General features: G+C 39.7%; 1 protein-coding gene and 1 pseudogene across 4 annotated transcripts; both read right to left on the reverse strand.

Annotated features, from left to right (window-relative positions):
* Positions 1–15,019: 15,019 nt before the first annotated feature.
* Positions 15,020–41,522, reverse strand: FAS (Fas cell surface death receptor). 4 transcript variants are annotated; one of them, XM_036924072.2, is made up of 9 exons: positions 41,181–41,522; positions 26,306–26,450; positions 22,114–22,251; positions 21,611–21,719; positions 19,860–19,909; positions 19,650–19,733; positions 18,394–18,455; positions 17,440–17,464; positions 15,020–16,683 (listed from the first exon to the last, which is right to left on the reverse strand). In XM_036924072.2, the coding sequence occupies exons 1-9, from the start codon at positions 41,208–41,210 to the stop codon at positions 16,346–16,348; spliced, it is 981 nt and encodes a 326-aa protein (XP_036779967.2). In that variant the 5' UTR covers positions 41,211–41,522; the 3' UTR covers positions 15,020–16,345. The 4 variants fall into 4 exon arrangements, with proteins under 4 accessions (XP_036779967.2, XP_036779965.2, XP_057361843.1 ...); XM_036924070.2 differs by having other exon boundaries at positions 19,851–19,909; XM_057505860.1 differs by lacking the exon at positions 21,611–21,719 and having other exon boundaries at positions 19,650–19,725.
* Positions 41,523–50,000: 8,478 nt separating this feature from the next.
* Positions 50,001–50,781, reverse strand: LOC118931515 (40S ribosomal protein S3a-like; annotated as a pseudogene).
* Between the last annotated feature and the right edge of the window lie 21,308 nt (positions 50,782–72,089).

Raw genomic sequence — 72,089 nt, forward strand, 5'->3', positions numbered from 1 at the left:
TAAAATTGTCCATCTCTTCTTTTTGAATAGACCAGTACCTGTGGTTATATATGAAGCTAAGCCATTGGTGATATGAAGGTACTTAACAGAATATCACTTGTAGGATTATTATAAGGCATACTCAAAACATGGTAAGGAATTCCAATCAATTAATGGAATGAAGAGTGTGGTACCAGAAACTCATTTTCATTACTGAGAATAAAGTAAAAATAGAGGAAAAACTTCTGAACATGGCTAGTCCTACATTTCAGCTATTTATCCAACTTGAGAAATTTTTATTCAGGCATGTGTGATGTTATGTGGATTCCAGTTGTAATAGTTATTGACTTAGGAATCCCCATACTTATTAAGTTGGACATTTAGTCTCTGACCTCCAGATTATCACTGTCCATTTTTGTCTATATGGGGGACCTTTCAAGTTTAAATGAACTACTTAGAGCTACTTAAAACTAAAGACCTTAAATATTAATATTCAATTTATTAAAATAAAAATTTAGAAACCTAGTTTAAGCCTTTACATCTTGTAAATTTCATAAATTTTGTCAATCTTGTAAATTTATCAATTGAGTGTATGTTATTCAAAGTAAGAAGTGTCACTTCTGGGAGCGGCTTTGATTAATGCTTGATAACCTCATTCAAACAAATTAAACTATTTGTCAACTTAGCAAATTAAATTCTTCAAATATTTAAATTCATTTGTAATGATTATGTTCAAGTTTCTTGTTAAATACTTCCAAATTTGCAAATAGATCAGAATCTCTGATTCTGCAAAAGCTTTAAATTCAAATACTTGGAGGTTAGTCCACTGATCACATAACATATTCTTAAACCTAACACATAAATGGCAATTTACATGTTCAATTTACATTTTAGTACTAATTTTCTAGGGATTAAAAGTATTTACATTAAGATAACCGGAGGCCCCAGGAAGGCCTGAAGAAGATGCAGGTGAACAATGCTAAGGACGTGACTTTATGTGCTGACGCTACCAGCTCTCATAAAGCCCAAGGAGGTCAAGGCTGCTGTCCAAAGGGTGGCAGCCACAAGCTCTATCAACTTGGCTACATCACCCAGCCCAGGACCATGTGTGTGGTCCTGCCCACATCACCAATGGTCTCAGGCTCTGTGGGTCAAAGGCCAAGGCCAAGGTTCAAATCAAGACACAGGCTGCAGCTATATGTAGGTCCAGCCCCAGTTCCAGCTGCCACTCAGGTTCCCAAAGGTGCCCAGAGCAGAGGCTTCTGTCTGCCATTGTGAGGTGGTGTGACCCCTAGGTTGCTGTCTCCATGGGGCTGATGTCCTCCTGTGCTATTTGTACAAATAAACCTGACACAGGATCTGTCAAAAGAGAGAGAGAGAGAGAGAGGAGAGAGAGAGAGAGAGAGAGAGAGAGAGAGAGAGAGAGAGAGAGAGAGAGAGACAAAGGAGGAGGGCAGAGCAACAGTTACCATGTTAAGATGAAATTACCTGATAGGATGAACTGAAGCTACTTTCAAGGTGAATTGAAGTGACCATCTCAACAGGTTGTGGTTTCTGGGTGGACAGATGATAACTTTAATGCAGGTTACTAAGCAGTCAAACATTTGGGACCAGCATGAAGAACTAGGGGCTGCATAATTCCAAGATAAGTCTTCTCAAACCACAGACAGAAACATTAATATCCCTACACACACACACACGCACTCATTCTTTTTGAATAATTATGAAGACAATGGGAGATTCCAAGTTCATATTTGTCATATGGGATTACAGTGGACCCTTGAACAATTCAGGGGGTTTGGGGCACCAACCCCAAGCAGTAAAAACTCCACTTAAAACTTATGATTTCCAAAAATGTAACCACCAATAGCCTACTCTTGACTGGAAGCCTTGCCAATAACATGAACAATTTACACATATTTTATATGTTTTATGTTTTATATGCTGAGTTATTACAAGAAGGTAAGCTAGAGAAAAGAAAATGTTTTTCAAATTGTCACATATCTCCAAAAAATTTTCCAATCTATTTATTGAAAAAAATCCAGTTTTTCTTTAGTAGGCATACTTCTCTCACCTACAAGAAATCATTTATGAAAAAGTGCTCACTGAGAGTGGACTGGAATACCCATCTCATCATTTATAAGCAAATAACTAGAATTTTACCAATAGCCTTGAAAACCCATAATAGTGCAAAAATTTTGGGCTTTCCATCTCTGACTGCTGTAGTTAGGTTTTTATTTGATGATAATATGGTGAAAATTGAATATAGAAACATTATTCAATAACACAGCATCTTGAATAAGACATATTTGCCACTGACAATGTATTCTGACACTGAATGTGTATTCTGAGTCTAATATCAAGAGAGAAGAGGAGGATAAAGTATAAAATGTGCTTTATAGTTACATACTTTTTTCCAGAAATTGGCAAGCTGGTAGTAAATTACACAGAAATAAAAAGAGTTCCCAAATAGCCAAAGCAATCTTGAAAAAGAAGAATAAATTTAGAGCACTCACATTTCCCAGTTTCAAATGTATTGTAATCAGGCCAGTGTGGAACTGGCATAAGGACAGATACATATATGTATGGAATAGAATTACAAGTTCATACATAAACCCTTACCTTTATCATCATTTGACAAGGGTGCCGAGGCAATTCAATGGGGAAAGAATAGTCTCCTCAGCTAATGGTGCTGGGACAGCTGAGTGCAAATAAATCAAGCTGGACTCCTATCTTACACCACATGGCAGAATTAACTCAAAATAGAACACAGACTTGAAGGCAAGATACAAAACTATAAAACTCTTAGAAGAAAACATAGAAATAAATCTATGTGGCCCTTAAACAATGGGTTCTTACATATAGTACAAAAGCACAGGTGACAAGACAAAATAATAAAGTGGACTACATTAAAATTTAAAACTTTGATATCATTAATAAGGTGAAAAGACAACTCACAGATTAGGAGAAATAGTGCAAATCATATACCTGTTAAGTGACTTGTATCAAGAATACGTAAAGAACTCTTACAATTCAATAATAAAAAGATAAACTAATTAAAAAAGGGTAATGGATGTGAACAGACATTTCTCCAAAGAAGTTGTAAAAATGCTCAATAAGCAATAAGCTCATAAAAACATTTTCAATATCATTAGTCATTAGGGAATTGCAAATCAAAACCACATTGAGATACCATGTCACATCCACTTAGGATGGCTGTAATAAAAAAAGACAGACAGTAACAAGTGTTCAGGAGAATGTGGAGAAATTGAAACCATCATTCTTTACTGCTGGGAATGTGAAGTGGTGCAGCCACTCTGCAGAATAGTGTGACAGTTCATCAAAATGTAAAACAGAGTTACCATGTGATCCAGTGATTCTACTTAGTTCTAGGTATATACACAAGAGAAATGAAAACTTATGTCCACACAAAAAATAGTACACAAATGTTCACAGCAGCATTATTCATAATAGCCCAGAAGTGTAAACAGTCCAAATGTTCATCAACTGATAAATAAAATATGATATAGCCACACAGGGGAATATTATTCACTCACAAAAAGGAATGAAGTACTGATACATAGTTCAACATGGATGAACCTTGAAAATACTATACTAAATGAAAAAAACCTAGTCAAAAAGGCAATATACTACATGGTTCCTTTGGGATGCAAGGTCCAGAATATAGAGACAGAAAGTAGATTAGTGGTTACCTAGGTTGGGAGTAGGGAAATGGGGTATCACTGCTAATAGGCATGGGATTTTTTGGGTGAGGTGATGAAAATGTTCTAAATTTAAATTATGGGAATGGCTGAACAATTCTATGAATATTCTATAAACCATTGAATTGTACACTTCATTTTTACCTTATTTGTGTTTTTTAAAATTTTTAATTGAAGTATAGCTGACATTTATTAATTTCAGGTTTATACCATAGTGATTTGACAAGTACATACATTGCAAAATGCTCACCACAATAAGCGTAGTTACCATCTGTCACCATACAAAGTTGTTACAACATTATTGACTATATTCCTTGTGCTGTGCTTTTCATCTCCATGCCTTATTTATTTTAACTGGAAGATTTTACCTCTTCATTCCCTTCACCTGTTTCACCATCCTTCCATGCCCCTCCCCTATGGAGACGAATGGTTTATTCTATGTATTTATGAATCTGTTTCTGGGTTTTTCAACTGTTTGTTTTGTAAAAACCTTTGCACTGTACACTTTAAATGGGTGAATTGTATGGAGGTGTGGAGGGGGAGGAGGGAATATTAAACTTCTCTGAGCCTCAGTTTCATCAATTGTAAAATACTTAGTTTATAGGTTTTTGTTGGAATGAAGTGATGTATGTGAAGTATCCAGAGGAGGACCTGGCACTTGGGAAGTGTACAGCAATATTTACTCCCTAAGCAGGTAATTTTTAACCCCTTTACAACATGGATTTTGGAGAAGCTGATGAACGGACTGGTCTGTTTCTTAGACAAATTTACACGCATGCTCAATTTAATATATAGTTTTAGAGGATTTAAGGCCACTTGGAGACCATTACATGTCCCTGAGGTCAGAATTTCTCAAAGGGTCATTGCTAGAATTCATTACTGCAGAATTTGCTAGGAAATCAAGTACTGCAGAGGTTAAATGACCATGTCATGCCCTGTCTAGCGATCAGGGTTATTCAGAGCACTAAAAGAATGCAGCCCATGTGCATTCAGAATGTGTTTGGCTTGTCTTTCCTACCAGACAGCAAGCTCTCAGGTAGTGGAAACCCAGCCCAACACCTTCCTCTACCCGCACAGCAAAGGGGCTCTGATATTAGTGGCTGCTTCATCAAGGGAGTTAACTGCCTGGTATTACAGGAAATTTAGCCTCATGTGATGGCTTCAATTACGGTCCAGCAGACACCGTCAGTATTTGGGTTTGTAGTGAATATTTTGCAATCTATTTCTCGGGAAAAATGAAACATCTGAGATTTCCTAAGTTCCTCTGTTGAATATCAAGTAGCTCCTTATTCAGTCAAAAGATATAGCATCAGCAGTTTAACTCAGCTATAGATTTGATTTGATTGCAATTAAATCTTTCAACAAAACTTTAAGTATCTTACCTGCATAGCAAATGCCTTTAGAAAATAACTTTTGTGGAAATATTTATATGGAAAAGAATAATCCCACATAATTCCAATGTCCACTGCCTGGAGATCATCTTTAGGATATCACGATATCTGTTCATATCTCTCTAGAGATACATTTAGATATGGAAGAACACACAGTTGGATGTCATTCCATCAAGACGCCCTTCCCTGATCTTCTACCCCGGTCTAGCCTGGACTTCCCTGACACATCAATTCGTAGCATCTGTACTTTTTTTTTCATATCTCTGTTAGAAAAGAAATTATTTAGTTAATTACTCTAGATGTTTTCTGCTATATATTTCCACCATGAAATAAATTCAGTAAGGTAAGAGCAGTGTCTACCTTATTCATTGCTGTATCTCTAACATTTCACTGAGTGCCAGGGATATAGTTGGATAAATATTCCATACATATTTCTTGAGTTAACAATCTGTAATATCAAGGGTCTGGGTGTGTACGAATGAGTGTGTGCCTCTAAAGCTGGTGAGCTACTACCTCAATCATTTTGTCAAGGGCAATCATGAAAGAACCACATGGAAACAAAGAATGACTATAGCTCTATTAAGAATCACTGCATTTTGTAAACTTGAAACAGAATAGAGAATAGAAACAGAATAGAGAATTCACATACACACACACACACACACACACACACACGCACACACATTAGTTTACAAAAAGCCCTATGAGGCATGGAAGACACCTGGTTGAATTGAGCCTGGGCTGGTCATCTTTATTAAGTGTCAACTGAGAACCTTCTCTAGGTAGGGGCAGGCACCCGTCATCTAACTCCAGACTGCATGCCAGACCCATGCCTTAGGAAATAGAAATCTGACAAGTATTACACATGTTTCATGCTTCTCATGTCACCTTCCAAAGCTGAAGAAATCAGAAAAGCCTTTGGTTGCTACTATCAGACAAAAACTAGCTGCCATTGCTTTTCCTTTTCTGACTGTGTAGGAATTAAAACCTGCAGCTTCAATTGAATATTTTTAGTGCTAAGAAGTACACTTTCACAAAAGAAGCCAGACACGTATAACCACTTAATGTATTTATATGAAAATATCCAGAGTAGTTAAGCCCTTAGAGACCGAAAGCAGAGTGGTGGTTTCCAGGAGCTGGCGGGAGGGAAGAGTGAGGAGTGACTGCTTAAAGCATTCATGGTTTTCTTTGGGAGGAATAAAAATATTTGGGAGCTAGATAGTGGTGATGGTTACACAACATTGTGAGCATATTAAATGCCTCTGAATAGTACACTTTAAAATGCGTAATTTTATGTTATGTGAATTTCATCTCAATTAAAAAACAGGGGTGAGGAGGTGGGGGTGAGGCAAGAAGGGACTTTCCAAATTCCAAGTTAAGAAAGTCTTCTCTCAGTGAAAGGGTGAGTAAGGTGTGATGCACACATCAATTGCTGGAAGAGTCCAGTGCTGGAGGAGTGGAGAAAATGCCCAAAGGCAGAATATGCTCTGCACAAGAAGGACTTGGCAGGAGGCCATGTAGAAAGTGCTGTACAGAGAACCCCTCACTTACTGATGCAGTTCTGTGAATTAAACAGTGGTCATTGCAGGCCCTCTGAAGTACATTCAAATCCATTTATTGTTTACTGTGTGTCCCCTGCTGATAGCATCTCAGATCCCCAAGGGCAGAGTCTTTGTATGTTTTATTAACACTGCAGTAAAAGTCCTAGAATGGTGTCTGGTTCAAAAATAGTAGTTGTTCAATAAATATTTGCTGAAAGATGAAAAACCTGTATTTCCCTGTAAGGACCCCCCACTTTTGTCTGTCAGTGTGAAGTCTGAACAATCCAAGCAAAGTGAATTTCTGCAGCTGCTTCTGATAATTTTGATAACAGCCCTGTCTGCTATTACCTAAGATGAGAATAGAAACACACATTCGGCTGCTGGGGTGATTGCATCCTTGCCATTCCACCTGGCCGTGGGCTCAAGGGGCCAGACTGCACCTCTCTCCTGCTACATTCATCCTTGGAATCAGACCTTCTCAGTGGGGGGGTACTCTCTGAGGAGAAGTGGGTGCTGAGCCTTTGCTTAGAAACTGTGGAAACCCTGCCAGTACTGGTCAAAAAGTCCTGGGAGTCTGAAATAGATGTAATGACAGAGAACTCCAGGAGGTCTGTGGAACTTCATTGCTAAACTCCCAGAACAATTGCTTGTTTCAGTAGGTGAAGCTCATGATTCATCCATTACCAGAAGGCACTAGATCACTGATTCAGAAGCAAAGATACACCCACAGGGGTCCAAAGGCAAAGCTCAAGACCATTCCACAGACTCTGCCTGTTACCCAAATACACCCATAAGTGGGATAAAACTTCTAAGAATGCTTTACAGACTGATTATTGCCCAAGAAATATTTCCAAGTACTTGCTATGATGGTAAGAGGATAAACAAAATACACATTTCAGCCCTCATTAGTAAATATATGAGTAGTGGAGATTTTGTAAAACTTTTATTCAGAATAGAAAATGATAAAATGCCATTATAAGAGAAGGTAAGAATAACTTCTGTGCCTTAACTTCTCTCCTTTCACTGGCATGTACTTGCATAATGCAGTTTCTTAAATTGTGGTCCACGGGCCTTCAGCATCATATTTATCAATATGCAGATTCCCATGCGCAGCGCTGAACTTACTGAACCATCTCTGGGAGCAGAACTTGGGAAGACTCATTTAAAAAATTTCCTCAGGTGATTGTTATGTGCATTAATGGTTAAGAACCAGTGTTATAGTACATTATAATTTATTATACTTGCACATGTATTTGCTACTTGTTCCTACAATTATAAGAAGGGCAGGCAAGATGTGTCTTCATTTTATAAATGAGGGACCAGAAACTCAAGAGATATTTAATCTGAGGTCATACAGTTCATTTGTGGCAGAGCTAAAAGTTGAACCTGGATTTGCCTAATTCCAGATTCACTCCTTGACCTGTCCCACAATGTGTTGCTCCTCTGCTGGATAAAAGAAAGGAATCAAAATATGGAATGACTGGGATATATTTCCATGAAGATATTAGTCTTTTATACAAACGTGGGCAAAGTGAAGACCAGAGAAACACTGCCACCTTGTGGTCCGGAAGGCAAAGAGCTCCACTCCATCCTGGGTGGCCGGGCTCTGCAGCCCCTCTTCTGTCAGTCTCGCCAGTTCCTTTCTTGGTCCTGCCTGGGGGAACTTTTGCACTTTTCCCTCCTTCAGATTTCAGATCATCAGTCATTTACATGACCTCACAAACTAGGCCAAATCTCCCTGTCATGCTGTCCCTCTACCACTTCTTCTAATGGTGTCTGTCAAAGTTCGGATTTAGCATTTGACTGTCTCATTATCCCATTAATGTCTGCCTCCAGCCAGGAGGCTCCAGGAGGTAACAATGTTTATAGGCCAGAGGTAGCACCGTGGCTGGCACAGAGTAGAAGTTCAATAAGCATTTATTGAATGAATGAATGACCACATAAATGAGGTTAATCTTGTTCTAACAAATTCATCCTTATTACCCTCAAATTGTATCTCCCAAACTGTATTTTTGTGAGATAGTTTGGTGCCAGATATTTCAAAGGTGCTCCTTAAACCTTATTTGCTAAGCTCAAACTTAAGGTATGGAGAGGTAAGACATAATTTAGAGTACTAGCAACACCTTGAAAGACTGCAATCTTGACTGACAACAGCCTGCTGATTCCTTAGAATACTCTGACTCTAAGTGGTTGTGTGATTTTGGGTGAGTTAATTGACCTTTGAAGCCCTCACTCCTTCATCTGTAAAGTGGGGATAACAGGACCCCTGGAAGGAGTAACCAGATAAGGTACATTTAATCCTCCCCCTTAGATATGATGGTAGTCATAGATTGTTCCTAGATGTCCCTCACCAGACTGAACAAGTTCCCTTCTACTCCTAATTTTGTGAAAATGTCATGGTGAATAGATGTTGAATTTTGTCAAATGCTTTTCAACATATAGCTTGGCACTTAGGAAGCACTCAGCCAAGTTAGTTTCTTCCCTCTTAAACTACTGTCTCTCATTTTTCTCCTCCTAATAACTTCCTTATTAGTTGGCTGGCCAGCATTGAGTAATATGTAAACCTCGTGCAGCCGTGGGCAGCTCCAGATCCTGCATTTTGAACTTGGCCAAGGCCCAAATCCCAAGCAGAGCTGATCCAAACATGTCTACTTAGAGAAGCCCATTCTCACACCAGCCTGTTCTCCATCTATCTTTGTCCAGGGCCTCCCCATCCTCAGCCACCTGCAGACACTATGTTGACCTTGGGCCTAGCAGTACCCAGGTTCTGGGGCACTGCCTCCTTGTACTTCCCCACCAAGTCTTTAGTTGAGGTTAAGTAAGTCAAGTTAAGAACTAATGGTTAAATGTCTTCACATTCCTATGTAACATTTATATTTTAGCAAAACATTACATTTTAATAAAGCATCATATCTTAAATAGTAGAATATTATACACCCTCAAAGCATATTATATTTTAAAGGAATATTAAAAAAGGCATTAGCCATAATTATTAATATGGAAAAGCACCCATGACCCATTGTTGAGTATGAAGCATATGTGGTATGTCTGCTTTTATTTAACTATGTATGCACACAGATATTTGGATATCCATGAGACTGGTGGCTTCTGATCAGTGAGATTAGGTTAAATTACACTATCTTCTTTAAACTGTTCTGTATTGCTTGAATTTTCTAAACAATTATGTATTGGATTCATTTTCAGGGGGAAAAACAATTAATGTATTTCCTGGGTTATGCTTCAGAATCATAATCACAAAAACCATAAAAAGTCATTTGCCCCTTATGTTATTTCAGGAATGAATTAGGATTTGACTGGCTAACTAATTTGTATGGTCATTTGTGCATCAAACTTTTCTTAAATGCTTACATGTGCAACATTACTCAGGCACAGCTACCTGCAAGAGAATGAAACTAGATTACTGTCTAACTCCAGATACAAAAGTAAACTCAAAATGGATTAAAGACCTGAATATAAAACATGAAACCATAAAACTCTTAGAAGAAAACATAGGTAAAAATCTCTTGAATGCAAGCATGAGATTTTTTTCTGGACACATCTCCTGAACAAGGGAAGCAAAGCAAAAATAAACAATGGGACTACATCAAACAAAAAACTTCTGTACAGCAAAGGACACCATCAGCAGAACAAAAAGGCAACCTACAGTGTGGGAGAATATATTCATAAATGATTCATCTGATAAGGGGTTAAGACCCAAAATATATACAGAACTCATATGTCTCAATGCCAAAAAAATCAAATAACACAATTAGAAAATGGGCAGAGGACCTAAATAGACATTTCTCAAAAAAAAAAATACAAATAGCCAACAGGCACAAGAAAATATGCTTCACATTGCTAATCATCAGGGAAATGTAAATCAGAATCACAATGTGATATCACCTCACACCAGTCAGAATGGCCACCATCCAAAAGACAATAAATAACAAATGTTGGCAAGGCTATGAAGAAATGGGAACCCTCCTACACTGTTGGTAGAAATGTAAATTGGTACAGCCACTGTGGAAAGCAATGGAGGTTCCTCAAAAAAAACTAAAAATAGAAATACCATATGACAAAGTAATTCCACTTCCTGGAATTTACCCCAAGAAAACAAAATCCCTGATTTGAATAGATATATGCATCCCTATGTTTACTGCTGCATTATTTGCAATAACCAAGATATGGAAGCAACCAAAGCATCCATCAACAGATGAATGGATAAAGAAGAAGTGGTACATACATACCATGGAATATTATTCAGCCATAAAAAAAGAAATCCTGCCATTTGCAACAACATGGATGGTCCCAGAGGGTATTACGCTAAGTGAAATAAGCCAGGTGGAGAAAGACAAACACCATATGATTTCACTTGTGGAATCTAAAAAAAAAAACAAAACAAAATAAAAAAAATAGCAGTAGATTTATAGACACTGAGAAGTGACTGGTGGTTACCAAGGGGATGGAATTGGGGTGGGTGGGTGGGGAGGGTGAGAGGGATAAAGGGGCACAAATATTCTCAATCAGAATATAAGTTGGTCACAGGGATGGTAGTACAGCATGGAGAATATAGCCAATGATTCTGAAACATCTCCCTAGGTTGACAGATAGTAAATGCACTAGTGGGAGTGAGGATTTAATAATCTGTGTAACTGAACCATTGTGTTATATATACTTGAAGCCAATATAAGATTGTATATCAACTATACTTTAAAAGAAAAAGATTAAAAAAAAGATCAGGCATAACCCCTACCTTCCCACTTTCAGGGTAATAAGATTTTTACATAATTAACTATAGGAGCAATAATTGTAACAGTAGGTTCCATGTTTGAGTGATCCAGGCACCATAACTGTGTCCTTTACACAATCATCTCTAAAATCTACTCTACAAAAAAATGAAGGAGGCATGTTAACCCTGATAAACAGATGGGGCCAAAGCTCCCAGAATGTTAGAGGAAAAAAAGGCATCTTTGGCCTGAGACACCAAGCAGGGCTTCATAAAAGACATGGTCTTAAGCAAAACATCAAAAAATGGGTGGCATTTGAACTCCATAGATGAAGAAAAGAGAATTCCCAAATTCAAGAACAGTCCAAGAAAAATTGCAGAGAAGCAATCATTAGCTTAGGTGGCTGGACTGTTGAGTTTGTTAGAATTGTTGGGGAGACTCTCAGATGAGATGAGCTTGGTTGGGAGCAGTCTGAGGCAGTGGGAGCCATGGGTGCCAGATTAAGGAGAAAGATCTAAAGTCCCTGCAGTACAGAATCTGAGCTGTTTTTTTCAGAAAGTGGAATTGAGGATGGGTGGCTGGAGGGTTCCACATGGGAAAAGCAATGCTTTCCTGCTACTCCAATTTGTGTCCTTTGCTTGGGTGGCTAGAGAGCATTTTTTGCATTGATGGCCCTTCATTCCCATCAGAAAGAAGGTGAAAGGAAAGCATGAATCAAAGAGGTCATCCCTTTACTTGTGACCATTTCATTTGTCATAATCTTTGACTGTCCCCAAGTGGACACTGCTCTGTTCTACTGCAGACATGTATTTTTATTTCTAAAGCAGGTGGCTAAAAAATCATATGGCTGGCAAAGTCAAGTTCAAGTCTTTGTGCAAAAGCCGATGTACAGTCCAACATCACTAGCTCTTTGTGTGGTCTTCTCAAGCATTCAACTTCATGAACCACAGGTCCGTTTCTCTCATGTACCAGTACTGTGCTGGGCCTGTAGAGCCCTGGAGCTTTGTAAACTTACAAGAGAGCTGTATTTAGCATGTATGATGTGCCAGACACCATTGCATGTAATCTAGGAGGAGCATCTCATTTAGTCTCAGAGCTGTGCTACACGGCAGATACTATTATTACCCATCTTCTAGAGATGAGGAAACTGAGAACAAGAGAGGTCGAGTGGATTTACCAAGTGACGAGGCCCCAATCTAGGAATGGCGGAGATCCAAATATGCTGCCTTTGGGGCCTGCCCTCCGAACCACTATCCTGCCTGAAGGAGATATATTTGTACACACACACACACACACACACACACACACACAGTACAGGACACCTGCTGAAATGCCGGGGGAGGTCCAGAAAGCAGTCATGAAGTCTTCAGAAGAGGCACAAGGCTTTCAGAGCTGGAGATGGCCTCGTGGGGAGGCTAGTGCTTTCCCTGGGCCTTGGAGGAGGGGCTAGATGTTTTTTTATTGGGAGAATACAGGGTGAAGAAGTCAAGGAAGATTTGGACAGAGAGTAATCGTGTGAGAAGCAAGTAGGTGTATGTGGGGCACTGGGGACACCGGTACTAAAGAAGAGAGAAGAGGAGAAAGTTGAGAAAATGAAGGAGCAGGAAGGAAAGGGTCTGACTACCTTCCTGGTTCAGCAGTGACCTGTGGCACCCAGCTTCCATGTTTCTGGGTTTGTGGCTCTTATAGGAGCTGATAGTTGATGACTGGAGGCATCTCCCAAGGGGCTAATGTTACCAGCTAGATTTGTCTTCTTGCATTAGAAAAAAGCAAAAACAGAAACAATGATCATGTTGATGCCAGGAAGTCAATCCCTCCCTTCAAGCCTTCTTATGGAAGGAAAGGAGCTAGAGATTAGCCTTAACTTTATTGGTGGTAAATGTCTTCAGACAGAAGCTGATCTGAGAGAAAACTGCAAGCACCCTGATATAAAATTCTACACCCAGAAAAATTACCATTCAGGAATAAGGATGGAAAAAGTTCTAAGTTGCACTGATTACATACCTTATCCAGACAATTGCAGAAACTTGATTCAATGGCTAAGAAATACCTGATCAAATCCGAGATGGGAGAACTCCGTGCGTGTGCCAGTAAGGAAGACCAGGATGACTGAGTAAGGAAGGCTCATCATACTATCTAGGACATCCTTACAAAAAGCCTTTTTTATAAAGCTCATGGTGGCCTCCAGTTGACACGCCTACCCAAGATGCCCATCACAAAGAGGACCTGACCAGCTTCACAGTAAGGGTGATTGTGAACCATGGTACCACCTCAAACTCAGGAACATGGCTGTGATTGCTGGCACGTGAGCAGCCACGCTCAGGTAGGATTGTGAGGGAGAGTCACAGCGCCAAGACCAAAGAAAGACCTTCTTGACGTCCCACCTTCTCCCAGAGGAACCCAAAATTCTTGGCTGGACCTCATCAGAGTGGGCACAGGATGTTTCCTAACCTGACTTCCCCTTGCAAAGTACGACTTCTGCTCCTGGTCATGAAGAATACCTGGTACCAGCTTGTCCTTCTGCTGTCTACAGCTAAGGAACTGGACATCAGATGGCACAGATAGTGATCCCTCAGAGTAGAGAAGTAATGGGTGGGCCCCATGGGCACTGGACTTTCTGCCGAGGCACCTCCAGCACAGGAGGACCCTAGGATAATGCAGTCATCTTGTTGAGCTGAGAAGCAGAGATTGGAGTTCAGTAGGCTGAGGTTGCCAGACTTGATAAGGAGTGCTAGAAAGTGCTAGAAACACCCAGAAAAGGAGCTCTAGAGATTTGTACTGAGGTTCCCTGGACTTCTTGCCCATGTCAGGTTTGCACATGCAGAGGTAAGGCTCCAAGAGCCAAGCAAGGAGCAACTGCTGGGCACTGAAAGCAGAGTAATTCCCAAAGCTGACGCAGAGGTGGGACATGTTCATATTACAGCCAGCCAGAGTGAGGAGACCTCATTGAACAGACCCCAGGAAATGCCAGCTAACCCAGCCATAGAGTTAGTGCTGCTAGACCTGCCCTAACAAAGGTGTAGATCTGAACTATCTAATACAATAGCCACTAGCCACGTGTGGCTTTTGAACTTTGAAATGTGGCCCGTCCAAACTGAGATGTGCTTGCAAGTATAAATAAAATTCAAACCACATTTTGAAGACTTCAGTATGAAGATAAGAGTATAAAGTATCCCATTAATAGTTTTTATATTGATTACATGTTGAAATGAGTATACTTTGGGAATAATGGGTTAAATAAAAGGTTATTAAAATCTTTAAAAAGAGAGATAGTTCAGAGGTCAACAAGTGGCCAGAATGGAGACTGTGCAGGAAAGAATATGTCAAAATCCCCATTTAGCTTTCTTTCCAATAAAACCTACCCTTTTAAATATTTACTTTTTTTACCCATATTCCAGTGCCTGACATATAATCCTGCCATAATAAATCCTCATATAATAAATAATCATGTGTTGTTTGGGAGGGGTATTCTTGGCAGTAACAGCCTTAAGGAGAAGAATTATTTAACTACTAAAAGGGCTTTGAAAAGGAAGTAACTTCCAAGACACCAATGACAGCATTAAAAACTCATGAACAGGTTCCATTTAGCAGCAAAGAAAAGGAAAACAAAAACAAAAAACAAGCCCCCACCAAAAAAGAGATAACCAGAAATACCAAACTGATTTTAACTAAATACTTTACAGATGTTTTATATTTCCAAACATAAGGGGGAATATCTTCCATCAATGGTAGTTCTTTAGGTGGTTCTAACTATCTGTTTCAGTTTATAACCTCTTCAGTTTACATCTATATAAATATAAATAGTATTTATTACAATTCACATTTGGTACGAACTTTCAGAAGTATGTAAACATAAAACTAAGAAAGTAGCAATGAGGAGAAGGGCTTGTTTGTTTAAGAAGCTGCAGGAAACGGCAACAGCAATTCCTAACACCTGAGTATGATTTCACCTTTGCTGCATATATCCTGCATTTGCATCAAGAGGGAACACATGGGGAGTTAGTGAACATTCTGGGTGGGGACAGGGCAAAATAAGAATCCATCTTATCAGCTGTGGTGGGAGAACAAGGGTTCCTAATACACTTCAAAGTGACCTTCTGTAAAAGTAGTTAGTCTCTCCAAAGTATTCTAGAAGTTTCTAAGGGCAGCTTGGCTTTTAGTGGTTCATAAAGTATCTCTAAGGCAGTACTTTCAGGTTTGGGGTTGTACAGGCTACCAAAATGCACATCAAGGAGAAAATGGAGTGAGGACAATACTTTCCTGATTAGAATGTTTTGATACCTATGAAATAGGAGGATTACTTTGCTCCAGTAAGATGGCATACAATGGAAAATATTCAAGCAGTGTAATTTAGTCTGCATTTTCCATGTGAATCCAAACTTGAAATATTTCACAATGAAATGCCAAGTCTGTGTAAAGGTCTTTGAGACAAAAACCTTATTAAATTATGCATTCAGATGTATATGCAAGTTTTACCAAAAAATGTTCCTCTCATAGTTGCAAACAAAGTTTACACATATGGTAAAAATCTTGGAATCTTCATGGAGAAGGGGAAGTAAGTTAGAGGCAAAGTAGCCTTTCCAGTGATCGTGGCTTTCCAACAGGTCACGGCTTCTATTGATTCAACCTGTGGGTAGACACTTGCATTCACAAACATGAATTACATTCATGCCCACAGAGTCATATGTCAGATACTACAGCATGTTCCCAAACTTTTCTCTTTTGCATACATTCATCCTTGTGTTTAAGCACGTGTGTCTTCCAAACAAGGTTTTAAATACCTAGGTAGGCAGAATCAGGAGATCCTCAAAACCTGTCAGGACATTTGCTCTACAGATTTGATAAATGAAAAAGGAAAACACACCCAGTAAAAAGGCGAGCAACATTTACAGCCAACAGCTATTAAAGACGTGTTAGTTCTCAAACACGAATTTGTCTTTCCATTGATTACTACGTACTCAGAACCGAGTTAGGTGTTTTTCACTTTAGGTCAAGCTTTGCCTCTCATTTTCACTTTTGAAGTTTGCATTTTCATGTTCACTAGCAATGTCCTTTTGAACCATATCTTCAATCTTCTCTGCAAGAGTGCAAAGATTGGCTTTTTTGAAACTTTTAATCAAAGTCCAATATGCATCTTTCTTCCCGTGAAGTTGATACCAGTTACGGAGCAACTGGATTTTCTGTTCAGCTGTGTCGTGAGGATAGTCATTCTTGATCTCATCTATTTTGGCTTCATTGACACCATTCTTCCTAACGAATTCTTTAACTTCAGTTATTTTCATGTGTTCAGCAATACTACTGATATACTTATTCAAGTCAATGTCTGAAAAGCAGAAAATTGTCTCTGAAAATTTGTTTCTCTAAACAAAATGCCTGTTACTGAAAATTAAGTTTATTTCTCTTCTTATAGTACTTAAGAATACAGGTCAGTTCTAGGGATCCACAGAGCTGATTGGGAGAAATCAAGGACAGAAACAACCTTGACTTCTAATCCCGACTCCTTTTGTGTCCCCAGTAATTTGCTAATGACCTGGGCAAGACACGTAACATCTCTGTGTCTCCTTTTCTCATCTATAACATAAGAGGGTTGGAAAAAACCACCTCTAACATCCCTTATAGATCCAATGATCAGTGACCACAGCCTAAAAGGCAGGCAAAAAGTTTATGATCACCTTACCTCTGAATTACAGGTGAAATAACAAAACTAAAAACAATCACAAATGCTGGTACAGAATTAGGACATACCAATAACAGAGTCTACAGTTCAGATTAGCCTTGGAGTCAATTTAGATAGGAGTTCTAGAATACATCTACCTGCTTATAAATGAAATTTTTCTTAAGCCTCAGAATATAGTGTCTTATTGCTACCTTGCATTATTGCTGTATTATTTATTTTTAACTAGTAACATTAGTTATAAAGTTGAACAAACTGCCTGATAAACCCTTGGAAGAACTGTAAACTCAAGGAATAGCAAGACCCCAAAATATGTCCCTGAAATTAGTAACATTATTTTACTTTAAAATTGTCCTGTTACTCCTAAGGAAGCCATCTCTATGAAATAAAATGATAAAACCTTACCTGTAAGATTCATTGACACCTTTTCCTGGGGAGAGAAAAGAAATTGAGGGAGGGAATGAGATAAATAAAAGTGTATTTAGAATATTCTAAATGTAATCTTGTAATTCTTCCTTAATACTAAGGGAAGTATGATCAGTTGCTCGAGGTATAACAGTGATTAATTAAGAAGGATTTTTTTCACCATTCAAATTTTTAGTCAGAGTTTCCCATTTTACCAGAAATAAAGATTGACTTTTTTTTTACACAGGCAAGGAGACTAAGGAATTCGAGGAACGTGCAGAGATTATTTTTCATGTAGGCTATGAAAATTAATGTAGTAAACATTTTAAATTCTAAAATCATTATAATTTTTTTATTGAACTATCCTTATTTTGACTCGAAAAGTGGTTTAGGTGAAATTAGTTTGTACCAAAATAATTAAAGAACGCTAGAGAACCCTAACTCCCACTGAGCTCTGGCCCCAAATGAGGAAATGATAATTCACTAAGTGAACTGGTTTTTCTCCCCACTGTATCTTTTGCTATTTGGAATGCTTTGAGCCCCTGTTGGGAAAAGATACATTGAGAGATAAGGTTACAAGTGGCTGGAGAGAGTTGAGCAGTGCCTTCATAATGGGCTCTAAGAGTTATTCTCCCTGTGCCTGGATTGGATACTGTGCTCTCTGCTGTTTCTCTGCAGGGATAACACCAACAGGGAACACGGAAGCTCGGCCACATCCTATTTTCAACTCACACTGAGCACACTCCTCCTTACACCCTTTGTTAATTCTTGTGTTATTTGTGTAAACGCTTTCATAAACTGGTCACTATATTTAACTGATTTTTTACACCTCTCTAACCTGCCCCCCCCCCCACGAACACAATAAATGTTGGTTTAAAAGAAGCAACAAATAAAAAGCTAAATGACTACTTTCTCTGTTTTTCAAAGAAAGCCGATGCATGTTTCAACACCTACAGTAATCAAGGTCCCGGATTCACAGCCACCATCCTGTTTATTCTTGTGACACCTTTTCTTCACTGAAAAATCAAAAAAATTTCTGTGAGCCAGGTCTCAGTCTTGTATGAAGCATGTGAGCACATACTCTCACACTAAGTGTGAGAAGGAAGGAGAAATGCATCGGAACTTAAAGTAACCAGCCACAAGAGTCAGCACTGTCCTGATTTTTGAAATCCCATCCCACAGGTCAAGCGCTCTGGAGAAATGCCACATCTCACTTCAGTCGTCCAATTTTCACACACTGGCTTAGCCTGGGGCTGGCTTTTCATTTCTTGTTCCTTGTCACCAGCTTGGAGTTAGGTGGTGTGGCCACAGCAGAGCACAGAAACCATGGGGTGTAGAAGGTCAACAACACCTTGCTGTGGAGTGGCACTTACTGCCCAGAAGGTTAAGTACACACACTCACACATCACTCAAGTACACATAGTCCGTAAGTGTATGCCTTGGCCTCACTAAGAGATGGAAAAAAGGAATCTCTAAGTCTCCAAGCACAATACAGTGTTTAAATACTGAAGGGGTACTTTTAGCTAAACGACTTCTCCAAGCAAGGCAACCTCTCTATCTTCACCTGAACTGGAGAAACAGGGACTTGTTCCAACAGAAAAGGGAAAATTGGATGCTTCAGGGTTATTAAAAGGTGGCACTACCCTGTGTTTTATGAATAATTGAAAGGGATTTTTCTGGAGTAATTACAATTATACCCAATGTTGACTTACCTGCTGACTTTACTGAACTAGCCCTTGCATAAAATGTATTGCCACAGTATTTTAAGTTAAGGTGGAGACATAATAAAAAACATGGAGCTTGAACAAGGGAGAGGAGGCAGAGAGGGACGAATTTATCAAGTGTCCCTGCAATGCCTCTGCCTTGGTGCAGTAAGCAGTGCAGGATGGCTTCTGTTCCTGGCCCACTGGCCGCTACCAGGATGAAAACAACCTTGCTCACAGGGAGGAGGAGGGCACCCCTCACAGTGCCCTAGAATAGTTATGCAAAGCCAGAAAGTGAGGGATCAAATCACCTGTTCTCATCACTCCTGGGGGAGCATTTCGTAGCTAGAAATTAACAATATACCAGAGCTATCTACCTGGTAGGAGCTCCCTTACAGGTTGGAGATGGGGGTGGGGGTGGGGGGGGTGGGGTGTGTGCAGAGATTCTTGTGACCAACTACTTTCCAAGTTACTTCAATCCACAGTATGGACAAAATAAGAGCTTACCCCCAAATATTATTATAGCTGTTGGAATCAGGATCAGGAGGAGCAACCACCACAGGTGAGATCTGGAGTCTGCAGACTGGAACACTGCACATTACATATGAAAATAAGCAATCTTTCAGGTTAAACAAAGGACTCCCAAAGATTCAAAAGGCAAAGGGGGATGGGAGAAAGGAGAATATAATCATCTAAAGAAATGATAACCTTCTTTACATCTGGTGTTGCTGGTTGGGGTGCAGTTCTCAATGACTTCATGTTCACACCTAGAAAAAAATACAGAGAAAATTCAGAAAGCCTGGTGGACTGATTCTTTGATCATTTTCAATGACACCCTATTTCTAGATTATATTAATCTAATCTAAACATTTCTGGATTAGATTAACCTAAGTATTTCTAGATTAGAAATATTTCTATAGCTGTTACAGATTCTTAACATAATTTGGATGTTTGGATGAAAAATACTCTAAAGAATGACTATGTTTTAAAATATCAAGAGTAAGAGGAATGTAATAAATACTGACATACAGGAACAAAGATGAAACAGACATAAAAATAAACAAAATTGGTGAAAAACTGACTCTTAAAATCAAAACAGCCCCATGGAATAACAAAGTGGGCAGACAGCAGCCACCGCCCTTGATGCTGCTCAGGGCTCCCCCCCAGCTGTCCCGTGGGGGCTTCCCCTCTGAGCTTCAGGTGGCAGTCAGGACACTCAGAAGCTCCTTTGGGATTTTCTCCAAGCAGCCAAACACCAACGGTCAGACTGTCTGAATGATAGCCTGGCTCTGCCCACTACCTCGCTAGGCGAGCTTGGGCAAGTCACTTAACCACTATGAACCTGTTTTCTCATCAATAACAAGGAGATAATATTACCTGCCTCAAAGGGTTACAGTGAAGAGAAAATTAAATCAAGATTAGGAACTATTTAGAATTGTTTTACTAAATTAGTTTCCTCCCCCCAATCCCTTCTTATCCAGTCATCATGAGGGCACTCTCAGACACTTTGGGCTAGAAGGGAGAGGATAGGTTAACTGCACATAACTTAAACTTAAATATTCTAGTAAATGAGAGACACAAGCCATCATGTCCCTCCTTTTCAAGTGTACTAAGTGAAATCCTAAAGTTTCCCAAGTGGAATTACAAATTTAAGGAGAGAGAGGCACATGAATATAATCCTAAACACTTATATTTATGCAAAATGATATCTTACCAAGCAAAAGCTATTTTTAAAGTACATATTATCTAATCTGATCTTCAGAGAAATGAGGCTGATAGGACAAGTGGATATTTGCATCCTATGAGTAAGGAAACTAATGTTCAAAGAGGTTAAGTGAACTGCTCAAAATCAACCAATTGATCAGAAGAACAGTGATAGGCACAATTAGGTTTTCTACCTGTGGGTCAAAACCACGCTCTTTAGCATTGGAAGACAGGCCCTTCAAGATCTGGCCCTGGCTCCTTCTCAGTCTTTCCTAAACCCCTGCCAGATACTCTGTTCTCCAGAGCTTCCTTTTGCTTCTTTGCAGTTGCTGTTCCCCTGCCTAGAACGTCCGTTCCACCTGTGTACCTTTGGTAATGCTCTTCCTTTCCCTCCTTTAAGACTTGAGCCTGCTGTCCTATCTTCAGCCTATGTGTCCAGGCAAAGTTGAAAGGTTCTCCCATGTACCTCAGGATGCCCTGAGCACTAGTCCCTTCTGATGTTTGGCATGTGGCATTGAATAACCCCTGAAATGACTCTCTCTGCCTTTAGTCTGAGACCTCTGGTGCCAGAAACGTGTCTTGCTCGTATTGTTAGCTTAAGCAGCCAGCCCCATATCCAGCATATGGGAGATGTTCCAGAAGTGTTTGGAAAGTGGATGTTTGAAGGTACAAATGGTTACCTAGTTGTTTAGAGGCAAAGCAAAACTAGAATCCAAATTTGTGACTCAGCCAAGTGTTTGAAGCAGAGAAAGACTAAAACTTACTTGATGCAAGGGTTACAGTGTTCACACAGAGAAATGTTACAGAAAAAGTTTGATTTACATCTGCACTTGGTATTCTGGGTCCGGGTACAGTTTTTTTCCACTTCTAAGCCTAGAAAACCAATTTGCAGACCATTAATCATAGCAGCTAGTTATAAATGGGCTATAAAAATGATGGATTTGAGACCCCCCCCATTCGTACCCGCAGTCACACCTTTTCGCACCTTTAGCAACTGCAGAGTATTTAAATGACAAACAGGCAACCCCAGGTTGAAGTAGTTGAAATCATTTAGCAGAGTCTTCAGGGGACAGACAATCCAGCAACGAAGACAACCCCACCTTTGTTGAAATGGCTCCCTTGCTCATCTAGTCTAAAGCCTGGCTACTCAAAGTGTGGCTTATGAACCAGCAGCCCACAGGTAGGTACCAATTTCAAACTGTGTTACAAATGGTTCTACATGGAGTACCACATTTGGTCTCTTTTAATTGCTTTTTAAGACACTTACCATGTTCTCCATCACAAATTCTACACCTTCTGCATTTAGAAGAATAATGTGCCTTGTCTGTATATTCCTCCCCTTCTGGGCAAGGCATACAGTCTGGCTTACCACCATCAACAATGCAGCCAGAAGCTTTCCATGTGCCTGCCCAAAAAACAAAAGGAGCAAGTGTTTGAATGCAATATGGTCATGCAATAGCACAGGAAGTATGCAGGGATGACAATCAAACATGGCTAAAACACGCGGGTTGGGCTAATGCTATATAGATAAACTGGGCAGGGGAGAGTTACTGTAAAAATTGTCAACAGACAGAAAGTCCCCCAAGGCAAAAACTAAAAGAGTGCCTGAAGAAATGAACCTCCAGAGACAGGATGATTAAGAATAGGAGCATATAACAAAAGAGGTGAGAATGACCAAGAGCACTGGAAGAAATGCCTTTACCGACTTTCTACAGGAGAGGGGAGAGGTTGGTAGGTATATAGGCATGGTGGAGATGGCTACCAGTTGCCACTGATATTACCTAAGAAACTCACCTTGCTCGGGCTTCTCATTTTCCTTTCCAAAATCCATAAATCCTGACAAGAGATACTATACTGTAAGGAAGAGAACATTGGAAGTTCTAAAGACCTTGGTCACATTTTTAGTAGCCAAAAGATCATTAACAAAGGGCTTAATCTCTCTAAGCCTGCATTTCTTCATGTATACGAAAGAAAGAATTATGCTTCTCTCGCATTGTCATCAGAACGGCACAGGACTTTCCTCGTAAGTGCGCCTATTCCTTTTTCTTTTGTCTTTTTAAAATTTGAAGATCAGGCAGCATCCCATTGAGCACATGAGCAGATGCTGTCCTAGTTCCCTTTTCTGTCCTGTTTCTTTCTATTCCTTTGCCATTAAGGGACAGAGTATGTTTTGATGGGCAGGTATGAACAAATTTATAACAAAGTTTATTATCAGGTTTGTTATCTTAATACACACAATTTTAAGTAATAATCACATTTGCTTTAATTTACTTTAAAAATAAAGTGAGTCATTGTATTGCTACTAGTAAGCATCATACAACAATGCCTTCTCCATGAAAATTAATTTATTTACAAGCATTTATTAGATACCAATTGTGTGCCAGGCACTTTGTAGGAGCTACAGATACTGCAGGATAGAAAATAAAGCCTTAGTCTTTCTTCCAAGGCAACATGCAAATAAATATATGATGTCAAGTGGTAAAGTGCTATGGGGAAAGCTTGACTGGGGACAGAGAAGGAAGAAGAAAAAAGAAAATACAAAGGTAATGTTAAGAGGAAAGTGTGACTAGTGACCCTAATTATTAATAACAAACAAAATAGGCAGAGTCTAATCTGCCCCACTCGTGTGTACAGCAAAAATAACAATGCTGGCTTTTCTAGGTATATGGCTGTCTTAACCTCATAGCATTCTTTTTGATAAAATACTTACTATATAAACAAATCATGTAATTTAAATACAATATTTTTAGTAAACAAAGACAACAGTCAGTCAATAGAAAAAAAATAAACAAATCACAGAAACCAGAACCAAATTTACATACAATACATCAGGGTTTTGTAATATTGCAGCAACAGGTTTAAGAAAACTTAGCCCAAGTACAGTTTTATTTGCTTGTTTCTAAATGAACTAGCCTCTTTAATAAATTACCCTACAGCTTGTACCTAGCACAATGCCTATGGCATGATGGGGATACTATAAATCAGAAGTTCTTTCTTTCCTTCATTGTATACAAACCTAAATTTACCAAATAATGAAAATCACAAAATCTTAAAAATAATATTTTAAAATATATTTGAGTACAATAGTACATTAGCTTATTGTAGAAAATTAGGAAAAGTTAGGAAAGTATAAAAAGCACTTGTATATCAGCCACTGAAATACTCATTGATATAACTTTGGTGGATTCCTATGCATATAAATACACACAAAAATGCATGTGAATGTATGTATATGTAATATGCATGTGTGTATGTGTGTGCAACATATGCAGTGTACTGTAGGATCCTTCTTATTTCATAGGTGATGTGATGTTGGCTTTTTTGACAAAGTAAATAAAAAATATCAGTTCATATAGGGAATCACTAAAAAAAACTATAAATATTTTAAGTAATAAAGTATAGCAGTGTAAGTATTGGCCAGTGTTGTGGTATAGATACAAGTTATTAGAATTACAGATTCCTTCTTACTTAAGTCATATCCAAAATCACCTAGGATTTACTATTTTTCTTTCTCTCCCTTCCTTCCTCTGTCTCTCCTTCCTTCCCTCCTTCCATCCCTTCTTTTTGATGGAAAGAAAACTTAAAGACAGCAATCATCTGAAAGTCTTTCAAGATTTTTCTGATTTCTCCATTTTTATCCTCATCTAATTCATCAGCAATTTTTAATTCATCAACTCACCTGTACTGAGATTCTCCAAAACATTTGAAATAGTTTTCATAGAAATGAAGTTTTTCTCTATATTCATATATCAGATTTATAAAATATTTAATTAAATTACATGTTAATATCTCAACACCAATAAGCATAAACAGATTTGAAAGTAATCTGAATATTGAGAAGCCTAAAATTCAACAAGAGGAAATAGAATTGGGAAGTGTGTTTAGCATGTGTTGGACATGATCCAGAACATTTCGGAGATGGAGCAGAGAGAGTCAATTAATCCAGCCACCAGATCAGCTAGAAATCCCTTAAAGGAGTCCCTTTATGATTCTATTAATCTATTGCAAATCCATAAAGGGAATTTATATATTGAGCTTATATCAGAACTGTATCAGAAAACATGACTTGGATTGATACATAATATTCCAGCCTTTAAATACTCTGAAATTTATTTACTTAATCTCACATCATTGGATACCATAATGAAATGTCATGCATACAACATTTTTCTTTATTTTTGACTCTTTCTTAAGAAATTTTCCTATAAATCTATGACTGTATCAGTGGGTATAAACATTTTCAAGTTTTTGACTGATATATCCAAATTTCCTTCTTAAAAAGTTATAACAATTTACATTCCAATAGTTGTATGGGAGAGTTCTTATTTCACAAGCAAACTCCCCAGGACTGAGAGCATTTCTTAAATGAAAATAAAGCAAAGCAAAAAAAGCAAATAGACAAAAATCCGATAGTTTAATATGCAAAGCATATTATCTTTCTTTTAATTTGCATTTTTAGGTTTAAAAATGTGAGTAAAGATCTTAGTTCATAAGACAGGTAGATCACATTTGGCAAGTTATAAAAAGAAAAACAGGAAGCCATTTTTTTATCCCCATTTGGAGAATACTAAACATAAACAGGCTTACAATAATGGGCTGGATTATAAGGGAGATTTACATTAAGGGTTATTAAAACCTGGACAGGACGCAAAGGGAGACTGGTAGAATTGTAGGCAAAAACAATTGTGCAAACTTTTTCTTCACATTTTTCTTTTACCTGTTTAGCAGTTTGAGTCCTGGACACCCAGGAGGCCAACCAGAAAACCTCCTACAGTCCTTTATGGTCCTATTAGTCTATTGCATTTACCCATGTATTGTTTTCCTCCATCTTCCTATCTTACTTCACAATGCAGCTGAGAGAGATTCATATATGTATGGAGTAGTATTCAACTTTATTCCATGTTAAAAAAAAAAGTTTGCACAATTGTTTTTGCCTAACTTCTAATTTGCTCGTATTTGAAGGATTTGCAATTTGGAATTGGTTTGCATTTCAAAATACTGATTTTTAAAAATTGGTTTGTCCGGTGCTTTTCTAGGTCATCTAGTTTCTCAGCTGCAAAATGCAAATGTATTTTGCAGGCTTCAGTGCTAGGGCAAACCGTTTTCTTAGATACCTTCTGACTGAAGGAAATGCTGAGATGTAGCTCTTTACGGGTGGAAGTCCTGTGCTTTTAGAGTCCCATGCTTTTGCTACTGAAAATGGAGCTAAATAGATAAATACTCTCATTTGAATGGTACATGTAATTTGTAACTTATGTGTATTCATACCCACATCAAACAAATGTGATAAAGATGAATTATCTGGCCTTGGGAAAATAATTTCATGTTTTTTTTTTCTTCCTGGTAATTCTATAATTCAGGAGAGCCAAACCCTGTAAAACCATTTTCTTCATTTATTACTCTATGCTACTCCCTACTCCGATTTTCATTCTAACTGCTAAGTATTTTGGGTAACATACCTGGGAGACATGGCTGACAGCAGAATTGGCCATCACGATGCAGGCCTGCCGAGCAACCGGACTCCCCTTTAGTAACATTCTTACCCACATCAGTTACTTGGGCATCGTCCCCTTTAGATGATGCTTCAGCAATAAAGGTGAGTGTCTGTAAAAGAAAAGTGTGAAGGAAATGTTATTGACTTCTGAACTAAGCAATTTGGTAAACAGGTGTAAGCCACCCAAATGGCAATATTTGCTGAGCACAGGCAAAATCAAAAGGGGTCTCTGCCCTTCTGCCGACTCATCTCCAAAAAGGGACAGATCAATGCATGACAGACCTCAGATTCACCCAACAGCTCTAGAAGTGGTATCAGGGCTCTGGACTCAGAAGTGAACACTGGGTGCCACTTACCAGCTCTGAGACTGGGTAAAGTAAGTTCAATTCTCCAAGTTTCTGTTTCTTTCTCTATAAAGTAGAAATGATGTCTTCTTCATAGGTTTGTTGTGATAATTAAGTGGAGTAATGCACTTACAGCTCTTAGCACAGTCCCTGGCACATAATAAATAGGTGCCCAGTAAACACTATTCTTATTAATTATTATTGTTATTATTATTATAAAGTTCCAGTGAGGGGCAACATGGTGAAGGAGGAAAAAAACATGAAATTTCAAAATGATGGCTGTTTGAATCTAAGCTCTCCTGTCAACATTGCAACTTTAGGCAAGTTAATAACCCACTGATCCCCATTCTCCTCCTCTGTAAGTGACAAGAGGACTTTCTATCTTGAAGGGTTATTTTGAGGATGGAGAGTTGTAATTTCTCCCAAGCCTGGTACTTAGCATATAGCATGTTCTATTTCTTCTTTTTGATAGAAAATCAACAGATTAGATGAAATCCTATCTGGTTATCCAGCCATACAATAAATCCAAAGGATTTTCTGCACCTTCATTCAGAAAAAATGAACTTCCCTTAATAGAGAACCAATCTTTAATCTATTTTGTTTCCTTTTTATCTTCTGGAGATAAAAGTCCCAAGTCCAAGTGATATTGAGTCAAATTTATCTTAGTCATAGACTAGAATAATTGTTGTTTCTCTAAACATAAATTTAAACATCCTCTCATCTCATGTGGAAGGCGTAAATTCTATTGCCAAGCATGACACATTTTTTGTGGGGGGAGGGGGTGGGTTCCTACCATTACCATGTCTCCATCTCTCCTGCCATTTTTTAAAATTAAAGTATCATTGATATACAATCTTATGTTGGTTTCAAAAATACAACACAGTGGTTCCACAGTTACCCATATTATTAAGTCCTCACTCCATCTAGTACCGTCACTATCTATCAATATAGTAAGATGTTCCAGAATCAGACTGTATTTTCATGCTGTACTACTGTCCCCATGACCAACTTATATTGTGATTGTGAATTATTAGCATCACACATTTTTTAACTATTAGTTTCAAGGATTTTTTTCTCAACACCATTTATCATAGTTTTCATGGTACATATATATTTTTTTCTACTTTATGATATAGTAATAATACTGGCATCTTTTGAGTCAAGAGAACTAAATGTGCAAATCCCTCCCTTCCTCTTCCCTTTTAGCTCTTTCCCCTTCATCACCAAAGCCCGTATGCTCTTCAGGCCACAGTATACCATGGGGAACTCCAAGAAAGAAGGGATAGAGGAGATTTGACTGCCCACTTTTCCTCCTGGGATGGATGTATTTTAAAATGCATTTTTAACATTCAGTCTTCTAAGAGGGAAAATGACACCAAAAATACCAAGAAAATATGACTTGTCCAGGGTCTCTTGCTTGCAAAAGGTAGAGCTAGGATTTGTCTAACTCCTATTATAGTGCTCTTTTCCCTACATCCAAAGAATAAGTGCACTTACCATAGACCATGGCTTACTTTCTATTTATGAACAACTTATGTAAAGGACAACTGGAACTAGTAACTAAATCAGAGGCATAATGGCTAAATATGCTGGCTTTACTATCAAACTACTACCTCTTCAGTCCAACAGACATTTCTTGAGCACCTGCTATGTGCCAGGTTCTGAGAATGCAAGGTCAAGTCACACTGATTATAATCTAAAATGTTTCCAAAAGCAGTCTTGCACATGGGCCTGTTATTCATAGTGTGTTAATAATCTGGGAATGTTTTACAGTTTATATTTGTATGACTCTTACTTTTACAAATACATTTGAATCTATGTTCTTCTAAGGCATAATATGCAGCTTTGAACAAAAGATCTTTATTAGCATCAGTTTCTCTTTTCAGTGTGGCATTTCCCCACTTATTTTCTCTACAGATCATCCTGTCATACTGTTAATATTGTTCTCTATTCTAAATCAGAGAACCAATAGCTAATGAATATACTAACTGAATTGGGCACTCTAGGAAATAATATGATTAAAAGCATACCAAAGGGTTAATTGCTAAGTTGGGAAGTGCTTTCAAATGAAAATCATTCAAAGTTTTAGGATCCTTATTCCATAACTACCTCATCATTCTATGACAGTGAGGGGTTAAATATACGAATCATTCAACATTCCAGACAGACACTGTTTGAACCAATGTGAAAGTCTCTCTGTAGCTAGAAGATATCAGAAAGTCCTGTCTGCAACAGATAATAAAAAATTTGCATCTACACAAGCAAACTGAGCAGGAGTGATTCTTTTCTGCTGTCAGCCAACCTCTTGCTGTGAAGAGGGAGTTAATAGTGAAATATTACTTGCTCTCCTTCCCTTTCAATTCTTGATTCTCACCAGAAAGTGAAGAAAAGGACATAGGTTTAAACTCAAGGGGATTTACAGGGACTGAGCTAGCCTAAACTGACAAGTCTGAGGCACTCAAGGTTGAAGCCAATAGTGTGTGTGTGTGTGTGTCCCTTATGGTTATAGGGCCCCGTCTTGTGTGGGGTGTGCTCATTAATCCAATATTCATGAGGCAACACTATGAGCAGGTCCCCAATTCCCGATTTAAATGATCAAGTGCCTAGGAAGCAGCACATTTTCTAAACAATGGATTTTGTTACACTGAGGCTGTTTCAAAAAAAAGGTGCATATACTCAATGTCCAGAGCTGTCTAAAAGAAATGCACTTTCTAATTTATCTTGTTTCAGTTGTGAAAGTTTTGACTGGGAATCAAGATCCACTGTCCAAAATATATCTAGAATTAGAGAAATGTGCATCCTGCAAAAGAGTGTAAGACACCAACATTACCAGCCATGAAGCACAGATACCAGTACCCACCTCATCTCACACTTGATCTCACTTGCTTCACCAGAGTTGAATTTCTGAAAACATTTCTTATTTAATTTAGCATCAAAGAATTATGTCAAGTATATCAAAGGAAGATAGGTCTAAAATGCATGTTGTGAGTGTTACATGATATGATGTATGCAACACTCCACTTAACTTGAAAAAAAAATTTTGTTTGCATTAGCTCAAGTTTGCAGTATAAAAGATTTAACCCAAACTTTCTGGTAGAAACTGGAGCATTTTGACTAAGACAAGGCAGGAAACCCATAAGGAACTAAATGATGTGAATGCTCAAAAAATGATTTTTTAGAAAAGGTTAAAAGGCCAGAAAATGGGTTAAATTGAAGGTTTAAAATGTGCATGGGAAGTAACCTAAGTATCCATCAGTAGATGAATGGATAGAGAAGATGTTGTACATATACACCATGGAATATTTTTCAGCCATAAAAAAAAAAGAAATCCTGCCATCTGCAAAAAAATGGATGCACCTTAGAGGGTATTATGCTAAGTGAAATAAACCAGGCAGAGAAAGATAAATACCATCTGATTTCACTTAGTTGTGGAACCAAAAACCAAACCAAAACAAAATGAACAAAATAGCAGTAGTCTCACAGACACTGAAAAGTAACTGGTGGTTACCATGGGGAAGGGGTTGGGGTGGGAGGTGGGGAAGGTGAGGGGGATGAAGGGGCACAAAATTCTCAATCAGAATATAAGATGGTCATGGAGATGGTAGTACAGCATGGAGAATATAGCCAATGATTCTGTAACATCTTTCTATGTTGACAGATAGTAACTGCACTCATGGAGGTGAGGATTTAATAGTCTGTGTAACTGCTGAACCACTGTGTTGTATACTTGAAATCAATAAAAGATTGTATATCAACAATACTTCAATAAAAACAAAATAAAATGTGGATGAACTAGGACAAATGAAAACCAAATGCAAAGCAAATGAGGAATAAAATAATTTTAAATCTCCATCATAATAGCTATAAAAAAATCAGATAAAATTTAATTGTATATTCTGCTGGGAAAAATATTAGCTAATGCATTAATCAAATACTTAATTGAACAAGTACTTTTTGAGTACCTAGTATGTGTCAGACAAATGCCTGGGAACAGAGCTGTGAACAGGTAAAGACCCTGCTCTCAGAGCTTATATGTAAGTGAAATGTGTTAGTCAGGGTTCTCCAGAGAAACAAGATCAATAAGGTGTGTATGTGTGTGTGTATACACAGAGAGAGAAAGGTTTATTCTAAGGAATTGGCTCACACAACCACACGGGCTTGTAAAATCCAAAATCTGATGGGGTAGGCCAGCAGGCTGGGTGTCAGGGAAGAGCTGCAGGAGTCCAAAGGCAGTCTGGAGGCAGAATTCCTTCTTTGGTGGACCTCAGTCTTTGTTCCAGTAAGGCCTTCAACTGATTGGATCAGGCCCACCCACATTAGGGAGGGTAATCTGCTTTACTCAAAATCTATCAATTTAAATGTTAATCTCATCCAAGAAAAAAAAAACACACCTTCACTGAAACATCCAAAATAATGTGTGAGCAAATATCTGGGCACCATGGTCCAGTCAGGTTGACACATAAGCGTAAGCATCATGTGGGAGGAGATGATGAATAAACAAAGAAATTATGCAATATGTTAGGGAGGGATAAATACTATTTAAAGGAATAAAGCAAGGTTAGCGGGTGTGAGGTATTGGGGTGGGGTGCAGGGCTGTTTTAGAAAGAGTGGTCTGGGGAGGCTGCTAAGTAAGATGACATTTATGCAGTGGCTTGATGAATTGCAGGTAAGAGCTTATGTGGTTGGATATTTGGGAAGGGCTTTCCAGGCAGCTCACACCCAGAGAAGCTTGGCTTGGCTAAAGTGGGTGAAGTAACTGAGGTCCTCAGCAAAAACATCATTAGCAGCTACCTATTAAGATAAATAAAGATCAGTGTCTCTTGAACCACACAGGTAATGAACATTTCGATATTGAAGCCGTGGTGGGGTCACATAGCCAACCATAACCATAGATGCTGCAGTCTCAGAAACTGGAATGTCAAAGCATCTGTTCAGCTTCAAGATAAATTTTAAAAATGGATCTCCTTGAGTTTTTCATTACCTACAGAATACTAATATTTTCTGCAAGTCAGAAAATTTGTTTCTCTTCCTTCTGAACTACCCATGAAAATTTTAAGTGAGAGCATCAATCCCTAGAGGGTCATTTACCCATTTCCCCATGACATTTGCCTGGCCTGTTAGAATTCATTCACATATATCATCTTGAAGTAATTATCATAAACCTATGCATGAGGAATTATGACTGTCTTATTTTGTAGTTGAGGAAGGTGAGCACAGAGTACATGAAATGACTTGTCCAACAATCCCCAATTAGGAGTGGCTAAAGGAAGACAGCACTTCTGGCCTCAGTCTGGGCTCTGTTTCAGGTTTATAAATTAGTTTTCTAATGACCTTTACTCTATTTGGACACACAAACAACTCAATCTGTTTCAGACAATTGTTAGCAAGACACCTGAGTATTAATTCTCTGAGAACCAGAATTCTCCCAAGCTGTCTAGATTGGGTAAACCGTAGGAGGACCCCCAAGCTGGGTTCCAGCTCTGGTGGCAGACAAAAGTTCCCTGACCTGGTCTGTGCTTGGGAAGAAGCAGAGTTTACATTCCTATTTGGGTGCTGAGTTTCTGAGGACAGCCATGATGTCCACCTCACGTGTAGTCTCTTAAAGGGGTGGGGATCTAAAATGAACAAATAGTTAGGAACTGCAAGTCCTCCTATACTAAATCTCTGCATTTGAAACTCTCAGATGCAAGGGTTCTGTGAGAGTTTTCCCCTTGCATCAAATGACGAAAGGAAGGAACGAATGGATGTTCATTATCTGCATTAGCGATGAATCACTTTTCATAGCCAATCAGGTACTAAATAGAAGCTGCAGGAACGACCAGACCCAGAAACTGATGACCCTCCCCCACTCTGCTCCACCGTGCACATCACCCCAGTTTGACAAGCTCTCCACACTTTCCTGGGAATTGTATTTTGTTGAGTACCTACTACGTGCTGGACAGATGCCTGGGAACAGAGCAGTGAATAAAGACTCTTTTCTCACAGAGCTAATTTGTGAATGAGGTGGTTTAGTAAGGGTTCTCCAGATCTTCCCACTTGAGATCTAACATGGCAGCTACAGAGTAACATCTCAGTGACTGAATTAAACAAACTACTGGAAGAATCGAGATTTCCATTAGGATTACTCCAAAGAATTACTGGCCATTGGCTGAGAGATGAGCTAGGGTTTGAAAGGGAAGTAGTAAAACAACAACAACAACAACAAAACAACTCTTTTTTTTTTTTTTTGCTATTCATATTGAAGTTCAAAGCAAACAGGAAAAGAAATTTTAAAAGCAGTAAGAAAAAAAAGCAGGGTGTGGGGTGATGAAAAATGGCAGCCTTGCAAATGGCAAGAATGAGTGGTCAGATGCTCAGCACAGTCAATTAGAGTTTTCAATACTCAGCACAGACTTCAGACTGACTACAAATGTTCAAGCTGACGAGAAGCTCTACAGTAATCATGCTGAGGAGCGTTGTACTTCTAACCAAAGCACAGGAGAGAGTTTATGCCAGATGACTACTATGCTCAGCCCTGCAGAAAAATGCTCTCCTGACAAGGAGGCATAATGGAGATGCAGACAATTCAGCATGGGAAGATTAGGGACAGAAATTAGAAAGAAGGATTAGAAAAGAAGGACATTTCAAGAAAAATATGTTTTGGCAGTAAATTATTTTTAACATATCAAAATGCTAATGGTGTTTATTTCTAGTTGGTGAGACTTTGAGGGACTTTTATTTTCATTTTGCTTAAGTCATCTGCTTTTTCCTACAATGGATATATATTTATTAGTTGCATAATAAAAGAATCAAGAGGGACAACTTCAAGGGTAGCAGGATTGTGTTAAGACTAAAGATCTTTATTAATTTGTCATGTGTACCTTTCTTTTCAAGAAGATTAGAAAATCTCCATAATAACAGTAGTGAATCTGTACTAGCGGCCTACTATTTGGAAGGTGGAAACAGTTCTAGGTCTTTGACTTATTAGCATTTAATCTTGCATATAAATTTGCTACCATCTGTTCTAGGTTTCTTTACTAGTCCTATAGTTTGACTAAATCAAACATCATAAATATTAATAGGATTGATTTCCTTAAATAGTGTTATCAGGGCTATTTCATTTCTCTTTGGTCAACTCAGACTAGGTAGATCACCACTCATAAAAGCAGAGTTCTTTGATGGTGAAGAAAACTCTTTTTTATTTTTGGAGTAAAATCGGACAAAGAGATGTGTCCCTAAAGGAACTTACCTCTTGATTTATGAAATTGAAAGCTCATTTATTCAAATCACCACAAACTGATCACTAGCATTTGCAGTAAGTTCTCTCTCTGCTTAAATCTTGGTTTATTTTCTTAAGGAATACTTACCAAAAAAGCATACCTATTAACCACATCCTGGTAGATTCTTAGGGGAAGAATGCAACACTTGAGTTGCTGTGCCGTCAACAGAATGATAAGAAAAACAAGAAAGCATCTCATCGGGCTACTACTGAACTGTGGTTAAATAGATATATTTCTCAGAGTAATGTCTTTTTGTACACATCTGGAGAGGGTATGGGCTGACATTCCTGTGTGGCTTATAAACTGAATTTTTAAAAACCTAATAATGCTGTACTGATTGTTTATTCACCCAGAAAGACTACTCTGGGGGACCGGAAAAGACATTCACTTGTATGTGTGAGTTCTACAAAGTTTGTTTTAAAATGTCAAGAATATTCTTTCATATCTTAACCCAGTATTTTAAAAATTGTGACTTACAATACAAGTATATTATGCGTCCTAATGTACAAGTACAAAAAGTAAAATATTTAGTTAAAAAATTTTAAATACATGTTAATAGAGTCATTTGAAAGTTAGACATCTGAAATCGAAAGTAGACATTTTAACCCCTGGATCTGAACTTCAGATTGATGAGAATAAGCAGATTATGGGATTATAGGGGAAAGAATCCCCTTGCCCCCCCGCCATGAAAATCCTCTCTCAGAATTCACTTAAAAGATGACAGAAGGCAGAGGGGCACTTGGGAGGATGGTAGAAACAGAGAATGAGAAATTTAAAAAACAAGTGCTGACACCAGCAAAGCCTCCAGCTAATTACCAAGTGTTTAAACATATAAACTGAAACTTGGTGTCTCATTATATTTACAATTTTAGAGAGGAAAGAGTTTAAGAGATGACACAGTCCGAGCCCCTTATCTGACAGAGGAAGCTATGCCCCAAACTGGCGTGGTGACTGGTCCATGGCACACAGCGAGCTCAAGAGATTCTGGGCTGCTGTGGGCTGAACTGTGTCTACCTCACCTCCAAAGGCTGACGTGGAAGACCTGACTCACAGTGCCCCAGAATGTCGCATAATTAGATAGGGTCATCAAGAGACATAACTTAACATGAGGTGCCTGGGAAGGTCCCGAGTCCAATTTGCCTGGTGTCCCTGTAAGAAGAGGAAATTTGGACATGCATGATGTGAAGACCCAGGGAGAAGCCATCTACGAGCCAAGGAGAGAGGCTTGGAACCACCCCCTCCCTCCTGGCCCTCCAAAGGAAACAACCTTGCCAACACCTTGATCTTCTCATAGCCTCCAGAACTCTGACAAAATAAACTTCTGTTGCTTTAGCCCCCCAGTCTGTGGAACTTTGTGGCAGCCCCAGGAAACAAACACAGGGACCAAACCACAGACCCTTGAGCTCCTCAGATTCTGGATTTGAGGGATGTCAGCGGTGCACACACACCCAGGATCCCTCATAGCTGAGCGCAAGATTTCCCATCTCCGACTATGACTGAGCTAAAGAGACGAGAGATTTCAAGTCATCCTTAGAGCTGGTGTCATCAGGAGCCGATGGGAACCTGAATGCCGTCTTCCCAGCCTCACAGGCCCCACTAGGTGGACGGAAATCTCACTGTCCCCTGCTGCCGAGGACATTTTAAATGCAGCAACGGATGAAGCTCAGCCGACTAATTCTGCTTGCTCACTTATGAACATTTGAGAGAAAAGAAATTTTAAAAAGACCATTAACAGTTCACCATTCCCAATGAGCTAATACATGTCTGATGTACTTGTGTAAAAAATAAAGGAAATAGTAATGACATTTTGTAGTAAGCACATTATTGAAAAACTGACATAAAAATAAAACTATGTGAAAGAAGTGATTTCATTCCTATTTTTGAAATGTGAAATGAATATATTATTTAATGCATATAAAATACAAATATAAGTAAAATAAAAAAATAAAATAAAATGTAAATAAAAATACATTGTCTTTTTTCCAAATAATGTCTCCTTTCTTTATTAAGGCCAGTTTGTGGGATGACCAGGAGGGAGAAAGTAGAGGCAGTGGGAGTACATGGCTGGTTAGACTGATCTTGCAATGAATAAAATAAAATGAGGAAACCTAGAAAATTCCATCTGGGATTAGATTTTGAATTTAATGCTAAAGTTAGAAAAATAGTTCTCCAAACCCTGGCAGGCATCAGAATCATGTAGCAGTGCATTAAAAAAAAATGCTCAGGTCCCACCAGAGACCTAAAGAACCAAGATCCCTAAGAATAATCCTCTTTATGATCATCTTTAACCAGTTCTTCAGTAATTTTGATGAGCACCACAGTTGGAGAACTGGACTAAAGGAAGCAGTATTAGGCCACTACATTTTTATGTGAGAAAATAAGATTTCTGTAGACAACAGCCTCTGTGTTCTGCACTTGCAAATCATAATTTGGATTTTTGTCGAGAAGTAGTGACCCTTTCAAGAATAAGCCTGAAAAGAAGTAATTTTCGGTGGAGGACATGGATGATGGGAGGGCTGCAAAATCCTAAACTGGAGCCCTAGAATCCTTAAATGCCCAGAGGGCCCTCAGAGATAAAATACAAGTTAAGGTAGCCAGGTGTAAGAGACAATAATGGGTAGGAAGGGCTGGTCAAAAGAGGGAAGTTGGCTTGGACCAAAAGCACAGCCATTGGATCCAGAGATTGGAAGCCATGTGGTATGTGGGCCCAAATCTTCCATTTTCTCAAGAGAAACCAAAATCCCCTGACATTTAAATGGTGCAACAAACATTACAAATATGTGCATACATACATACAAATACACATACATACATACATACTATATATTTTAACACCTTGCAGGCTAAAAACAGTCTGGGGCCAGTTTTTTAAATCAGGCCTAAATTTATACAGATCCTTATATGAAAAAGTCTAAGACCAAGGATCCTCTTGTGAGGATGGCTAAGAATCAAAGCTCAATCCTTGGCAAGGGACAGGGCCTTAAACCCATATGCTCTGAACTCACAGTCTTTCTCTCTCTCTTCTAAGAATTCTGCCTTCAGAAATCAAAAGTATTGGTGTTTCTCACATCTTACATTATGATGGCCTCCCAGAACACAAGATGAATAAATCTAGAATCCCATATGACTGGACGAAGGGGCAGCCTGTCATGAATGACTCCAATGCCAAGTTCATTCAAATTTTGCAAGTTCATCCCACTTCACAGCTTAAAGAGTCTACAGTAGGCTTCCTTGTCTTGTGGGCTGGGTAAATCTGCCTTTTGAGTTTGTAGTCAAATTTGCTAATTTATAAAGCTGGCCTTGCTCAATATAAATAATTCCATACCAAATTCACTCTCTTCCCCACTTAGTGGAACTTGGGCCAGTTGTCCAATATAGCTATGACTGCTGTTCCTGAATGTCCACAGGTGGGAGTGGCTTGATGCACCAAAGTTCACTCCAAAACAGGAAGGGGAGCTGTGATCAAACAGGAAGAAAAGTTAATTTTCTTGGGGTGAATGAAGGAGGAGTTACTAATGTTACAATTATCATTTTCTTCTAATTTGGTCTTTATTACTCATTCTCTCACTTAAAAGAAAATAAGGGTAGGCAAGTAGATTGCATTATCTGTTCCTGTTTAAACTTACTTATAGATACTTAATTGGTGTTAGGAGTTCAACTCTATGAAAAGCTGAAGACCTTTTTTTTCTTTTTAAAGTAAGGGTCTTCCCGAAAATGAAAGGACTTACTAGGTGGTTAAATGCTGCTTTTCCCCTTTTGTGAATAGATACACACACATAGCAAAAATAATATATAACTTATGCGGTTCTGCAAGTAATTTTCTGGTAGTAAGATACATGTTTCTTACTGGTGGTGAGAAAATGACTTTATCTTTTCAAGAAGTACTTTTTGTTTCATATTGTATGCCCAATTTCTCTATATTTACCTATTTTAAAAGATGAGATGAATTCAGTGTTCTCATTTTGGTTTCAACTTGTTTTTATCTTATGGATCAAGCTTTGAATTATTTTTATTTATTTTTTTTTATTTTCATCATAAGTAAATAGTCCTTAGTACTGATTACAAAACATGTGCTTATTAAGGGACTTTTGGGACCCAAGATAATTTATGAATAGGCCCTTAACTAACTGGGGGTTTTTAGGTGGGGGATTTCCTTATTCAGGTTTTGAACATCTCATGGTTATTCTCTCCAATTGGCAGTATGCTATAGTGATCTGCCTTCCCTGAAGCATTCCAGCAGCCTTCAGAGAGATTCCTCTGAAATACTGACGTTTCCCCTATAAGAACTATTTAGAAGTAAATTAATTGTCTCTGCCCCAAAAAGACTTACTCAGAGACAACATCCAAATCCTGGCTCCTCTTTGCCTCTATTTCACCTTGTCCTCCCTCTAAACTCAGTGCAAGAAATAAAAATGCTTTTTCTAAGTTAAACATTAATTTGCCATGAAGGGCAGTAATTTTTTTTCAGGGATGGACAATAGAAGACTTCCTTCATCTAATTGTAGCTAGTAGTGGGGGCCTTGGTGGTCTCCACATATCGATTCAATTTTTGCCTCCCAATCTTGCCACTATTTGTAAGTTTTTTATGTTTTCATCCTAGCTGTTAATGTTTTAAATTATTTCATAATTTTATTTTACTCATAAAAGTTTTCAAGTCCTTTGTGATACAATTAAAACCCATTAAAAATAAAAAATAGAAACACAGCGCAACCCATTTCATGTTTCTTAGGTTGGTTTAAGAAAATGATTAAATTATAAATTTAAACAACTGTTCCTTATTTTCTCACTGAAACTCTTCTGTATGATTACTTATAAAGACGCTGGTTTCTTTTTCAAATGCCCTCTCCTTTCCATAAACCATAATGTTAAGAAAATTGCTCTAAGAAATATAAGAGACTGGCTATCTAGTAATTGCCTGACCATAGACTTAGAAAGTACAAGACAAAACCAAACCTACCAGAGCCAGTATTTAAAAGAAAAAGAAAGTAAGCAAGCGAAGTCCACAACTATTTCTCAAATTTCTAAATTAAGTCATTTTTCTGTCTCCATTTAGACATCTGTGAATTGACATAGGATTTCAAACTTTTTTATTGTAGGTGCTGCACACACAACACCTAGAAACTAGGGGAGAGAAAACTAACTCCAAGAGGGTAGAAAGAAGAGAAGTGAAACAAAGAGATAAAGGTATGGGGATATTTGCTGACTCTAATCAGCAATGGAGGTAAGAGGACTAGAGGAACAAAGCAGAAAAGAGAATTTAAGGCAGTTCCCTCCCACCTACTTCCAGCCCATTGACATAATTGAACAAAATTTGCTTCTGTGTTCCCTGTAATTAGCACTCCCACCTTCATTTCATTTATTATCACTGCTACTAAGTAAGCCCTACCAAGTGCAAACGCATAAAACCAAGCATTTTCTGGAGACGCACAAGGTGACCTGACAGTGTGGAAACTTCTTGAAGAATCAAGGCATGATGTTGGGTGAGCAGTGAATGCAAGGCAGGATTCTGGTAACTAAATTTACAGTCATATTAGAGGGGAGACATGGAGCATATACTACAAAATGTATCTCAGTGAGGAGGTTATATCAGATTTTTACTCATCTGAATTTATAAATTGTATTTAATAAACCTTCATTTCCTAGGCCATATGTTATATACAAATGTAATAAATTATGTTCATTATAATATTATAGATATTATAATAAGTATATATAAATGTGTACACATACATGTATGTGCATTCTTTCAGAGAAGCTAAATTTGGTGCTTTGAAGATGCACCTCTGGTAAAAATGCTATGGTCTAAAGGTCAGATAAGAGTAGTTCTGGGCCTTGGTAATTTTGCTTCCCTTACTAGTACAGCTGTTCCAAGAACTAAGAGATTTTCAAAGCAATCAACACTGCCCTGCAGAGGCTAACGATAAGGAAGAGTGTGGTCTGAGGTTGTATAAGTAGTTTCTTAAATTTGAAACTTATTTTATTCTAAGGAAGTTTCTAAAGGAGCCCAGATATTGCTTGCTATTTCTGAAAGGACCAGGGAGAAATTTTTCCTAGTCATAAGATGATTCTAGATGTCACTGCCTTTTTCCATTTAATTCTTGGCATGATCTGAAAATCAGGAATCAACAAACCACCTGGGCTTTGGAAATACATCTAAATAAACCCCAGCTCTGCCACTTACTAGTTGTGTGATCTCTGGTGAATTACTTAAGCTTTCTGAACCCCATTTCGCCATCTGTGGAATGGAGATGAGGGCATCGTCCTCTGCACAGCTGCTGTGAGAACTGACTGTTATCCCATAAACACACCTTTCACAGTGCCTACAGCTTCGGTGGGGCCCAATAAAAAGGGCACCCATTGACTTTCAGAGGCTTCGGAACTCAAATGAACCTCAAGAGGCCACGTCTCTTCGATTAGTCATTATCAAACTGGCATTTCTGAGTAGGGACTCTCCAAAAGGGGTGACTTCGCCAAGTATAGGCGCCGGTGCGCGCAGCGGGGGCAGGTACCACCGCCTGAGCCGGGAGGCCGCGCTTCCCTCCCACCCCGTAGTTCAAAAACTACGGTAGGCGTGCAAGCTAAGAAAGACTACAGAAAAGTAAGGGCACGACGAAAAACAAAACCAAACGCCAAACTTGAGACAGTGACTTATACAGTCTTAAGGAGAGGGATTCCCGGAAGGGAAACAGTTTCTTTTTCAGTGTGGCGATGAGATAAATAAGCCTCTAGAGTCGCATTCAGCCCCAAGATAACTTTTTCAAGAAAGAAACGGTGCGATCTGAAGCCTCAGGTTTAGCCACAGCCTCGGGGCTGTTTAATTCTCTAAACTTGAAAACTGTTGTGCAACGTGTGTGTCAGTTTCCGAGAGCGCCGGTTCTCACCGCCGGGGTGCGCACACCCCCGCCCTCAAAGAAGCCGACCTTTCTCGGCCTGACGTGTAAGGACTTGTCCTGAAGATGCCCTCCCCTCTCCGGCCGGGCTCTGCCTCCAGCCACCGCAGCCCGCAGGCCCTGCCCGCGCCGCGCCTAGCCGTCCCCAGCGAGCCCAGGCGCCGCTCCGTCTGCCCCTGGCCGGTACTCGGCGTCCCGTCCCCAGAAACAGGAACTCCCGGCTTCCTGGGACCTGTCGGAGGGGAGGTCCTGGCAGCCCCGGGGAGCCCGCCGGCCAGGGCCGCCGCACCGCCCGCGCGCCCGGCCCACGCGCGGGGTTCCCCGCCCTCGGGGCAGGCGAGACTCACCAGAGACAGGAGAACCCAGAATCTGGCCATTGCTGCGGAGCAGTCCGCCGAAGTGAAAGCGCCTCCGCAGCCCGAGCAGCCGGGCACCTACCGCGGGAGCAGAGACAGCTCCCCCCGGCTCCTCCCCGAGCCTGTGGGCTGCTCCGCCGGGGCAGGCACAGCCCCTCTCAGGCCGCTTTCCTGCCTCCCCGAAGCGCCTCGCAGCACTTGTGTGTGGCTCCTCGGAGAGCCCGGAGGCGTCCGAAGGCTCGGCCCACGGGACCGGGATGGGGGAGAAGGAAGCTTTGCCGGGGAATGCCCGGGCTGGGGAGGGCGCCTTTGATTCAGCAACTTGGCCCGGGGGGGGGGGGGGGGGATGGCGAGCGGGGAAGGAGTCAGGGTTCGTTGCACAATTGGGCATTCCCCATGGGGGCGTTGCCACAGTCGGCTGGCAAGCACAGTTCAGGTGAGGCCCTTAAGCGCGCTTGCTGCCCTTCCTACAGTCGCCTGCAGTACAAACTGGGAAGCTGGCGGAAGGCTTGCGGACACTGGAGCCCTGAGCGCACAGTGGCCTGCCTGCCTGGGTGCAGGAGCCTTGGCTGCCTGTTGGGAGCAATCAGAGAAGACCGGACCTGCACTCAGCGCCTCGTGTTGTGGCTGCGACCTGCGAGGCTCGCAGAAGCCCCTGACTAGTGTATAAGTAACAATTGCCGAAGGAAGAAGTTCAGAAATTGTGCTATGGAGAGTCTATAGGGAGTCAGAAGGGCGAGGACCCTTAGCTCCTATTCCCCAAAAGGAGAACAAAGCTACCCATTTATGACAAATCACACAACTCCAGCTGTATGAACCATTCACAATTACTTCCCCCACTTTGTTACTCACCGTTTCCTGGCCAATTTTCTTCAAAAAAATTATTGTAATTCTGTAATGCTCTCTGGTTAACACTTCTTGAAGTCACTATTGTTTTGGAAAAATAGACCTGTTTAGATAGTTTTGCAAGAATTTTACAGAAGGGAAGTTTGTGTGATGACATCGTTAATGGGTTCGCTTCTGAAAGTTCCTAGGCTGAGCACGTAAAGTAGTCAACCTTTCTTTGGCATCGTCCTCTATACTCTGCACCCCACTCTGCCTCTGCTCTCCTTTTCCAGGTGGTTTTATCCCGTTACGGACACTCTTCGCCCCTTCCCTTTGCCTGGCTCACTCCTCTTCGAATCGGGCTTCCTCTCTGTTGACATTTCCTTCTGAAAAACTGTTCAGGCCCCCAGGTCTGTAACCCAGTGTGTATCCCAGCCAGTCACCTGGTGTTTGCCCCTCGCTAAACGCCCAGACTTGCGGGTGCTCCCTTGCTGGGCTCTGCCTCACCTGCCAGGCGGTTTTTGCGAGGCTCCGAGTAAGACGCTGCCGGCGCCAGTCTTCTTCCTACAGTTTCTGGTGCATAATAGACACAAAAAGAAGTGAACGGGGGGAGGTGAATGATATGGGGATTCTGTGCTTTATATTTCCAACTTCTCTGTGAATCTAAAATTATCTAAAAGGTTCATCGATATAAAATAATACCATAAAAAAAGGAAGAAAGGAGGAAAAGAGGGGGGGAGGGTCATGGGGAAAGAGAGGACAACTGACAAAATCAGCATCTCTTGAGTGTGAATTCTGAGCCAGCAACTTTCCTGAGTGGTTCTTCCTTACTTAATATTTGTCATTTTAGCACAGTGAGGTTGGCGATTATTAAATTTACAAATAAAGGATTGTAGCCAAAAAATTTTAAGCAATATTGACAAAGTTGGTTAGTTAATAAATAGCAGAGCTAGGAATTACATTTATGTATTATTGCTCCTGGGCACTACTCCTTCTAACCCCCCATCCCTCACCACACTCCCCCCACCAACACACACACCTAGTTATCCTCAAGTTCAATGAGATAGTCATAGGTGCTTTATGGGAAGAAACTTGTTTTGTGGTCATATGATTTTAGAACATTCTGGGTTATTTAATTTAAACAGGTCTTTTAATTCAAGACTTCTTAGAGCCTTTAATATGCTAACATGTATTGTGACTACCTATAAGGGGGCTATAATGTATACAATCCCTCAAACTTGTTTGTCTTCTTTATGGAGTCCTTTGAAGAATATCTACGGAATGAACACCTCATGAAGGCTGGTGTTCTAGGGAAAGGAGTTAGGACATCTCTAAAGGTTATTTTTATTTTAAGAACATTCATAAGGGCCTCCAACCCTTCAAGGGCAAATAAATACAATTTTAATAATGGAATTTCAGGCACTCTACCAGATGTGCGAGATATTTTGGACAACTATCCTGATTTTACTTAAACCATACCAAATAAGTTAAAGCTTGTTTCTTCTCTAAAGGTACCCTTGCCACTGAACATCTCATTCTGAATAACAAATAAACACTATCTGACTACAGAAAGCTGGAGGGAAGAAAACCTTCAACATCTTCTCACCACTAAGACTACTTTTATTTTTTTTCCCCATGGACTTAATATTTTAAAAATTATCATCAACCAAATTGCTCTTACTAAAGAACAGTAAGTTGATGTTAATAATTCCCAACTGTAGTGAGCATTCCATGACTCTTCTATGCATCTTCCCCTTCTTTCTGGTGACAACACTTTCAGGTTGACTGCAAAAAATTGGCCCTTTCTCTCTTTTTGAACTATTTCATGTGGATTACTGTATTAGTCAGGATTACGAGAAAAAAAGAAACAATAGGATATATATAGATAGATAGAGATACAGATATTGCTACCTATCTATTTATCTGAGAAGAGAGAAAAGCAGAGAGAGAGTTGAGGGGGAGGGAGAGAGATGCATTTTTAGGAATTGGTTTGTGTGATTGTGGAGCCTGGCAGGTCCAAAACCTGCGAGGTAGGCTGCAAGGCTGGTGACCCAGGGAAGAAATGCAGTTTGAGTCCAAGGCAGTCTGCTAGCAGAATTCCCACTCTGTCAGGGGAGGACTTCTTTAAGACCTTCCACTGATTGGATGATGCCCACCCACATTATGGAGGACAACTGTTCTACTCAAAGTCTACTGCTTCCAATGTTAATCCCATACCTTCATAGAAACATCCAAAATGGTATCAGGTATTTGGGTATTGTGGCCTAGTCAAATTCTGACCCAAAAATTCAACATTGCGAGAGACTGATACCAATGTCAGGGCCTGTATATATATGTAGGTGGGAAGATGGGAGGACTGGTTAAGGCAGCCAGAATGTCACATTCTGTTGGAGTAAGCCTGAGACTTTTGCTGGAAACAGTAGGCACAAACTCTTTTTCTTTTTCACTGGATTTGAAGGGAGAATAGGTGAGGTGTGGAACTGATGTCATCATGAAGAGAGCTTCTGGGCTCTGTTTTAAGGCAAAGTCAGTCCACACTGAAAGAGGCAAAGCCTGGTGGTGTCACCTTAGTCCTGAATTGATTTAAACCTGAACTTCAACCCTGGACTTCCTAAATTCTCAATGTCTGCTTAAGCCAAATTCTTACAACTAAAGGAATCATAACTGATATAACATTAGAGTTTATGATCGACATAAGAAGTCCTCTGTTACCAAAATTCATTTTTACAAATTAATTTTTCCAGTCAGCTTCTGGTAAGGATTGTCACCTAATCAAGCCTGTAGGGAGAGCTGAAGAACCAGGGACATTCCTTCTACCAAAGAATTTCTATCACTAGAGGGCGTCAGATATCAACATCAGCCAAGTGACAAAAAAATTGAGTTTTGTTTCTGAGAAATGGGTTTTGTTTTTTGGGAAAGGGAAGAGAGAGGAGGGAAAGCTTTGAATTAGACAAATAACTGTGAACCTGATCACAGACAGTTTCATCTCCCTGAGAATATATTTACTATGGGCTTAAAGGCATGATTTATGCATATAGCACCTACTCCACTCAGTAAATGCCAGTTATTACTTTTGCATTGCTCTTCCCAAATGAGGTGGCTTCTCAGAGCAGTTTGCTCTCTTGAAGTCACAGCTCAGATGGAAAGAGGAGTTATGCAGCTTACAACCCCTTTCCTGTACTACTTCCTGTATGAATGTGCTCATATGCCTGAAGCCATAGCGCAAGTGCCTGGAGCCTGCTGATCAGGGCCAGAAAGCGTGGCCATACAGAGGCAGAGCGCCTTATCTAACTTCCCCGATTCTTGAAAACTGCTATACCAACCTACTTCTTGACCAAGAACTGGAGAAGGCAGTGGATTAAAGAACATTGTAACAGTAAGGATGCAGACATTTGGGGCAGCAAGTTATTGGAAAAAATAGCGTTTCTGAAGGCCCTGCTTTCGTAATCCAATTGGGCAGTCCCCCTCTGCTATGTCAGGGCGCCCTGAAAGCCAAGCTCTTCTACGAATCCCACATGAGAGGTGTGCTCACCCCAGGCATTCAGAACTGACACGTGAAAAAATAGGGACCAGTTTTCAAGAAGTATTGATCTGGGACAGAGGAGATTTAGGACTTAGCTTAAGGTGATGTTTGTTAAACCTCAGGCCACCTTTTGCCATTGCTGTGATCTACTTGTATTTCGTTTCAGTAATATATGTTTTTAAATCAACTTACTTGTTTCTTCAGTTATTTTATTTTTAAAATAAAACATTACATGATAACCATAAATGGAAAATCAGCATGCCTTACCAAAGATAGAAGGTATCCATAAAAATATTCAACTATTAAAATAAAATATTTGCCCACATACCACTAAAAATTGTTTCCCAAACTACCAGTAGTAAGGGTCCTATACTTCTGGAAGCCAGTGCCTTCTCTCTGCTTTGGCCTTCCTCCAGCTATCAGATGGCCTCCAAGGGAAAGAACAGCAAACCTGAGCCTCAGGCTTTCCCAGGAGATGGAAGGGAGGTAACGGGCAAGAGCAAGTGAAGATGTCAGAGCAGCACTGGGTGAGGGGCAGTCATGGTCTCTCAAGCTCCATCTAGTGCTAGAGAAGTAAAAACGGATTGGGAGACTTTTGACCAGGGCACCAGCCTTTAGAACAGGCTGAGTGACAGCTTAAGGGCCAGGATGGATGGAGAAGAGGGAAGGGCTGTAGTGACCCCTGCAGAGCTCCAGATAGAATGTGGAGTGGAGTGTTGGAGGAGAGAGGGGAGGGGAGCTGGAGGCTAATTGAGAGCACAAAGTAGACGGTTTTCTGTAGAAGGCGGCCTTAATCAGATAATATAGAAAAGTGAGGAGGATAGAGCCATAGATTTAATCCTAGTTAGGCTATTTCACAAGCTGGGAGAAGCTTTGCATAATATTTAACCTCTCTCAGCCTCAATTTTCTCACCTGGTAAACATAAGCCCTTTCAGCAATAATGATTTGCCTGGGAGTTGGACTTAACATTTTGTGATTTTATTGTACTTTATTTTTGCGATTTGCACATGGTGCCCTTAAGATCACATGGACCACCAACACCTTTTATAGGTGACAGTTTGTGAGGGCCCTGCTGCTAGTTACCAGCACCAGTGTCCTTTCATTTACCTGGACTGCTGTCCTTCACTAGGTCAGAGAGTGTACACACTGCCTGCATCCTGTCATCTGGGCTTCTCCACAGAGAAAATGGCATTTTTTAAAACCTTCTGGAAAAGAACTATAAAGGACTCATTGGATCAGGCTGTTTGTGCCCACGATCATTCATTGATGCCTCTGCTCAGATCTGGTCTGAAGGGGAGTCATGGTATCTGTCTCTTTACATGTGGCTTGGGTGTTTAGACAAGACCAAAGGTTTCATGAGTAACTAAATGCAAACCACACACCCAGTTTGTGCTATGTCTGTGGTTCATTTGCTGATCCAATTCCATCAAATGGGTATTTGCAAAGAAAAGAACCAAGATCTTAATAATTAGCTTTGTGATGTCCCTAAGTAACTATTATAAAGTAATTCAAAACCGTAATGAGAAATGTCAAAGAAAGGGAGTGTGGCATGGATAAATGACCTAAAATTGTTTTAAATGTCTTAACATTTAAAACATCCTCTTCTTCCCTATACACACTGCCTTCTAGGAAGGTTAGTTCTCTAGGAGACTCCTCTAAGTGTCTCAAGGGGTATGAGTTTGCTGGTTTGGAGGGGCTGGGGCTGAGCAAAACCACCTTTTTTGGGGAAGGGGTGAGAGATTTAGGGCGAGGGTAAGGTTCTTTGGGTGGCATAGGAATGAATCAGGCAGGAGTCAGGAAGGTGATGGCAGTGTGGGGCCAGGAGGAATGACTTGGGGGAAGACCTGATTGATGGGAGTTTGTTCCCGAAGAAATACTCTGCATTGTGCCCTGTTCCATGGGCCCTCTCTTTGGAGCCTGTCACACTTTGCTTGCTTGGATTGGATTTCTTGTAGAAGGGTAAAGGGGCCCAGCAGAAGCATGGGGCGAGGAGACAGGGGACCTCAAATATTTATGTACAGTGAGAACAAGACTTGTCAGAGGTCAAGACAGGCCCCTCTCAGAGAACTTGGGCCACATCTGCCTTTTGAAGTTCTCCTAGTACATTACAGCCATAAGGAAATTAATACAATTACCCAAATGGGTTGGCAAAAAACATGACATGGCTAAAGTGTTTCCATTTAGCAAATTGATGCTTTAAACACATTAAACTTCAATGAAAAATCTCATTTGTAGCTAGTATCAAGAATCTATATGTGGTGCCCTTCATGGATGTAAGGCCTGGACCATTCGGCCCTACAGTCCCAGAATCTCAAGGTGGGAAAGACCTCTGGGACTCCAGTTTAACACCTACTTTAACCCAGACTCAGCCGGAGGAGTGGGCGCCAGCCTTGGCCTGAATCCCTCCCGCGCTGGTTCCCACTACCTTCAAGGTCCTTCATTCCATTTTAGAACACTTTCCAGTAGTTACAAAGTCTGCCTGATCTTATAACTTCCTGTAGTTTGGCAAGTGTTTGCTTAACATCCATTATTCAAAGAACAGTATTTAGAACAGGAAAAGCCCCATGAAACATGAGCAACAATAACCTTATAGATAGATAGGAACACAGGAGAAGTAACATTCCCCTCAACCCAAAGTTGCAAGAGGCATTTTTACCCTCCAAGACCTCCCCACAGGCCCTTCACAAACCTGTATCTTAAGTTTTTTATCCAGGCAAAAAAGATAACCAGTCAGCCTGATTTCCTGATCATAGTAAACTGGGGGAAATGGATACTTTTATGGCTGAGGAAAGATACAGAACACGTATTCCCTACAGTCTGGGCTTTGAAAAAAACCCATTGGAGTTTTCCAAGTCATCCAAGGGGTTTATCTAAATTTAAAAATTTTTTCTTCAAACTTATATTTATTTAAACCTTGGAGATATGTTGGAAAGAATTGCTTAAGGAGATAGAAATGATAAAATCTAACAAAACTGAGGTATCATTAATCATATCTAATGCCTAAATAGTGCTGGGACGTGTGCATTTCTTTGCATACCTGTTAACTCATTTGATCCTCCCAGTGAAGTATCTCTTGTTATCATACTATTTCACTAAAAAGAAACTTGTAGCAACTTGACCAAAGGCACATGGCTACTAGGTAGCAGAGGTGAACTTCCGAAGTCTGTGATGAATCCACCTCCTCTTCCAAAAATTTACATCAATGGTCTTATGATAAAGATGTAAACTCTTTAAGGAACTGCAAAACCTGATTGTTTTGTTGTTCTGTTGAACACATGGTTTCCTGTTGATTAATGGCATACCTTTATCATTTTATTTTCTTAAAGTACAAGCTTAATTTACTGATTGTAATTGCATGAACTAAGGGAACTGTGTTGCACTGAATAATTCTTCTGAGTAAGAATTTTTGCTGTGTTCATATCCATTCTCCTTTCTAAGAATCATTGCTCTTGCCTGTGCAAATTGGCTTGAAGTAAAGACTATACAATTAAGATTATGTGGCTATAACTTCACACACTAACTCAGTGTTTTTCAAACCTTAGTATGGATAGAATTACCTGGTGATATTACTAAAATTCAGATTCTGATTCAGAAGGTCTGAAGAAGAGTGTGAGATTCTGTATTTCTCACAAAGTCCCATGTGATGTGAATGGCACCATCTGGAAAGGACACTTGAGTTGGCAAGGGTCTCACCAGTTCAGAGAAACCATCCATCAATCCCACTGTTTGATCACAGACTGATAAAAACAAGCTGACTCTACAATTTTGACCAACTGTATTATTATTAGAGTATCTGTTTGGTGATATCAAGTGGGAAATGTAGGAAAATCAACAAACTAAATGAATCACAATGAATGTATTTCTATCCCATTTCCATTAACATAATATTATACTACTTAGGCCAAATTTTCACTTAGCAGAAACAAGTCTGCCTTGACTATATAAATAAGTTCTCCCTATCAAGAAAAAGAGAAAACAAACTTAGTTCATTTTCAAACACACTGAGCTTTTATTTCCGTGAACTGAAAGAAAACTGGCTAGAAGCCTGCTGATTCTCTCAGCCAATCAGAATAATGTGACCATAAATGTCCATGAATTCCCCCTTCAGTGGATCTCTGCCTTCTTTATTTCTGTCATGGGGACATGCATCTTATAGTTCTGTGCCACATGCTCTGCCTTTTATGTCGTACTTCCCTCTCTCAAAACAGGATTTGAGCTTAATGATTTCTCATCTAAAATTCCATTATCTTTTATGTTAAAAGGTATTAACTTAATACACATGCAGCTTTTGTGCACCTTTTAATAATAATATCTAATGTATTTAGAGCACATAATATGACCCAGGTACTATTGTAAAGGTTTTATAAATATTTCATTCACTACTCATAAAAATCCTGTGAGATAGGTGTTTTTTTCCCTCACAAAGAAGATTTTTTATTTGATACAATGAAAAGTCTGAATTTTAAACAGATTCTTGGACTGGTGGCTCATATCCATTAGCTCATTCAACTTGAACAGCTGTCTCATCCTCAGTAGCTTTTCCAGAACTACTATCTTCATCATAAAGCTCCATGAGGTTTTCCAATTCAAACTGGGCTTCTCCAGGATTTTCACTTTTGGAACAAAGACATCATGGAGTTGGTAAATAGATTGGCAAGTTTTTTCCCTGTCTTTTTCGATGCTGTCTGGAGTCAGTCTGTTGACCATTTCTTTCAAACCATTTGTCTGCATTCACTTCTCCAGTCATGATTTCCAAATTGTACTTCCAAATTTGGAGGACCTTTTGATGCTGAGCAGAAGAGGTCTTCTGACTCTGACTGTTGCAGTTTTTCGTAAAACCAACACAGATAGATGAAGCAAATAACCATCAGTAGTCTTAACAGCACCATGGCTGCAGTCATGGCCTGCCATTTTTTGACCATGGGTAACATCCATGCCAAGGAAATTAGGCAGTTTTTGCCCTGAGCAGCCTCAGTAACTAGCTTGAGTTTTCTAATCACAACTTCATTGTCTTCATCAGTCTGCAGATCAGCAAGACACTTCAAAAACACAACCATTGAGGCCATCAGATGCAATTTTGGCTCCTTGAGATCTTGTGACTTGTGTTTTCCCAGTATTTCTTATATTGATCATGGCTGCTCCTTTCATATCATACTATCTGTCTTAGAAAATGAATCAATCACTTTCTTCTTGGCTCCCTTTTTGCTACCTTTGATAAGGTCCTTGTTCTTGCTGACCTCCATGGTGATGCTCAGAGAGAGATAGGTCTTCATATACACACAATGTAAGCATAACAATCAAGGCCCTAAGCAGGTAAGGTTCTTGCATTAGTCACACAGTGAGCAGTTACAGAGCTGGGATTTGAAAGACCATTGCTTCTTGCATTTAATGATGGGCTACTACCATCTTCCTAGGTAGCATATGCTAGCTAATTGAGACTCACTATGTGTCAAAACCTTGAAAATATAGTAGCTTGTTAAATTCTCACACCCACACCTATGAGGAAAGAATAACTTTTCTCATTCACATAAATAGATACTCAATCAAGGTCCCAAGGCAAGGGACCCGGTCTATTTTTAAAGCCGGTGTTCTTTGCACAATATCTTGCTATCTCCCTCTTTTTAGTGATCGAGAGAGTTGCCTCTTGTGTTTTTTTTTTTTTTTAATTGAGGGCCAGTCTGAAACCTTGTGTACACTGAAGCACAACCTAGAATACATATTATCTGGGACTTTATGGAAGGATCTAAAATTCCTTATCTAACTTTTCTTCCACCTTTTTCCAATCTTGCTTTCCCCACTTCCCTCACAGTTCCCTCTTCCTATGACATCGAATCCCCCACCCCTGCCCGTCTACCTCTTTGTGTTGCTATTAACAAAGTAGACATTGGATTGAACTGGAAGATGTCCCTCTCTTGCCTTTCCTTGACCCTTTCCCATGCCCTAGGGTCACATCTCTTCATTTTGCTTTCCTGTCTTTGGAAACTAGCTGAAGCCCTTGCCCCAAATAGAATTTACTATCTTCTTTTCATGTTGTGAATATAGCGAGAGTCCGTAAACGAAAACGGCAAAGGATGAAGCATTGGCCGAATCCCTAAAATAAAAGCTGTTCATCTTGTAGGCCAATGATGGACGCATTGGTAACATTTATCAAGAGTTTGAATGCATCAGAAGGTGCTTTATGCACATGTCATCTCATTTGATCCTCACTTTATCTTCACATGTAATATTACCTTCATTTTGCAGATTAAGAATCTTAGGTTTGGTGATAAAAGTAACTTGCCTGGGACCACTCTCCAGGCTGTGGTAGATCTGGGGATGGAACACAGGTCTCGTGGTTCCTAACATACCCCTCTGTCATCTGACCCCACTGCCTCTCTGATAGCATATTGTATTGCCCTTTGCCAAAGCTGACTTCTTTGCAAGTGACCTCTCCACACCCTGTGCCCACCCTGTCCTCCAAACTGCCCTGCTCGAGAGACCCTCTTCCTCCACTTTCACAACCCAGCTTCCACTTTTCATAAAAGGCAAGAAGGAAAACTTGCTGCCTTCCCCAACTGGTTTCACCCCATTGTGACCTTCCCAAACTTAGAAGTTTCTCAGCACTTTTGAGGAGGGAGTGAGACTGATTTTTGTTATTTGGAGTCTATGAAAATTATCTCTCCTTTAAAAATTTTACACTTTGGATAAATCTATGCCAACTTGGAATTGAACCACCCATCTCTTACTTATGCCTTTTAACTGTGCTTGACATTATATGACACCAGACACATTACTAATGGGAAAAGCAAGTTGGTTGAGAGGAGGGAGTTAAATTCAAAGCCTCCATTCAAGGCAGTGGAAACTAAGTCTGGATCCCAACAATCTTCTGTGATGAAATGAACATTTATGAGCACCTACTTTGTGGCACGGACTGTACTAGGCCCTGGAATAGTAGTGAGCAGGACAAGAATGGTCCCTGCCTCCTTGGACTTTGCAGACTGTGGGGACAACACATTAGAGTGACCATAATGATGAGGCTTGACCTCTTCTTGCCTCAAGAAGTGCATCTCTTCTTTGGTTCAGGGGACACTGCTGCTCTGGCTGTTGTCCTTCCCTGCCTCTCCTCCTTCCCTATGTGGTTATGCCTGGCACTCTGCTGCTTACTTAAGAGTTCCCTTCAGTCCTCTGCTCCCCTCACTTCTTCAAAAATGTCCTAAAGCTTTGACCATCACTTCTTACAAATCTCTACCTCATGCCCTGACTTAGGTCTACATTTTCAGTGCACTGTTTTTAATGCCTGTTCATTTACCACCTATCGTCTCTAACTCCTAATGTGTCTAAAACTGAACTTTTTAATTTCCATCCAAGAGCAGAAGGGTGAAGAAATTGGCAGCAGTAAACAAAATAAATAATAAAATAAAATTTCAAGTGGAAAGGAGTCCACTCTTGTCTTTGGGCCCATCTGGCCATCTTCTGAAACCACAGACTTCATAACTGCATTTTGCTTCTTTTGTGTCTGTCAATCTCTGTAGCTAGTCTAGAAGCTCCCTGAAAGTAAGAAACATGTATTCTACTCTTCCTTATTTCCAGAGTTAACCCCAGAGTTTTACAGGCACTTTTTACATGTATCAGAAGGTAGGTATGTGATGAGGATGCAGATACCAGGAAAGGCCTTTGCTTCTTCTGTATGGACTCACCTGCTGTTTGATTGTAGAGTTAGGACCTGATGACTGGTAAATCATAGGGTCAAGCACCTTTAACTCCTTCTGATTGAATAGAATCTGAATTTTGTCCTGACTTTTGATAGAGAGATCCATGCTGTCCTTCCCCAGCTCTCAGGGTCTACGGACTTGATAAGAAAAATAACAACCTCATCATTAACAAGAGAGAGAGAGAGAGGGAGAGAGGAGAGATTAGCTGCAGTTTGGAACCATCATGTTCTTATTCCCACTCATTATTAGGGTAATTGCGGTCTACACTAACCAGAGTTTAATATTATCCCAAGATGAGTAGCCTATATTTTAAGTGTTCCTGACAGTTATTTAGCCACTTTTATCCCTCCTGAATGCTGGCATTTTCTCATCATGAACATTTCTCTTTCAAGTCAGCAAGAATCTCATCTGTGATGAATCACAAGACCTGACTTGCTTTGGGGCCAGGGCTGCCAAAGTACAGTGCTGCAGAGCCTGGAAACTTGCTGACCCCATTTTTTCCCATTTATCTCAGCTGTCGCCTCCCTCTCTTGCACCCTCAGCCCCCCTGCTGCATGCATACCAGTATGGCCCATTAGAACCAACTTAATAGCCGCTAAAGGATCTAGAATTTGAAGAGTGCTTGTTCTGCCTTGCTGTCTTGCACCAGTGGACCACATTCCTAAATATTAAATGATGTGGTATTGGTTTCTTTCTCACCAGTGTCATTTTTGGATGCACATTTCTTCTTTACTTCTCCTTTCTCTCTGCTTCTGTTCATCCTACTTTTTCTTCCAATGAACAGAGGGGACAGAGGGACAGCTTGCTTAGCATGGATGTATATCAGGACAGGGAAAGTACTGTGTGCCCATGTTTGCTCTTGGAGATTGCGGGATGCCAGCATCCCCTTAGGACTGAACCTTCTGCTGGTAGGAGACACATTGTCCCACACTTACTGCTTATATTCAAGAGTCTTTCTCTGCTGTTATCTTATGGAAGGTGCTAGAACTCTGGGTGTATACAGTGGGATGGCCAAGGGAAAACAGATTTGGCTTATTACACAGGGTAAGGGAGAAGAGGAACTTTCTAGGTCACTCTAAAAAGCAACCACGGTTTGGCTTTCATTTGGTTTATAACCCCGAGGGTGTGTATGGAGACGACCTTTTCATCTACAATTCTGTACCCAGATAGCTCGCATTGCTACACGCCACTTTCATATATTCCTCAATGAGGAGGCAACAACAGGCCAGTCTGTCCTGACCCAGGTGTGAGCCTGAGGACCAGGTAATATCTGAGTGTTAATTCCAGAAATATGTATTGAATTTTGGACAAGCCACTGCCTTTGCAGTGATAGGAGAAAAGGGAGATTTAGGAAATAGAGATGAGCAGAACATGGTTCCTGTTCCCTAGAACACAGGCAGGCAGGCCAGTATAATCTATGGGTTAATAGCATGGATCCTGGAAATCAAATTCTGGCCCCACACACTTTGGTTATGTGGGCATGGAGCAGTTACTTAGTTTTCCTGAGCTTTTAGTTTTCTGCTCTGTAAAAAGAAGACAACACTAGAATGTCCTTTATATGCTAGTGAAGGGAGGGATTGGTAATTCATGGAAATGATGTTGCACAGTATCTGACACATAGTCATTTCTTGAAGAATATTAGTTCCTGTTTGATGTTATTAATATAGGAGAGGAGACTGCTGAGAGAGCCAAGAGGATGAAGGTTTGCTTCCAGCTTCAGGTATCACAGAAGGCTTTTTGGAGGAGCTGCCATTGGAGGTGGAATATTTAGCATGTGTTAATGGAAGAGAAGACTCACTCTAATAAATGCCACCTCTAGAGGGGTCCTCAGGCCCTGAACTTGCTAGGTCTCTGGCAGGAGGTGAGCTGGTGCTCTGGCGTTAATGGACTAAGCATGACTGATGACACAAGCATCTCTCTGTGTGCGCCGGACTCCTTGCCATGTCTTCTTCCTTTGGGCTTGGGTTCCAACAGAACAGAGCCTCTTCTCTCTCCTTTCAACCAGTGATGGGTCAGAGTAGGTATGACAGAAGCTCTCCCAGCGTTCACAGAAAACGGGATTGTGCAGATCTGTAGAGTTTCGACCCACGAGTTGACAGGTTTGTTTTCCCAGCTTCACCTATTTCTGTGAAAAGGAGAGTAGAGTTTCCTTTTTGGTTTTTAATCATTCAGTCCACAAAAGAATTAATTCATTAGATGCCAAAGATTCAGGGAATAAGTTTCTTTTTTGGGATTTATAGGAACACATTTTGCTACTTATCCAAAAGAATCCAAGGGACATAGGCAAAGTCCCCTAACCCAAGGGGGATCTCAAACCGTGCAAACATCTTCTACAAACAATGGTACTGGCTTAAGCCTCCAAGAGGGCCTAATAACGTTTACTAAAAGAAATAATTATTCAATTTTCAAACCCCAACTTTATCCAAGTGTCCAGACATCTATATTTTGCTTTATTTAATGATGCATTTTCAAGGAATTCTATTCAACATTACCTTTCTCTCATAGCTTCTTAATTATGAATATACATTTTTGAAATGTCAGTAGAATACAATTCCATTAATTTAAAATTACAATCAGCCTCAATACCTAGCATATATTTAAAAATAATACGATGCAACAACACTGAATTGTTGCCCATTATAGTCAGGATTCATTACAGACATGTTGGTCATTTCTTTTTCTTTTCTTTTTTTGATTGAAGTATAGTTAACATACAATGTAACATTAGTTTCAGGTGTACGACATAGTGATTCGACATTTGTATACATTATGAAATGATCACCAAAATAAGTTTAGTTACTATCTGTCACCATACATAGTTCTTACATTGATGACTATTCCATATGCCACACTCTATGCACGTCCTTGTGAATTTAAAGTTTGTGCCTCTTAATCCCTTTCACCTATTTCACTCGTCACCTCTGATCCTGGCAACTTCCAGTGTGTTCTCTGTATTTATGACTCTGCTTCTGTTTTGTTCAGTTTGCTTGTTTGTATTGTATTTTAGACTCCACATGTAAGTGAAATCATACCGTGCTTGTTTTTCTCTGACAGACATGTTAGTTTTTTGAAATCACTGAAGAGGAAGTAGATTTTAGCTATGGAATTACAGAATTTCAGAGCCAAAAAAGCTTGAATTAGGACACTACAATGAAAGAGATATTTAAAAGTGATTTATGTTCTGTCTGTCTTTATTTTGTATGACTCTCAAAGTGAACCAATATATGGATCTTAAGCCTATCAACCCCTTTGTGTAAGAATAAATACTGCCTTCCTATCTTAAATAATTGTTTATAGATATGTTAATTATATTATCTATTATACATTATATTATGCTGTAATTGATGAATTACTATAATTCACAGACTTACTACTATTAAATAATTCATAATATATGTATAATTACTATTATTAATTAATTCATAATTATAATCTCTGATAAAATCCTAATCTAGAAAGGATATAAGATTCAGTCTTCTGCCTCTGATTTATCACCTCCCTTTTTATAAATTTAGTAATCTTTTTCACAAACTTCAAAATACCCAGAAGTTCAAAGATTTAGAAAACAGTACCATGGTTTGCTCTGGCTTGAGAGTTTTCTTTTCTTTTTTTTTAATAATCAATGACTTAAAACACTTTCATTTTAACATCAGTTGGTAATTTAATGTAACTAATATAATCTGTAATACTAATTAAATGCACTGAACACTAATTACATGCTATACATTGCATGAAACAATTTGTATTATCTCATTTAATTGTCAAAATAACCTTATAATTTTCCCCATTTTTAAAGATACAATTTTGAGAGGTGAAGTAAATTGCCAGGGTCACAAAGCTAGCAAGTCACCGATCCAGGGTTTGAAACCAGCTCAGCTAACCCCAGAGGCTGAGCTCTATGCCACTGTAACCCTCTGCTGTTTGTCCCAGAAGTCTGCCCTGCTCTTGGCTGTCACCAAAAATATTTTGAAAGAAGGGCCACTTTCCACATATTTTTTGACCCTACAACATTAGAGCATTAATCAGGTTCCCCAAAAATGCTTCCTACTTAGAAGTAAAGAGATTTATTTTACCAAGCAGAGTTTTAAGTGTGCTATGCCAAGGTCAATGGTCAGGTGGAATTCACAAAAACAATTTTATTGCTTAATAACCATTAACTGACCTATCTGGCTACCAGAGGAATTCATCTTGAAAGAGACTACCGACATTTAACAAATGACATGCTACAGCAATTGCTTTTTCTCTATTTTCAAATTAATTGGACAGAGCTTTAGTTCCAATCTCACTATTAATATATCTAGCATCCAATTTAAAGTGCAACCTCTTTGGACATCTGTTTTGGGAAAAATGCCTAGAATATTTTCTGTTTTCTATAGGTTTTCCTAAATGGGGTGTATTTTTTTTTAATCAAAGATTCAAACCAAATGAGATGTGATGATAGTTGGGCTGTATTTATTTACAGTTCATCTCAATGTCTGGTTTTAAAATTTTACAAAGAGGTATAGCTCTGAAGGTACATGTTTACAGAAAAATGCAAAACAAACAGGTGATTTTGCAAGTATGTGTATATATACTTGTTTATATTTGGTCTGACAAAGACTAGTTTGCCAGATGACTGGTTCAGTTGTGAAAAAGAATATAGATTTTATTCAAATATCTGTAAATTAATGAAGGCCATCTGGGGTTTTTTCAGTTTAAGCCCTTTGTACGTGGAGAAAGAATGGCCCATGTCAGAGGCTTTAGGGGCACAGACCGTATTCAGGCCTATAGGGAACATTGCCTTGTATCCATGAGTACTTGATAAACTGATGAATCAGAATGGAATGACATATTTTTCTTTAGAAAGGGAGAGGAAGACACAATTCCAAATAAGAAAGTGTACTCTTTATTGTGAACTCTAGGAAAGGACTCTGCAATTCTCCTCCTGGCAATCTCTTGGGGACCGCCTTAGGGCATTCCACCTCCTGTGTCTCTGAAAGCTGTTCGGATGGTGAAGATGATTGGAAGGTACGCAAGGGTGAGAGTCCATTAGGTCCAGGCAGGCATCTCTAAGGGTCAGTCTCCCTAGGCTCCATTTTCAAAGTAGTGCCAGAAATTATCCCAATAAGGAATTTCTGACTCTATGGGTCACACAGAAGAAAGGGGTGGGGAGACTGAGGAGAAGGTCCAGGCAAAATGAAAATAGGAAAATGAAACTTCTAAGTTAGAATTTATTTTTGGAAAGACTAAGAACTTAAAAAGTTAGTTTTTAAAATAAACCAACCACAAACTCCATATGGATTCAATCTGCTTTAGTATAGTGTGATAGCTCTTTTCCATAGCTCGGTCCTCAGAAACACACACACACACACACACACACACACACACACACACACACAAACACAATCTTTGTATCTGTCATCTAAAACACCTAGAATGCTACAGAATTGCCTTTAGGATTATCAGTTCAAATGGATATTGGGGAAACAGATCAGAAACAGATCAAAAGATAAATGGAGCGCTCACTTTGACAGCAAGTATACTAAAACAGAAATAATAAAGCAAAAATGATACCATTGTATGGGATTTATAATGTACATTGTAGTAGGATGAGTGGTTAAATGTACTTATAGCCTTATGAGGTTTCAACATTTTCCATAAAGTGGTACTATATTAACTCTAAGTGGACTGTGAATATTTAAGATGTATGTTATAATCCCTAGAGCAACTACTTAAAAATAATACAGAAAGATATAGCTAAAAAGAAAAGATAAATTAAAAGGACATTTAGAAAATATTCATAGTACAAAAGAAGGAAGGAGAAGAGAAAGAGAAGAATGAAAAAACAAAGAAAGCAAATAAAAATATGTCATATAGTAGATCTAAATCAAACCAAATCAAATACTACATTAAATTTTAATGGGCTAAAAAATAAATGGGGACAGTTTTTTTTCCCTTAACTCTTTGTTCCCCAAACTCCTTTTGTGGCATCAATCACTATTAAAAATAACAGTATTTTAAAAAATAAATAATAAATGTTATTATTTATTTTCCTGCTGCTGCAATACCAGCCAATAGTTGAATTTAAGCCCCTCTCTTCTTATTAACAAGTGATGAATTTGTTTCATTTCATTAGAAATGGATAATTAATGAGTGGTTTTATTGGGCAGCAGCTTTCTAGTTCTCTAGAAACTATCAATCTGTCTTAAATAAACTGTTAGAGAAGTTACAGATCTCTAACCATCGGAGTCCCACTTTCTCAACATCCATGCAAGGCTGCTTCTAGGGAAAAACTATGTAGCAAGGGCAAGAAGGAAGATATGCAGAAATTGCTGAAGCCATTACATGCTGTAGACTGTAATATAGTCTGACTTTTACAAATGTCCTCTTAGTAAAAAGTGAAAACAAACAGCAAACAACTCTTCAAGTAATTAGCATTATTGGTTCTGCTTCCGGCAAACCCATCAGAAAACAATCAAACCTATAAGGTCGAGAGAGGAAGGAGATAGTCAAATAATGAGATTTGGACCTAAATTTTGAGCAGATGGGATTTAAGGAAATATGTCTCCCACTCATTCTTAGCTTATCTCAAACACTCAGATCCTAACTAAAATTTAAGTGGGCGTGTTGACAAAAATTGAGAAGGAATCCTATGCCTCCACTCAATCAACACCCTTCAGAAACATCCTGAATGGGGTGTGCTCATTTTGTGTTTGTGTCGGTCCTCTGCTGTACTTGCAACATCAAGTTAACAATGTAAGGATGAAAAACAAATACGTCATTTAAGCAGCTGAGGTTTTAAATTTTAGGAAAAGTGAGGGTAAGAAAAATGCCTTCTCCAGCTGAGGTGATCTAGGAAACCCTTTCCTGTGCAAGTCCATACATGAGAAGTGGTTAAAAGTCAGACTCCATTATTTAGGAAGATGTCTATTAGTTGTGCTTTTTGTGGATAAGGGCAAGGGAAGCCAAAGTTTGTCTTTACGTTTTGTTATCTTTTGGTGACAGAATACCGATGTCAGATACAAACTCAGACATATCTCTTTACCAGGGTTTGGATTCATAAATATTAAAAGGGGGTACCCCAGAGCTTGGCAAATTTCTCATTTCTAGGCTATCCAAATGCAATTTTAATATTCTAGTATGGACTACCTTCTTCGTACCCCTTAGCATTCACTGCTGGTCAGAGTTGTGCTTAGCTAGAACTAGATGGTTCAGAGGGTCCCAGCATTACCAACTGAATGGCACCTCTGAAAGACAGAGACCTCAGCTACAAGGAATCCTTGAGGTAAAATTGGTGATGGAGGGCAGATAAGGCTCAGTAATTTGCTCATTCAAAGAGAACTCAGCAGGAGGACAATCAGGGCACCAAGACTTCACTGGGATTTTGGGGTGTTTCTGGAGAGTGGATAGGAGGTGGAGATTGGAGGGCTGCTTCTTGGAGGAACAGATCTATCTGAATGGAGTGGTGGCTTGTCTGTAATGCGGAAGAGCTAGTAGCTCCTTGATCCAGGTACATGAAGTAAATTTTTTTCTTAAGCATCGTATCCTGCATTTGAACACTAAGCCAAAGGGATTTATGGATTGCCTAATGCTGGGAACACTGTTGTGTCTCTAAAAACTCACCTAAATTCATCTTTACAGTTAATGCAGTTACATCTGAGGACTGCCATCAGCATATTTTTCAAAAACTGCATATTTACTGAAGGAAGACAGATATTCATTTATCATAAAGGTCCAGGAGGAGTTTATAATTTACTGACATCCACGTGAGAGACATTTACTGACCATCTGCTAGGCTCTAGGCATTATAATAAATGCTAGAGATACAATGGTGAGCAATCAGAGAGCAGAGAGCCTGTCTTAGCCTAGTGAGAAAGGCAGATATTAATGAAATGATCATAGAGAAATTTACTATTACAAATGCTGGTAAGTACTATGGTGGGAAGGTTGAGTGCTATTAAAGTATATAACAAGATCTTGTTGGGAGGGTGTGTGGTAGTCAGCGAAGCCTTCTCTGAGAACTTGATCATCTCAGAGATCTGAAAAATCTGAGTAGGAGTAAACCAGCCAAAAAAAAAAAAAAAAAACGATCATGACAAATGAAGCCTAAAGCTATGAAGGTCTCTTTTGCACAACATGGAATATGCTATTCTGGGCATGTTTTTTCCCTTCAATTAGGCCATCGAAGGCACACTGAGGCAGTGACCTCTCAGGTCACAACATGCATTTAGGCACCTTGATGCCCTGAACATGGCAGAATGTGGAAATATTCATTTGTTCCAAAGGAGTTTTTTTAAGATGAGATATTGACACTAAAATCAATAAAGTTTTTTTTGGGAGATGAGAGAAGTATCAAGACAAATAGGGCATTAGAAAAATCTGTTTTAATTTTATGGAAACAGTATGTTTCCATTTCCTCCACTCTCACCACTTAGGATTATATTTTTTGGCTCACTAATCAAGATCCTACTTATAAAATTGTCTCGATTACTATTCAATGTGGGAGAAAAATTAAGTCTTAATACAACCCAGATAATAACTTTCCAAACACTTAATACTTTGTGTTGTCCAGGATGTTTCTCCCTATCCAGAAAGATCTTCTACCCAGACATATTTTTCACCTCTATGTAGCCTGGGAAAGAGAAAAATAATGTAATGTTTTAACCCAAATCTCAAACCCATAAAAGTTCTGTCAGAAACTTTTCCTTCTCAAAGTCTGGGAAATCTTCCTTCTATATTCAGTTTCCAAGAAGAAGGCTTGCAAAGGGCTGAGTAAGGTAAAGGGACCTGCAGAATCTCCATAATATGGACACATTCTGTTACTAGAAAAGAGCACAGAAATTCCTAAATCAAGAGTTGACTGAAACATTTCTAGCAGTCTCATTCCAGGCCAGTCAGTGAAAAGACAGCAGGAAAAAGCTTTCTGTGACTCAGGAGCTGCCTTCCCTTATAAAGTCAAGGTTCTCTGGAGCCGCATTTTGACTACTTTTGGAGGAGGGCATGTCTGCATCCAGTTCTCTGAAGAAGCCAGAATGCCCTGTTCCTCTCTACCGAAAAAGTACTCCAGTGACAAATATGTGCCCCAAATGCAGACTTAGCCTGCATTCTTCCAGGTCAGTGAAGTGCCTGTGTTACCAGCATCCACAGCTGGTTTTTGGATAAAGTTTTCATTGTCATGGGTCCAGCAAAACAAACATGCTTCCAATTGTTCTGTTATGAATTTAAACCCAAGGTGACCAAAGACTCGGCATGTAGGTTTGGCAGGTTTCCATCCCTCAGGGAAACCACTTATATCATATATTCTTGCTGCAAAATAAGAAGGCTCATTAAATACATATATCTGACCACACAAATACATAATTAGATACTGTGGTTAGTTAGATTTTCTGGATAAATGAGAGTTACTACATATAACATATCTCAATGAATAGTTTTCAAAGACTTAAATACAAATTTAATATACAATGTACAAGACAAACATAATTGTATACACAAAACTACTGAACTGATCACCTTACTTTTGAGGAAATGTCACGACCATCATCATATATCTTAAGGTCTAGAAAATTCCAATTATTGTTATGTTACAGCAAAAAAGCAGATGTTATCTGGATATGGTAGTTGGATTCTGAATAAAATACAAGCTTGCAGTATGATGATCATACTGATTGAATCTTGAGACACCACATTTTAAAAACACAAATTTAAATTTATTCCAAGTAGTGTCCCAAGGTGGGAGTCCAGGGGAGAAGAAAACCTTATCAATCATCTTCTGGTTCTGAACTTACAGACGATTTAAAATGTGTTCAGTTATGTGAACCTTCATTGTTTCTGGACTGGCTGAAGTAATTCACAGAGGTTCAGCCTGCTTTTCTCTTATTGGCCTCTACAAAATACAACTTACAGGAAGAAAATCATGAAACAAAAGATTCTACTTTATATGTTCATCATCCATCTTGGGAAGTTTAAGAAATGAAGGCTCTTAGGCTTATTTTTGTCTGTGTTTGAAGATGGGGGAATGTGCTGCATTTGACAATTTGGATTCAGGCAGTGTGGCTGGAGGGAGGATGTGTGGAGGAGCGTAACGTGCCTGCGGAGGAACGTAATGCTGAAAGTATTCCACTGCATTTTCTCCTCAATCCTCACAACAACCTGATGAAGTGGATATTTCCCCATTCCTATTGTACAGATGAGAAAACAGAGGAGCAGAGAGGCTGGATGACTTGCCCTACAACTCAAAACTAAGTGGAAAAACTGGCGTTAGAATCCAACCGAATTCCAAAGCTCATACACTTGTTCCTGCTCTGTGATTTCTTCCGTTGTCACCGAGAGGCTGAGAGTCTTGGCTTGTTCCAGCTCTCTCAAATTCCAATCAGGTTTTAAAGAAGTAGCAGCTCCCCAGTATGAAATTACCCTATAGGGTCTCAATTTTGTTGGAAAAGGATGTGAATACCTAAAATTCCAAGTTGCAGCTTTTAGAATTCTTGACGCATCCAAAGATATCTCACAGGGCTTTTCCTGTTCACTCTCTTTTCTAGGGGCTAAAGTATGTCTGATGCTAAAAAGAGTGTTGTGTAAACTCCCGGGCCAATCTGGACACACAGCCTGCCCTCCCTCTTTGTCACTCAGGGCATTTGCTCTTCATGAGATCTCCTCACTCAAGCCTCAGGCTCTCCAATTGGAACCCGCAGCTACCAGGGCTTCCCACATCCCTCTGGACAGCAAGCATGGAAGCACCTCCCGACAGCTGATACGCACCTGAATTAATCCTAATTTAGGTAATGGATAACATGCCTCCCTTGATGGGTACTTTCTAGTTCTCAAGACACATGAATGGTTGATGATTTTCTCTGATTTCCACAAGCTCAGCACCTCTGAGCGAAGGTGGAATAAGTGTCATTGTCATCTTGCAAATGAGTACACTGAGGTACAAGTCACACACACTACCAGGTGATAAGGTTCTGGCATCTGGGGCAGAATTTTAGCTACTATATGTGAATTACACTTTCCTTTTGTGAAAACTATCAGCCTCTTTGGCCAATTACCTCATAGATGCATCAGGAGAGTTTATACTTAATACTTTAATTTTGAAATTTAATATTGCAATCAGGAATTGGTGGGGGTAAAAAGGACACGGATCTGTGCACACTTAGGATTATGGGTGACAAAACCAAAGCCTCTAGAGGGGTTAGTGAGCAGTTCAAAGCCCCCAGACAGGCAGGGACAGAGCCTAAAATGGGAACTCCGGTCTTGTCCAGCAGCCTTCCCCTGTCAGGGTATCTGCTCATGGGGGACCTGGGCCTGGCACCTGCAGTCCAATGAGACAATAATAATAATGATGATAAACCGACCCTCACTATTTTTCTACACTCTTGAGAGTTCTGTGGCATGTTATCCTGCCAACTTCTGTTCCAGTGCTTCCAGGTGGCTTCTGTTTAAATGCACATTCCAGGCTCCACACCAGAGAACATGGCCAGATGAGCCCAGAAATGTCCATTTTGACAAACTGCCCAAGTGCTTCCAATCACTTGGTTCTGTAAGTTTAGGCCATGCTTTAAGAAACTCTGCTCTTATTACTTTCAAGGACTAGGATGGAAAACCAGTGGCTAACTGCTTTGAAGAAACAGTTTACTTTTTGTAAGGTTATCGTAGAGACCAGCCAAAATGGTGATCAATAGTTAGTTGGCAGCAAATCAGACAAAACCAGTGGTGTGTCATAAAATAGAGGCTCGTCCAGCAAGTCTGCTGTGCCCTTAGTAAGGGTCTCCTTTGCTCAGTCATCCCTGGGAAAAACTGTCCTTTGCAGAAGTGCAAAGAGAAGCATGAGGCTGCACTTGGCTGCTCTGCCTAATGACCTGAACTGCCAAACTGGTTCCGCCTGCATGGCCGAGGGCTCTGTTCTGTGCATTGGCTTTTGGCAGTTCATGTATATTCATACCCCTATTGTGCTTGACCTCCTAAGGCAGGATGCTAGACAGCCACACTTTTTAAAAAAATGAGGGCAAAACTGTCATAGTGTAACAATCTTGAAATGTCCTGAAGAAGGCCAGAGCCAGAAAAGGACCTTATCTTATGCATCTAATCTGTTCTTTTCTTAAAATAAATTAAGAAAACTTTCTGAAAATAACAGCGTCTGAGGTGGTCATTGCAGCTCTTTTAAGGCTTAGGGGAAATAGGAAGTTGCCTAACTGCCTTCTCGAGTTCCTTCTCTGTGTCCTAAGGGAGCAGTCAAAACAATGGCTGCTCTGAAATCTGCAGCCCAGTGGTGAGTGCAGGGCACCAGTGAGAAAATGTAAGAGCTCACAAAAGGAGAGGCGATGAGGAACTCGCTGGCATGACAGAGCATTCTCCACGCAGAAAAGTTAATCTAGGAAGGTTTATTTGAACAGGCTTTTGAAATAAGGCAAGAACATCATTTAGCAAAATAAGAAGGATGGTATCCAGTCTCTGCACATAGAATGCACGGGGGTTTAGAGGCTGGACTGTATGAATGTGTGTGCTGTGGGGAAAGGAGAAACTTAAGACATTAAAAATGTAAAGCTTGTGTTAGGCAGAAAGACAGACTTGAGAGGCGTGGAGAGAGAAAAAAGTCAGTAAAGCCCACTAAAGGGACTCAAAGATAAAATCAGAGAGCCAGAAAGGACTCATGGAGTTCATGAGTTAATTAGTTGAAGTGTCAAAGGCCAGGAGTGACTTGGAATGTCTGGATATTCCCCAGATAAAGAAAAGTATCCGAGTGCAGCCCGTGTCTTCATTGTACCAATTAGATCATGCCATTGTAAAATCTACTTAGCCTGCAAGAAAGGCCCAGCTTATTCTTTTAACTTAACCTTTATGTTGTTCTTCCTCTTCTTTCAGTCCCTTAATCAGTAACTTTGTAACCAGGGTAGGAGACAGACCACCCAGTGTAAATGGACCTATGTGGATAAAGAATGCCAAGATCCAAACCAACACAGTCACCTAAATAACCCTATTCTTAAGGCAAAACTTTAAAGGAATTTAAATTACCTGTGTCCATCATGCGGTATGTTCTCTCCTACCCAAAAAGGCCCTATAAAACCGCAGGCCCTAAACCCTACCCTAAAGTGTGCTTCCTCTCTGAGATTGCCCACACTCCCCTTTCTTTGAGTGTGTCACTCTCTCTGTTCTACTCCAGATAAGTAGGGAGGGGCTACTGAGAGCTCTGATTTGGGCTTATAAATTCCTGTTGCAGGGGACCCGGACAGGACTGCCGATGTATGATCATGCTCTTTAGTAGCCTGCCTGAAAATCTCATTTCTTTGCCCTTGGAAAGTTCTCAGAACATATCTCACTCCATCCAGTGCTCTGTGGCTCCCCTAAATGCTATCCTGTGATAGGGACTTAGTTTCCATGCCATGCAAATTCAAGTGGACATTGGATGCCAGGTGACCCTGGCTTTATGAGTTAGCAAGGGGTTTACCCAATGCCGAGCAGGAGTTCAATGAGCTTCCCTTTTCTATCTTTGTCTGCCTTGACTCTGGCCTGCTCCTCCCTTAAAGTGTATTCAAATACAACTTTATTCTGCTTTGCTACTGTGTCTCTGCCTTTCAATTCTTTGTTGTGGTGGGGATAAGAAACAAGGAAAATAAACTCAACCCATAACACTTGGAGTGAAAATTGCAGGGAGGTAGCATTTTGAAGGGGTAGGAGGCCACCTCCTTTGAATGTTCTTGCTCTCCTAATAGTTAACTTCTTGTAGCTATGCAGAGAGAGAGTCTGATTAGTACAAAATATGTAGGTGTTATATGCAAAATATATAGATGTATAGCCTTAGATAGGGCCTATTAGGAAAAATGGAAATCAGAAATGTTATGGCAGAGTAAGAAAGAGCCTTATAGTTTAGCTAGAAGGTAATTAGAGACTGTAGGATTGTAGTAAAGAATGGATATGCAGAAAAGAGAGACCTTTAGAACACCTGAAAGAATGCATAGCTAAATGCATATTATATATCCTGGTTCTTTACAAGTCACATAAGGATATCAGTCTGATAATTCCAGAACCTACCTCAGTTTTGACCAAAAATGGTACTACTGAAATTTTCCCACTCATCTTCTTTACCAGCTTTCGATAAGTATGACATTTGGTTACAGACAAAAATTAAACCCACCTTCAAAGGACAGAGATTTGCTAACACTGTAGTGATCCAAAATAATTTGCTATTGGTTTGGATCACAGGTCCAGAAGATCTGAGCAGTGGTGGGCACTGTTGAAGTAGTGACTTGTTTGGCTATGTAAACTCAGGTGAATGTTAAAAAATGAAAGTTCTCCTTAGAATCTAATCATACCTCTCCTAGTCAGTGGAACTTGCTGTTTAATTTCTTACTTTGGAAGGGTAAGAAATTATTAAATGCATCTTATTATCCATGTAATAAGTATGATGCTTGGGGACATGCTAGGCACTAAATTTAAGTTATGTTCTCCTAAGTATCTTTGAAATTAAACTCAGACTACCTAAGACATTATCAGACACTCCTGTCCTCCTCAAAAATTGCCCAGAGAATTGACATCTGGAAATTTCCTTATGAAATTTATTTTATGCTACGGCAATCACTTGTTGAGTGGATGGTCATTTTTCCTTATATTAGACACTGCAAGAGTTATGTGACACCTGCGTTCACACACTCAGAATGTATATCATCTGTGGTGTTATCATCAAAGACGCTGACCAGAGAGTTTTATTACTACTTCCTTCCTAAATGAAATATGTAGAACCACATCTGAAAGGCTGGTAACAAAGCAAGCAAGCTGTACTCCTATTCTGTTGTAGCATGCGGATAGAACAGTTTATGTTAAATCTAACCCTTGATAGCATTTCACACTTCTGCTTCCCCCCTTTGAAATTAATGATTCATTGAAAGACTGTAGAATGGGTGCTAGGGAGTGCTGGAGTTGTGATTGGATTGGTTGTTACTATTTGTGTACCTCAGTTTATGAACTGAAGTCACATGAAAATGACTGATTTCCCCTCTTTCATTTTTTTTTCCATGTGAATTAACTACCACCATTTAAAAATAAGGGGATTGCATATAAAAACAGCAATTTCTGCCTTCTCTTCAAAAGTGGAAAATCTAGCAACTCTGAACTAGCATATGGACAGCGGACAGGAGCTGAGTGGTGGCTGACGGCCTTTACAGGGTGCCTGGGGCCCCTCCTTATCAGAGGTATCCCTTGGCTGTTTTAGTCACTTTTGCCTGTCCAGGCATTTAGATTTACAACACTTGCCCTAGAGTTTCAGACATAGACGACCAATACATGGCAAAAATGTCACATATAGTTTGTGCCCACTTAAACTAGAAAGGCCAGTCAATATAGTAGTAATCGTCCTACTGTTTATATTTTTTGGGGCATCACCAGTGAAGTGAACCCTAGTCTCAAGGACTGTGATTTTCATTGAATGGTAATGCCTAGTCCCCACTCACTGGGATTTAGCAAACACCACTTGAAGACAAGTACAAAGGGAAGATGACATAGATGAACTAGAGGAAAACTGAGAGATTAAATAGCTCAAACTTTCATTTTAGAAGTAAGTTGAGATCCAGAGATGTAAAAAAGATCTTGTCCCAAGTCACAATAGCTTCTTGGTGGGGAGAGTCAGGAATGTGGATTTCTCACACCAGAGGCCTTCCTTTTACATTTTGGCTATTCCTTGCTTGCCTGGACTGTTTTCCTCCATGTCTGTAAATCAGCCAGATGGGGAAAAACACCACACTGTTACAGCTGTATAATGCGTATCAGCATATATGCGTAACATGCATAACAGCAGATACAGGTCTTCCTCACTTTTTTTTAAAGGAACAGAGATGGTTAGTAACAGTCATCCAAGACACCCAATACAGTGTCACTCATACTGCACCAGAGATAGGGGAGTCAAATGGTTAAAGGTCTTTTAAAATTTCCCACATAGTACAGGAGTCCATTCTATAATAGCCCTGAAACCATCTTGCTTCCAGTTAATTCATTCAATGGACAAGGCACTCTCCACCTCATAAGGCAATTCGTCCTCTGTGTTAGAGCTACAGTACCATTTTTAACAACAAATATTTATCAAGCTATTGGCATGTATCAGGCATCAATTATTCTATTAATACATTTGTTCTTTAAATTAGGAAACTGAAGCTGAGTTTAAGTAACTTACCCAAGGTCACTACTGAGTGATGGGTTTAGGATTCAAACTCAGGTCTGTATGACTTTGAACCTGAGGTTAAAACAAAGGATTAGGCCAAGGGTATTAGAGGAATAGGACATGCTCTTATAGGCCAAAATGCCCTCTACTGCTCATGTGCCATGTGACCCTCTTCACAAAAACTTTAACCTAAGTTTCTAGGACAAGGTGAATGAAACCTGTTTCTCTGTAACCCATGGGTGCTTGTTACACTGTCACAAGAAGCATGTCACAGGGTGCATTAGAGCACCCTCCCGCTCCCCCAGGTCCTCCCGGCTGACGAAGCCATCTCGGTCCCACAGAGCCCTTCCTGTGTGTAGCCAGGCTTCTGGGCTGCTCACAAGCCCCACCACACATCACTGGCTATTTCCTTGATTTTTCAAAGGTAACACTTTACTAACTGATCCCCTTTCAAGATGGCTTTGTTACTCATTCAAGGCTCCCAATAGTGAGAAAGGAATTTCTGAATGATCTTTTACACCATAAACTCTCTCAACAGCTCATATGCCAAAACCATGGCTGGTGGTTCATCTTCAGCTTGCCTTTCCTGTATGGTTTCTCTGAAGTCAGTGACATTAATAAGGAAATTCCCTTTTTCCACCTTCCTCAGTGGGAATGTGGTTGCTTCTGTCCCATTGTATGTGTAATACATTCTTCTGATATCTTTGGGAATGTCCTGTTCTTCTAAGAATACACCAGGCTTTTACTTTAACCTCAGGTTCAAAGTCACACAGACCTGAGTTTGAATCCTAAACCCATCACTCAGTAGTGGTGTGACCTTGGGTAAGTTCCTTAAACTCAGCTTCAGTTTCCTAATTTAAAGAATGGATATAATAATAGTACAAGTGATGCCTATTACAGGCTAACAGCTTAATACATGTTTATTGTTGTTAATAATGCCATTGTAGTTCTAAAATGCCCTATAGTGCTCATGTGCCTGTGATCCTCTTCACATGGTTTTCTATACTCCAGCCCCTTTGCTCCACCACAGCGCCAGTTCACTAGACTATGAGGCTGATGCTTTCTCTTCTTTAGCTGACTTCTCAGCAGTGTCTGTGACTCTGGTGTAAAGCACTATATATATCCTCCTTGGTATGGCTTTTCTCTCCTGCAACATGCTGGGTTCGAATTCCCAAACACTCCATGCTGGTAATATCAACAATTCTATATTTATTCACTGTTTTGTGTCTAGAGGATCTGCAATTTGGTTTCTAGACTAAATAAGTGACTATCAGCCTCCACAGAAGTCCAGCAAATCCACCCGTTCACCATGTCATCCACACTCAGAGGATGTGAAAATCATCAAGTTGAATGGAACCCCAGGACACCATGTAATTCTGCCCTTCAACCACTGATTCCTGAATTTCGGTACGGATATTCACCATTAAGGATCCTATCGAAAATAATTTCCATTCCAAATAGTTTATGTAGATACTCTGCCCTCAAGGAGGTGGTGTTTAACTCCGCCTTTTTAAGTACAGACTATGCATAGTGACTTCCTTCCAAAGAGTGTTGTATGGGAGGAGTTGTGACACCTGAGTTGGGGAGCATGAATAGAGCATGCCAGAAGAACTGGAGGTGGGGGTGTAGTTAAAGAGGTGAATGGGGGAAGGCTGTTTCAGGCAGAGGAACATCATGAACAAAGGCCCTAAGCTAGTCTGATTTGTTTAATGGAAAAGTCCATTATTCGATATCATGGGGGTAATATTGCATAGATAAAGCAGGAGAAGCTGGCAAAATATAAGTGCTATTAACAAAGGGACAATACATACTGTCTGTCCACCTCAGGAATTTAACTCAGCTTTTAGATCTCTCTATTCTTCATGGTTAAACCTAATTTCTGAAATTATCTTTTGGTGACAAGTATGTTAAAAGTTGCTTTGCCTCCAAAATCTAAAGGGGATTTTTTTCTTTTACAAATAATAAGAAAATAAGATACCACTTGAAGAAGCCCTTTGAATCTTGAAATATATTAGATATTCTAGACACTCTGAGAAGCTTATAGGCATGAGCAAGCTTACTCTGCTTTCCTAGTGGGCCTTTATAGGAGCACAAACAGACAGCTTTACAGTTTTCTATAAAATAGGACTTGTGAATGATCTCTTAAGGGTCTATTAAATGTTAGTAAGTGTATTAATGTCGACACCATTGGTGGAAATATGTTTTTTAACTAAGAAACTGTTACGAATGCCTAGACACACAATAGGAGATACATTTGTGTGAGTGGTGGGATGGGCCTATGTGGTATGTGGAATAATGACCTCCCCAACAGGTCCACACCCTAATCCCCAACACTGTGAACATGTAACCTGACATGGAAAAAAGAATAAAAGAAATTTTGCAGATGTGATTAAGTTGGTAGTCTTAAAATGGGAAGATTAACCTGGATTATCCAGCAGGGTCCAATGTAATTACAAGGGCCCTTCTAAGAGGGAGGCAGGATGGTTGCTCAGAAGGAGATACGTGAAGATGCCGCACTGCTGGTTTTGAAGATGGAGGAAGGGGCCCTGAAGAGAAAGGAATGAAGGTGGCCTGGAGCGAGAAAAGGCAAAGGAACATGCTCTTCTCTGAGCTTCTAAAATAAAGGCAGCTGCTTTGATCTTAGCTGAGTGAAACCTATTTTAGACTTTTGTTGCTTGAAGCCACTAAATTTTCTATATTTTTAAAGCAGCGACAGGAACTAATACAGGGAGTCACA

This window comes from Manis pentadactyla, chromosome 8, assembly GCF_030020395.1.
Source record: "Manis pentadactyla isolate mManPen7 chromosome 8, mManPen7.hap1, whole genome shotgun sequence".
NCBI lineage: Eukaryota > Metazoa > Chordata > Mammalia > Pholidota > Manidae > Manis > Manis pentadactyla.

Excerpts from the sequence above, each read along its gene's own strand:
- FAS (XM_036924070.2), bottom strand. The coding sequence starts at position 41,210 with ATGGCCAGATTCTGGGTTCTCCTGTCTCTG. Across the intron at positions 19,910-21,610 it reads CACTGTAACCCTTGCATCAA|GTGTGAACATGAAGTCATTG; the intron begins GTAAGTTTTAGT and ends ATTTTTTTCTAG. Across the intron at positions 18,456-19,649 it reads AGCTATAATAATATTTGGGG|TGAAGAAAAGGTGTCACAAG; the intron begins GTAAGCTCTTAT and ends TTGATTTTTCAG.